The sequence below is a fragment of the Miniopterus natalensis genome, chromosome 19, assembly GCF_054644295.1.
Source record: "Miniopterus natalensis isolate mMinNat1 chromosome 19, mMinNat1.hap1, whole genome shotgun sequence".
Lineage (NCBI taxonomy): Eukaryota > Metazoa > Chordata > Mammalia > Chiroptera > Miniopteridae > Miniopterus > Miniopterus natalensis.
The window spans coordinates 31,211,937-31,278,328 of NC_142099.1; the positions used below are offsets into that span (position 1 = coordinate 31,211,937).

At 48.8% G+C, this 66,392-nt stretch overlaps 2 protein-coding genes and 1 pseudogene across 2 annotated transcripts; all 3 read left to right on the plus strand.

The window, feature by feature from the left end:
• Positions 1-16,192: 16,192 nt before the first annotated feature.
• Positions 16,193-16,354, plus strand: BLACAT1 (BLACAT1 overlapping LEMD1 locus). Its single transcript, XM_087827834.1, has one exon. It carries the CDS (start codon positions 16,193-16,195, stop codon positions 16,292-16,294), a length of 102 nt encoding a protein of 33 aa, XP_087683960.1. The 3' UTR covers positions 16,295-16,354.
• Positions 16,355-36,796: 20,442 nt separating this feature from the next.
• On the plus strand, positions 36,797-59,463 carry LEMD1 (LEM domain containing 1). The gene is made up of 5 exons (XM_016215812.2): positions 36,797-36,878; positions 37,443-37,565; positions 40,146-40,216; positions 58,290-58,366; positions 59,265-59,463. Exons 1-5 carry the CDS (start codon positions 36,797-36,799, stop codon positions 59,461-59,463), a joined length of 552 nt encoding a protein of 183 aa, XP_016071298.2.
• On the plus strand, positions 45,357-50,989 carry LOC107538958 (eukaryotic translation initiation factor 3 subunit E pseudogene; annotated as a pseudogene).
• Positions 59,464-66,392: the final 6,929 nt, after the last annotated feature.

Consider the following 66,392-nt stretch of genomic DNA (forward strand, 5'->3'; position numbering starts at 1 on the left):
TTGAATGAATGGCTGAAGTTAGTCACCCCTACTTCTAAGTTCAAAACTTGCCTGCACCTTGGTGTAGCACCCCTCACACAGTTGTAATTTTATTGTATTTATTTATTTTTGTATGACTGCTGACCTGAATCTTTTCCCTTTATATTCCTGGTACCTAGCCCACATCCTGGCTGGCACACATATTACTTGTGCATCCTGGCTGGCACACATATTACTTGTGGTCGTGCATATTACTTACTGGCTGAATGAATGAATGAATGAATTCTTGGAAGGGAGCTGCTTTGAACCAGAAAGTATTTCCTTCCTGGGCAGTTAATGAGCTGTCTTCCAGGTGGGGCATGGAAAGGCCCAGGAAACAGGGAACAAGATTGGGCTGGAGCTGGTGGGGCTGGAGAAAGCCAAGAGCCTCAGTGCCATCTCCTCTTTGTCATTGCTACCGCGTGGAGGGCAGGAGATGGCCCCCAGGGAGGGGTCTTGGTCACTAAAGGGATCCTCTGGAAGGGGTCTCAGGGCCCTCTCTAACTGAGGTGGGCTTGGCTCTGGTGGCTGACCCCCCCCTTGCCTCTCTCCTTGGAGAGGGGGGTGAGAGCAGAGGTTGGGGGGAGAGTCTGAGACCCCCATCCTCCGGGCTTCTTTTCTCCAGTCTCTTCGTCCCCAAGACACCAGCCAGAACTGAGAGGGGCTAAGGGTCAGGCCGAGCAGGGCGGCGGGGGAGGGGCGGCGCAGGCAGCCGGCTGCTGTCCTCCGGTGTCTGGAGCCAAGGCCCGGGGCTCTTGGCCCCCGCGAAGGGAGGCGAGCCGGAGCTGTGCGGTGAATGCAAAGAGCCGGGCGGGCTCCCAGCCCGGCGCCGCCGACCGCGGCCTCGGCCACAGCCCAATGAGAAGAGAGCAGATAATTTATTCTCTAATCCGCGAGCGGTGCGGGCGCGGGCGAGTGGCTGGGCCAGGGGGTGGGTCTCCTCTGCCCCGCGCCCCCTCCGCGCGCCCGCCCCCCGGCTCCCGGCTCCCGGCTCCGGGCTCCGGCTCCCGGCGCGCACACACGTTTCCTGACAATTAGCAAGCACACCTTGGCCGCGCGGCCTCCGGCGGCGCCGCAGCTTTTGTCTCCAGCCCGCCGGGCTGCGAGCGCGGGCGCCTGGGCGCGAAGTTGCCGCCCCGACGCGCTGCTCCGGAATGCCGGCCGCCGCCGCCGCGGGGCGCGGGGCGCGGAGGGCGGGGGCGTGGGGACGGGCTCGCCGGCGCGGGGCTGGGGGGCTGCAAAAGAGTGGAGAAGAGAAAGAAAAGTAAGGCAGCGCCAGCCCCTCTTCCTTTGTTACAACCCTGAGTGTGTGCGGGCGCGAGCGCGCGCGGGAGTGTCTGTGTGCAGATATGTAGGCGCGCGTGTGCAAGTGCGTGCATGTGTGCGCGCGCGCGTGTGCAAATGCGTGCATGTGTGTGTGCGGGTCCGGACCGGCCGGGGGCGGCGGGACCCCCAGGCTCCAGGCGGCTTTGCCCGCAGGGAGTCGCGTCCTGGGCCTTTCTCGCCCTGCCGGGAACTCGGGCGCGCGGGGAGGTCGCCGTCCCGCTCTCGCCAGCGTCTCCAGGCGCTGAGCTCGGAGTTTGTTCCCAGACCCGCACCGAGCGGGGGGCGCGGTGGCCCAGGCCGGGCCTGCGGCGTCGGGGGAGTGGAAGTGCCAGCTGAGGGTCTGCCCTGACCGCAGGGGGCGCGCGAGGGGGTCTCCGGGCACAGAGCAAGGTAAGGAGGCCGCCCGCGGCCCCCTGACACCCCCGTAGGAGCTCGCAGTGACCCCTGCGAGGCCGTGGAGGTGGCTTGCGGGGCTACGGAGGGAATGGAGGGGACGAGGGCAGAGAGAGGAAGTCTGTCTAAACGCCAAATCCCTGAAGTTCAGCGCATCGGCTGTCATTTCATACCTTAATGCATATTTATGCTGCGCCGAAATAGGTTTGGTAATTAACTCCCGGAGTCATCCGCAGAGGTTAAAGGGACCCCGAAGATTTGTGCATTGATTGGGTACCTCGGCGGGGGTGTGTGTGCGCGCCCGTGTGTGCGTGCGCCCCGTGCGAACCCATTGAGAAGAATAATTATTTTTCTCCACTGGAAGCTACTGCAGAGACTCAGACCAGGAGGGAAGAGAGGGAGCTTGGAGAGGGAGAGAGGGAGAGAAAAAGAGACAAAGGAAGTGAGTGCGAGAGAGCAGCCGGCTCAGCATCCGAACTGTGAGTACTGAGCGGAAACACACAGGCGGAAAGTGCTGCGAGTCCGGGGCCCCCGGCTGGGCTGAGGGCCGGGAGCGCTTCGCGGGGGTTTTGGCTGGGCGGTGAGGGGTTCGGGGGGCATGGGCGGACTCCAGGAGGCGGCTCAGGCACTCACCTGGAAGCCGGCGCTGACCGGCCGCGGCTGCGTCAACCGCCTCCCCAGGTCGGCCAAAGGGAGCCCCTCACCGGCCCCCATTGCCTTTGTTCCTTTTAAAGGTTTTTGCAGCTGGTGGGATTCAGGGGCGAGTGTGAGAGAGAGCCAGGGCCCCGGCTCAGGAGGTCGCCCAGGCTCCACTCCTGCAGGAGAGACTAGCTTTGGGTGCCACCACCCTTTCCTTCACCGCTCGGTGTGGGTGGGATGGGGAAGGAGCTATGTATGAGGCAGGGATCAGGACTTTGTGACACCTGTGCATGGGGTTGGCACTAAGAAGGGAAAAGCAGAGGTATCTGGCACCCCTGAGGCAAAGGTCCTCAGGGGACCCCATCATGGGATGCTAAGAGAAACCCTCTGGGCAGGACCACCAACTTTGGCCCTGGGTGGGCTTCCCACCTCCCTCCTCAAACCTAGGAGCCTGGAACACCTAAGGGGCTGGAGCTGGATGCCAGGGTGGGGCTGGGAAGCACCACTGGACAGGAGAGCTTCCCTCTTCTCCTGAGAAAGGGTCCCTGACAGAGTGACCATAGAGAACCGGCGGGCCACCGGCCCCTGCCTCTATGGGTTGGTCAGGAGAGGGCGCCTGGGGGCCCTCCCCTCCTGACTGTCATCCCACAGCCTGCCTTTGGAAGCACTAGAACCCGCCCTCCTCCCCTCAATTCTCATTAACAAATTGTTCAGGTTTGATTTTACTTTTTTTTCTGGTGATTTTTCAGTGTGCCTTCGTCTGCCAGTGAACAGCTTAGCCCAACTTCAGCCTTGAGAAGGGCTAACTTTGGAGAGATAGTTGGCTCAGTTGAGGCTGGGATGAGAGCCCCAGGACCAACAGCTCTGAATTGATTGTCCTCTAATAAGCCCCCTGGGAGGGCAGTTTTGGTGGCCTGAAAACCCTGGTTACATCCTACAGGAGGATACAGCTGAGGCTCAGGGCTGGGAACAGTGTCTATCTCTGTCACTCAATTCCAGCTCCCATTGCCCCGTTGGGGCCTGTCACAGTCAAGTGAAAGATCTCACACACACACACACACACACACACACACACACACACACACACAGAATATCTGCCTGAGGCCACTCCTAAAGGCATGAAGAGGAAGGAGGGACCAAGTTCAGTTTAAGAAACTCCCAACCCCACCTCACTGAAAGGCAGTGTGAGGCCTTGGGTGGTGGAGACCAGGGGTCAGGGCTGTAGGACTGCTCTGAGTGCAATCATATGCCTGTGGGCCTGTCTTCCCATCACTGTCTGCTTGGTGGCTGTGCTTTATTGAGTGTTGCGTCCCAGTGCCTAGCACAGTCCCTGTCTTATTGTATGTGCTCAGTGCATGTTTGCTAAATGAGTGGCTCCCCTGAAGACCCTCTCCCCACACCCAACCCCCACATCTCTGCCTGCCTCCTCCTCTGAGACACACTCCACAGGGGCTTGGGGGAGCCCAGCTGTGTCATTCTTTAGGCTTGGCCACCATCGCCCAGTGTGGGTTGAGGGAAGCTTGGGAGGAAAGGAGTGGGGTGGGGGGAGGAAATAGGGTCTGGGCAGATCCTTGGAACATTTTGATATTCATGAATTGCTCAGGTTGAAATGCATGTGAGTTTGCCAATGACCCATTATTGTATTTTTTCTTTAACAGCTTGACTGCTCTGAGAGGCAAAACTGTGGCCAGGTCCTGTGCTTGGGGAGGCTGGATTCTTGTGACACAAGCACTTCCCTGTGTTTTTCTCCCTCCCATAGCCAAGCCCTGGGAGCATAGGAGAAATCAGATGCAGGGGCTGAAAGTATCAGAGCTATAAAGACCCCCCTTTGATCTCTCTGTCCCCTGGTCTCTCTGCCTTGACTGTCTGAGGCTATCCCAAGTCTCTCTTCTCTTCCTGTCTCAAAGAGCCCAGGGACCCTGCCAGGTGGGAGCTCCCTCTGTTTGCAGGGGGCAGGGTCAGAACTAGGTTTCTGAGACAACTAGACAAAGCCCCCCCCCCCCCCCCCCGGAAAAGAAAATTCATGCTTGACCTCTCTGTGCTTTCTTGTTCAATGGAGAGCACCCTCTCCCTGGGGGGCTCTGAAGCCAGTGACTGAGAAGGAACGTGAGCGGATCATGCTTTGGAGTGGAAAGGGAGCCAGGAAGCAGTGGAGGTTTGTGCCATAGAGAAGGCTACCTGCGGGTCCAGAAATAGGGCGGTCATCCTGTTCTTGGTAGCAAGCACACCGCTGGGCTGGTTCAGGTCTAGAGGACGATGTGGAGATTGCCAGGCTCCACTGGAGCCAGTCTTCTCCTGGGTCAATTATGGGCCAAGGACTGCACCCACAGACCCATCCCAATGACAACTCCAAATCTGGAGGCCTGTTTGGGTCAGAGGCAGCAGAATCAAATCCCTGGCACTCCTCTGAAGGTTCTGCAGTTCCCTTCCCCCACCATGGTGGGTGGAATGAGATGCCAGGGGGGGTGTTCCCTACCCCTAACCACAGCTTGCCCCAGCACAGGGACTCTCTTCCCAGAGAGTGCAGACATGAGAGGGCTCCAGGCACACACCAAACCTGAAATATGGGAGAACCTAGATCTTTTCCCCTTGTTTCCAAGCTTCACCATTTATTCATTCACTCATTTATTCACTCATTCATTCAACAAATACATGCCTGTATCATTCAGCCAACATCCTTAGAATAATGTGGTATGCTTCCAGTTTAACCTCTATGTTAGGGTGTGTGGGGTTGTGAGAGAGAGTGCTTCACTTTCCTAATTTAGAATCTTCTTAATGTCCTGGTTTCTTGCCACCATGGGTGAAGAGGCAGGGCTGCTGGGCTCCAAGCCCCTCAAAAGGTACATAAATCTATGAAAACCTTTGAGAGAAGTCAGCTACAATGTAGACTCATGAAATCTTGGAGGTGATGGGACCTTACGTTTGCTGTAACTTCCTTCCACATGCAAGAATCCCTTCGACACTAGCATACCATTTATTGAGCACCTACTGTATGCCTTGCAGTGGTTCTGAGAAGTGGTTGTGCATCTTGTGTTTGACTCTGGGACCAGAGAGCACACCGGCTCCTTGAGAAGCGGTTCTAGGTCTTGATGCTTTTCTCAGGCTGAGCCTAGTCTGTGCCCCTGGCCCTTCTGTGGCTTTCTCTCCTGTGGAGGGCGAATGGCTCCCTTGCCCCCCCCCCCCTTGCAAAGAAGTGCTCTCTAGTTTGCCTTATTTTCAGCTGCAACCACCTCCAACCTCAATGCCTAGATGGAGGCTAAGGATTCAGGGTGACTGTGTGCCCTCGAGGGCAGTGGTGGGACTGAGGGCTTCTTAACAAGGGAGCTGCTGCGGCCTGTTCCCCAGTGAGAAGGCTCCAGTTTCCAGGCTGGACCTGGTTCTATAGCAGGTGCGGACATTAAAGGACTTATTGCTGGAGAGGGGATGGCACCGCAGGGCCCTTAGAGTGTGTGCTCTCTAGTCAGGCTGCTGGGCCCTGCGGGGACTGGCAGGAGGCTGGGGATACCTCAAGTCCATGGCTAGCCCTCTTCCCCTCCCACTCTGCCTCCGGCTCTGCTTGTTTGCCAGTCGGCCCTCTTTCTCCATTGTCAGCATTCTTCAGGCTCTCCTTTCTCCCTCAAGCTTCCCCTGCCCCCTGTTCCAAAAGCAAAAATGCCCACCAGCCTCTGTAAGCCTCTTCTTACCAGAAGATAAGAAGAATCGTATTTGTGTTATTGAAGGCCTGGCGTGTGCATGCCACAGGGTTTTCACCTAAAAAATATTAGTTCCTTCCTCCCCTTCCTTTTTCTCTCGAAACATCTCTTACATTCCCATCTACTGCACTTTCCTCTTCTTTCACAATGTCTCTCGGTGTCTCCCCCAGTTCCGTCTCCTCCCCTCCTCTGTTTTGTCTCCCACCTCCTTTTGCTTCCTCCTGATTGTCCCCTGCCTCCCTCCCCCAACTTCTGCCACAGGCAGGCGGCTGGGCCCAGGCTGTGCTGACAAGAGCAGGGTGGGAAGGGCTGGTGGCTGTCTCGGCTTCTCATTAGAGGCCCAAGAATGTGTGGAGTCATGAGGGACAATGGGAGCCAGCCACAGGAAGAATGGGGCCTCTGTCGGGGCAGGAGAAGTTTCCCAAATCCTCAGCTCAGCTGAATGGAGTACCTGGGGGGCAGGGCGGGGTGGAAACTCCGGAGGTGGAGAGGAGGCCACAGGTGGTGCCTGGGGGAACTGGCAGGGCTCTCGCCGACTACAATGGAAACTCCGAGCATCTGTTGGCGTTTCTGGGGAGAGCGCAGACCTCAGAGGTGACTGCCTCTCTCCCGACAGTGGCCTGCCGTGGGAAACAGGGCCAGGGAAGCCAGAGAGTACATATAGTTCCTCGAGTGGCCCCAGTTCTCACCCCCAGCAGAGCTGCAGGAGGTTTGGGGGTGGCCACAGAGGAGACAGGAATGGTGGGATGACTCAGCTTGAGGAGGGTGAATCCTTGGGGTTCTCACCAAGTGGCTGCCTTTCTCTAGAAAGCAGATTCTCAGGGTTGGAGGAAGCAGGGTTTCCTCAGACAGGAGGTGAGACCTCGCTGACCTGCCTCCCCGTCCCCTACATTCCAAGGAGGTCTGGACAGGCCACTGTCTGACACCTAATAGCTGTTCTTTCCCCTCACTCCCTAGTCCTCTGGCCCCAGAAACACCTTGGAGAGAGGCTGCCCCCTTCTAGAGCTTACTAGGGGCTTTTCAGGTGGACTGGGGCTGGCAGGCAGGCCAAGGACAGGGGATCCATGATCTGAGGGAAGGACCAGGTGAGGATGAGTGGAGGGGCCAGACCTGAGCTGGTCTGAGGATCTTCGAGATAGAAGGACAGACGAGTGCAGGAGCAGAGGATGTGGAGGGACACAGTGGGGTCTGGGAGTTGGGGCTGAGAGGTAGGGAGGGGCCTCTGGGCAGCTGCCTCAGGTCTCCTGCCAAAAATCAAACCATAAAAAAGCTGGAGGGGAGCAGCAGGGGAAGGAAGGAGAGAAAGGAGATGGGGAGGGAAGGAGGGGGGTGAAACAGCCCCTCCACTCCAATAGCCTGGCAGGGGGATGTGAGTAATACATGGCTAGTTCAGAGGGAGTGAGATCAAAAGCAAGCAGATACAAGAGGTTTGTGCTTCACCGACCAGACAGCCAGAGGCTCAATGAGACCTTTGTTACCCAGGCCCAAGTCAGGGTTGAAGGAATACCTGACCTCCTGCCTGCCCAGCCCGCCCCCACACCCACGGGCCACTGGGTTGGGGGAGGGGCGGCCAGGTCCTCACAAGTGACTCAAATTGAGTTGGGCACAGCTCAGAGCTGGAGGTGACTAGAAGAGGAAGAAGGCCTGCCCCGGTGGCAGGAAGAGGAGCTTCTGGGGGTGCGCAGAGGAGTGAGTGGCTGCATGGAGGCTGGAAGTGGCTCTTCGGGAATTGTGAGGGAGTTGGAGCCTCACTGGGCTCACCAGGTGAGCAGCCCCTTGGACCCCAGCCTCTGCCCAGTGTCCCTTGGGAGAGGACTGAGGGCATTCTGCTTGGAGCCCACAGTGTCTGCAGGTCCTAAGTCTGGGATTTGGGGGCCCATCAGAAGGGAAAGGGAGAACCAAAGGCTTCAGCTGTTGGGATTGATTACCCAAAGTTCAGGTGGGAAGTTGGGGGGTGTCCAGTTTGGCCCTTAATACTGGGCATGACTAGTGTGTGTGTGTGTATGCCCACACATGCATGGGAGCCCTGCTGGGGAGTGTGGGAAGCCAACCAGGCTCCTGCAGAGAGCCAGTGAGCCTCCTCCAGAGGCTGAGAGTAGGGCTAAGGTGGGGGTTTCACCTGCTCCCTGGCAGAGACAGGGCCTGATCTGTGCCTAAGGCCTCTTACCATTCCATTGAGGGTCTGAGAGAGGTCAAGACCAGGCTTGGGGATCTGAATTCCCTGAGGCTTCCTGAACTCTCCTCCAAGGCTGATGTGTGCCCACAACGAACCCCATCAGGAAGGGGGAAGAAGAGACAGTCTTGTGTTTAGAACACATCTTTTCCAGAGACCTTGGTTTCCTTTGACTCAGCTCTTCACCCTAGTCCTGGACATGTCTGTGCCACCCACCATATCCTGCCAATGAGGGAGGCAGAGCACCAAGCAGCCCTCCCACAGCATCACCCAGCGATAGCTCCAAGGCTAGCTGTTCTCAGATGGTGGGAATTTCAAGCTCTGGCCCTTTTCCTGCTTCCATCTAGGTCTGAAGACAGAAGTCCCACTTCCCTCTAAACCACACATGAATGTGAACAGTTTGTAACCACCAGGACTAGTCAAGGAAGTGTGGGCCATCCCCTAACCTTGGGGGTGCTCAAGAAACTTGTTTATCCCTCTAAAGAAAAGGCAGGCTCTTGTCTCTGCTCTCCTCTACCCAGACCCTCCTCCCTTCTACTTCCTGTAGCTGGACTAGAAAGGGTTAAACTCTGGAAGGAGAGAGCCTAATGTGGGCTGGTCCTGGGCACTGCAGCATAGCTGTGAAAAGGTCCGGTCTTATTCTCTAAGGAAGGGAGTAGTTAAGGACCCTGGGCTGGGGGCTGGAGGCTAATTAAGGAAATTTGAGGAGGTCCTTTATGGCCTGGAAGCCACCCCTCATACCCGGAGGGAGGCCTATTGTGTGGGGACTTTTGTGGGGCAAGAACTGGAAACTCATTACTGGGATGGCTTTAGTGCTTCTGGGGCCAGGTGGTGGGGGGTGGTGAGAGAATGTAACCTGGGGGGCCCAGTACCTCAAGGGAGGCAGTGTGGTTGGGTGGGTGGGGTTGGTGGGAAGGGGCATGAGGGCACCCCAGGTACCTTCAGATCCTTGAGTCCTTTTGAGATTCCTGCTGCTGGACCCCCCTCAGCTCTGCTGTGGCCTATGGCTTTTCATTCCTATGTGATTGCCATTCCGAACTCATGTAGGGCTAAAAGCCATGGGCTACAGTGAGGGGCCTGCTCCTCCTGAAACATCTGCGCCTCCCCTCAGGACCAGGCTGGGAGACAGCCATGAAGGCCACCAGATGGGGCTCTGCTTGGGGGCGGGATGTGCAGGGGGCCTGGGGCTAGGCTGTGTGACCTTGGCCAAGTCACTTCCCCTCTCTGGTCCTGGTCCTTCACTCTGAAATGAGGCTGGACTGGTGATTCTAGAGGGAAATTCCCTCTGAGGCTGGAAAGAGACATGCGAGGGTGCTGAGGTCTGAGTCAGTTCCTTCCCCCTTGCTGAGTTACTGAGGCCTGGCCTGTGCTCTGGGATTTGGGGGCTGGAGTCAGGAATGTTGGGCCACTCAGCACCTGGACCTTTGCTCAGTACCTCCAGGGCCTCCAGGACCTCTGCTTCTTGGCCTCACTCACTTCTCTGTGGTCAGCTTGAATCTTCAGCCTTTTTCTGTGTAAGAGAGACCTTGGGACCTCTCAGTGGCTGAAATGGGAGTGCTCAGGCTGGCCACTGGGGAAAGGAGGTTCTGCACAGAGAGTAGGGAGGCAGCACCCCCCACAGGCTGCTAGGTGGAGCCCAGGGTCCTAGCTCCTGGCTTCCTACCCTGTCCAGGCATCTCCTCCCTCCCTCCTGGGTCTATGAAAGACCTGCTCTCCCTCATCCCTCCTGCCTGACTGGCCATACCTAGTCCTCTCCCATAATCTGCCTAACTCTATCCCAACCATCCTGGAAGACTCCAACAGATGGCTCTGAGGCATGCAGTCTGGCTAGAGTGGAGGAGGAGGAGGCACCCTCCCTTCCCCTTCCCCTCCCCTCCCCTCCCCTCCCCTCCCCTCCCCTCCCCTCCCCTCCCCTCCCCTCCCCTCCCCTCCCCTCCCCTCCCCTCCCCTCCCCTCCCCTCCCCTTCCCTTCCCTTCCCTCTTCTCCCCTCCCCTCTCCTTCCAGCCCCCAGTCTGCCTAAGACAGACCACTGAAGTCAGAGTACTTACTATATTTGGTATTGAGAATCAGAAGGCAAGTTACTTATACTGTCTCCGAGCCTTTAATTTCCCCAGCCAACATCTACCTAGTGCCTGTTGTGTACCAGGTACAATTCTGTCCGTCTTGCCTGTGCTGACTCATTTAATCCTGGAAACCACCATTGAAAAAGGTACTATTATTATCTGAGACACAAGGGAGCTAAGAAACTGGCCTCAGCTCATAAGGCTATTAAGGGGCAGAGCTGGGATTTGAACCTGTGCTCTTACCACATCAAGCTGGAGGTTGGGAGCACCAACAGGAAGTGCTGTTCCCGCCCAGGGGTTCTTCTCACAATGTCCCTATTGGACGCAAGTCTATAAATTGGCCCCCAGGGCTGGATTCTAATCACTATTTAAAGGTCCATCACTGTTTTTCCTTCTTCGAGGGTTGGGGTTCAGGAATCAAAACAATAGGAGAAGCAAAGAGAAAGCCCAAGCCAGATGGATTTTGCTGGGGCTGATCCAAGCCACTTCCCTTCTCACCCCAACTTTGATGGTGCACAGAACAGAGGAGAGAATTTGCCAGGGTTTTCACTTGCCCTCTGGGTTCTCTGGCCCAGAGATCAGAGGTGGCTTGCACCTTCCCCACCTCCCTCCTGTCCATCTGCCCTGGCTCAGGATCAGCCTATCCTGTTCCCTTCCATGCTCTGGGGACACCCAAGCACCTGACTTGCCTCCCTTAGCTCCTGACCTCCTAGTTGAAAAGTTGGGCTGGAGCAGTACCCTTCCTGCAACTGGAATCCTGTTGCACAGTTTGCCAGGAAGGCCCCAGCACCGGCCTGGGCCTGGGATTGAGGGGACAGGTGACTGTTCCAGACATGAAAACTCCAGCAAGGCTTAGCAGTGGCTGCTGGGTAAATGTTTGTTGAATGAATTGAAGGAATTGTGAACTGGGGGAAAAGGGGAGTGTGGCAAAAGCAGTAAGTTGTCACAATCAGGGACAGAGAGCAAGCCCACAGCTCAGCAACTCACCTGGGACAGTCTTACCTCGATGGGCCTGGGCCTGAGGAGTTCCTGGGCTTATAAAGTTGCAGCTCTTTCTGTTCTTTGTCTCTTGGCCTAATGCCCTCTCTCTCCGGACGACTTGCAGATCAGAGGCTGCATCTATCCCGTTCCCTGTTTGCAGGCAGCTGAAACCTAAACTGTTCTGAGCAATGTAAGTCTTCCGTAGTCCTCGGGGACAGCTGCAGAAGGCCTCCCTCTGCAAAGTGCGTCCATGTTAACAACACAGATTCAAGCAAATCTCTGGCTGAACTAGTCCTATTTTTCAGTGGAAATGGAGTTCGATCCTTTCTATTGAAAAAAAAATCACTGTTCTATCTAGAAAGGGCTGGCACTAACATTTGACCTCTGTGGGCCTTCCTGGCACTGCCAGTTTGGGCCACTGGGTTCTGAGCTGCCATTGCAGGTCAAGTTGATGCCCCTAGTCGTGTTTGTGACAACTGTTAGGTGAGCCAGCCTCTGCCAAGCAGGCCTGAAAGACCCCATAGGCCAGGGCATAAGGACACTTCAGGACTGTTGGTGTTCTGACCCTTCTAGCTCCCATAGCCCCAAGTCCCTCAGAAGCACTGGTCAGTGTGTGGCTGTCCTTATAGATGGGGGGAGCTTCCCTTCTCTGCATATGTGGGCAAGCAAGAAACAAGGGGGCCTTGCCTGGGCACGCCCTGGGAGACAGAGAGGACCTCGGCTGCAGATTCCAGGGTGCTCTGTTATCCAGAGGCAGGAACTCAGTCTCAAGCAGGCCAAGAAGGAGTTAATCTCCAAGGAGAACTCGGGCTTCTCCCAGACTGGAGGCCTGTGCCCAGCTTTGCTGCTGCCAACTCTGGGAAGAAGTCCTGGGATCTGTAGTTTGTGCCACCACCCACCCCTGGCCTGCCTGTTTATCAACACAGCCATAGAGACTACAGTTCCCAGAAACCTACAGAGGCCAGGCTTTAGGGGGAGGGGTGGGGTGTGAGGCTCAGTGGTGGCAGGAGAGGGAGAGGGAGAGGGAGGAGGTGGGGAGAGAAAACCCAATTCACCCCCTTCCTTTCTAATTCTTCCTCCTGTGTGTCTGCTCCAGCGCCCGAGTTAATCCCCCAAATCCGGTCTCCCAGGCCGCAGCTGCTTCCCTTCGCAGTGATGAATGGCTCGGGGAGGGAAGGTGAATTCATATTTTAATTACTGAGGCCCTGTGCTAAGGGGGCTGGGGAGGGGCGGAGGGCTCAGTATTGTTCTAGAGGCTGAGGGTGTCCCTCCTCCCTGGGTCACTTCTCTTTGGCCATTACCTGGGGTAGGGGATGGGGTGGATGGAAGATGGGGGGTGCCTTGATGGAAACTACCCTGCTTCTGCTTTGGAAGGTGAGGGGATGGGTGCGGGGAGGGACAATATCCCTTTCTTAGTTGTCAGAGAATTCCTAGCCTGTGGCAACACTTGTAGTTATCTTCCTGCCCTTCCAACCCCCACTGCCGCCCACTTAGAGAGGACACTGCCCAAATCTGAGACACCCAGGAGTTTGGGGTCTGCGAGCCTGGAGCCCTGGCTTTCCCCTCATCTTAGTGTCCAGCCTGTTCTGAGTCCCTTCCTCTTCTTCACGTGTTCAAGCGACCTCTTACCCACTGCCCCACTTTCGCTGGAGGTTCTAGGGTTGCAGGACCCCAGGAGGGTGGCTGGCAAAGAGAGGACATGTAGGGGTGAGGGCCAAGGGAAGGGGTCAGCAGGGAGGCTGGGGAACCTCCCGGTGGTTTGGGAGGATGCTCTGTGGGTTGGCAGCTCTTCGGCTTGACTCCCTCCAAGCCGGCAGGTAGAGGGTCCTCGGTGCCCCGCACCCAGGCCATCTTGGACCTGAGCTGGAAAAGGCCAGAGAGGAGGCTGCGGAAGAAATCCGGAAACAACAGCTTGCAGTTAGATGCAGCCAATTGTGGGATAGCAGGGGTTTGTCCAGCTGCTACCTCCCTTTCCTTCCTCCTCTGTTTTTCGATCCCTTAGCCTCGGAAAATTGAGGTTGGAGGGGGAAACTGCAGGGTAGGGGGGACGTTTTCATTGTGAGCACAGATGAGTTGGGAGTGCACCCAGGCGCGGGTCCAGTTGCTTCACTGAGACTCCTGGACTCTGCCCATTTCCACATTCAGACCCCTTTCCCCTCAAGTAGACACAGCAAGAGGTGGTTCCCTGGGGCCTGACTTCCCCAGGGAGCCCTCCAGCTACTGCGGGAGCCTTCTGCCAAGTGAAGGGGTAACCATAGGGGGGCAAACAGAGAGCAGCAGAGGGGCTCCCCAGGTACCTGCTGGTGGGGTGGAGGGACTCTGGGGGAGGAGAAGGCCCATAGCAGGAGAGCTAAAATAGGAAGGGGTTCTCTGCTCTACGACCCGCCACTTCTGGGGCTGACCAGGGACCTGTAAGCCCCAGACAGCCCAGGGCTTGTAGTCATGCACCTCACAGGGCAGACCCTGGCAGGCCCTGGTAGAGAGGTGAGAGCATTTTGGATCAAAGACCTGAGCGGAATCACCAGGCTCTCCTACTCGCTGTGCTTCGAAACAAGGGCCCAGGAATCCCGGTGAGGCAGTCAGCTCTGGACGGCTCTGGGAGCCAGGCTGCAGCCCCCAGTGGCTTAAGGAACCTCCTTTCCTCCACTGCGTAGGTCCTGGCTCCTCCTACCCTTCCGCAAGGCATCCCTACAGGAAAACCTCAGGATTTTCTCACCTTCCCAAAGGAGCCCAGTAGGAACGTGAACGTCAGGGGACACGTTTTGCTGTTTTTAAGAAAGCTGGCCTTGGAAGGGAGGGAGCTTGGAGAGAGGAGTGGATCTTTGCACCCTGGGACCAGATGCCCTGAGCTGCCATGAGCTCCTGGCTGGGGTGCGAGGGGGGAGTGATGGTCTGAGCTACTCTCCTGGCTTGTTTTCATTATGAGTTCCTTCCCCTGGATCTGCTTTGTTGATTTTACCCCAGATATTTTTCCTGTAATCATGGACTGTTTTGTTGATAGTACCTTTGACACACATCCCCCAGCAAAGAAAGTGTGCAATTACTAATGACAAGGGAACCCTCCTGTTTTCCCTCCCTCCCTGATCAAGCTAAGGTTCCCAGTGGTTTGGGGTCTAAGTGTTAGACCTTGATGAACTTCCTGGTACAATAAAATGAGGAAATGAAGGCCCAGAGAGGTATAACCACTTGCCCAGGGTGACACGGCATGCCAGCGTCAGAGCCAAGAATAGAACCCAGGCCACCTACGCCCCAGTGTAGATACCTGTCTCTCTCTAGGTTTGTTTCAGGAGGGATTCAGAGATAGCTGCAGCAGATAGATCTAGAAATATAGTAGTTGTGTCTCGGCTCTGTCTATATATACATATCCTGCAGATTGCTCCTGCTGTCTATATATACTCCAGGAGAGTGGGTGTGTGGGCAGTGCTGGAAAGCGGGTGATTAGACCAGTCTACCTGCCCTTGCTGACTCACGCTGGGCCTCCTGCCCACCAGCTGGCCACTGGAAATGGATTGCACCTATAAATGGCAGTCAATCACTGTATTACCTGGACACTGAGGGGTGAGGGAGAAGAGAATCCTGACAGGACCTAGCTCCACTGTGGGCACTGTGCTTGGGGAAGGCCTGCCAGCTGGGCCCCCTGCTCTACCTGGACAAACACGAAGGAAGTTTGGCCAGGCTTGTGGAACTGTCCAGAGAGCCACCACCGGGGCCATGCCAGGTTCCCCAAACATGGTGGGAACACTTTGCAGGGGTGCCTAGCATTTGGGGCCTGGGACATCCAATGTGATCTCTATTGCAAGAGGGGCTAGGGCGGGGACAGCCCCCTGCCTCCCTCCTTCCCCTCAGTGTGTGGGCTGCCTTCTGTGTTGTTAGAGAGAGGAGTGATTCCAACCAGGCACAGGATGGGTGCAGGCCTCGGTTCCATGCAGGGCCTTTCCTTTGGACCCAGCTGTTCTGTTCGAGTTGACTGAATGCACTTCTGCTCCCTCTGGGGCAGGCAGCCGAGGCTGGGGAGGCCTACATGAGCACTTAGAGAAAGGGATACTCTCGCAGAGTGGATCTCCTGAAGCCCTTTCCCACCCTCAGCCAGACTGCCACAGGCACTAGAGGGACCCCTGCTTCCTGTGCTGAGAGCCCTGTCAGCCAGAGGTGGGGGACAATGTGCCTGGCTGGGGCAAATCCAGCTTCTGCCTCAGACTTATTTTGTGCAGGGAAGAAGGTATACGTTTACCCTTATTCCATACCTCCCACGCCCTTTTCCCAGCATAGGTGCTCAATAAAATAGCCTCTTGGCTAAAGGAACCTCTGCTTTCTGTTCTCTGCTGAGGACGGGGGTGTGTGCTGCCCTGAGCGGTCAAAGAAAGTGCATTATATTCCCATAGACTCCCCTAAGGGTATCAGCACGTGGGGCTGCTAGGGAAGGAAAGAAGATAGATGAGGGACTTCAAGGCCCACAAAGTCCCGCCTTTGGATCGTCAGACCCTGCGACCTAAAGGAGTGAATGGAACGCTCCCTCCCAACCCGTGTACAAGGGCCCAAGCCAGGGCTTTTTGGGGGCCAGTCTGCATCCTGTTCCAGCCACAGGTGTGTGGCGATGGGGTCAGCTGCGAGCTTCTCTTCCCTACTCTGGACTCACCCAGGCTCCAACTTGAGGAATGCCATCAGCCCCCCACAGACCAGGAAACAGGTTTCAAAGCTGCTGTTTGGTGGCATACCCCTCCCCCGGCAGGTACAGGGATTAGCAGGGCCTGCGCAGCCCCAGGGAGTGGCAGTGACTCCATCAGGACCTGGAGGGCTCTGGGAACATTAACCCCAGCTTGCTTCTCTCTCCTGCCTTCCTCCCGCCGCCTCCTCCCCGCCTTTCTCTGCAGATCTCCTGTGAGCAGCCCCCAGCCTCGCCCAGGGCATGCCCCAGTTCACTTTCGCCTGCTTCTGCGGCTTCCACGGCTTCTGCAAGATGAAGCGGAGGAAGGAGGAAGTTCGCCGGGAGCGGGAGACAGCAGTGTGAGCAGGACGGGCCCCTTCTGCAGCCCCCCCAGGCTCCAGGCCTCGGGCGCCCACTTCTGGCCGAGCCTTGGAGTAGGATTTGGCCGCTGCTCCTCTCGGCTTGGCCTGACTGGACCTAACCCGAGGGCATCCGCCTCCTGCGTGTCTGGGCCCCCGGTGCCCATGCCCTGTGCTTCCAGTCCCTGGAGACCTCCCTGGAGACAGGTCCCAGTCGCTCCAAGGGAAGCCCAGGACCTGACAAGAAGCCCAAGAGGCCCCAGGAGAGAAACTTCTTTCTTGCCCTGAGGGCTCCAAGACTCTGCTCAGGGTAACTCCTCCCCTGAGAGACGGCAGCCTGGCCGTTGCCACACAGGAAACTGGCTGCTGGCCAGAGAAGCTCCCAGTAGCCTTGACCCTGAGAAGCCTCAGCTAGACTGGGCCTGTTGGAGGTGGAGACGAGCCCCCTCCAAGCCCAGGGAGGGGTGTCTCCTGGGACCCCAGGACATGAGGCCTCTGTGGTTGTGGGAGATGAGTCCTTTCCCATCCTTCCCACTGTCCCCCTGGGCCAGGTGGAGCCAGGCGTGAGGGGCAGGCTGGTTGTCAACAGGATGGCTGAGTGTGGACAGTGAGAGGCCAGCTATGTCTCCCTCTGCCCCGCTCCCCCCACCACACCACGGAGCAGCCTCCCCTCCAGCCCTGGCCTCTGATCCACTCACTTCCTCCATCCTCTTTGGCAGCAGCACAGATGGGGGGAGCTGTTCCCCAGGCCCTGACTCCCCTCCCCAGGGACTGTCTTATAGGCCCAGACTGAGGGGCCCTTTCCTGGACTGAGCCGTGCCCTCCCTGAATTCTCCTGTCTCCTGTCTCACCCACCTGCCTCTTCTCTTCTCAGAAGCCATAGAGTGGGAAATGCTTGCATGTGGTGCCTGTAGGGGAAATTCTGGGGAGAGGGAGCCCTCTAGGACTTTCCTGGACTTTTCCCCTAATCTCTCTACCCCCATTTACCATAGGATTCAGTCTCTGTTCCCACTCCCAGCCTATTTCCAGGAGGTAGGAAGCAAACAGAAAAACATTTCCTTCCTTTCCTTCCTGCCTCCCTCCCCTGATTTTGATATAACTTAGCCTGTCATTGTGCCTGGACCTGTCAGGTGCTGGAGGGTCATGCAGACAGCAGAGACAGCCCAGAGACACCAGCAGATTCTGTAGCTTTAGCAAGTCTTCTCTCCACATCACAGGAGCAGTCAGCCCAGGAGCAAAGGCAGGCCCCAGGCCCCTCAGGGACAGAACAACCTTTCTGACAGATAGCAGGTGACCTGGGCGGGGCGGGGGGGGGGGGGGGGAATCAGCGTCCTAGGGACAGAAGGAGGGGCTGTGTGCCCCTTTCCTTGGGATGTGGGCCTCTCAGGGCAATTGAAGAGGGCAGGAGACCTATTCTGCTGGTTCATCCAGAACCTGTGAGAAGCAAGGGCACATTCCATCCTGGCAGTCTTTGCCCGTCCAGCTCATGCTCAGGGCATTTCCTGGGCTTCTGGCAGATTTGGTAGATCCAGGTCATTTCTGTGAAGCCAGAGCACAATTTAAGATTTCTCTCCTCCCATCTTTTGCCCTACTCCCCAGCCCCAGCCTTCTAAAATCTGTTATTTCCTTTTATATCCAAAGAATTATAAACAGAAGTCTTTCTCTCAAGGAAACAGCAATAAAGGCCAGTGGGGTCACAGGGTATAAGAAAAACTCCCTGGTTCTTCAGCCTCTTGGACAGCAAAAGCCTTGGGTGAGGCAAAGAGATGGGCAGGAAGGTTGCAAGGTACCCTGACTGAGAGGCAGGAGAGCTGCCTCCAGGGCATGAGTGTCTAGCGGTTGCCTGTGATCTGAAGCCCCAGAGAAGTCACTCCTGTGGTAAAGAATGAAACTGTATCCCTGAGACTCAGAGGTGTTGGGTGTTATGTCCTGACCACACGGGCTCACCCCGAGGAAAGGTCAAAAGAGTGGAGAACATATGCGGGAGGGGTGGGGAGCGAGAGCTTGCCCCCGGCACCTCTCAGGCCTTGGCAGGGATGGCAGATGCAGAGGGTTGGCAGTGAGCCTGTCCAGAGAGCTCCTTCCCCTGGGAGAACGTCCTTGGCTCTGGAGGGACACTGGATATATTGAGCCCCTGCTATGGGAACATGGGAGAGGTCCCAAGGTCAAGGTATTTATTTCTGAGTGGAAACCAGCGGTGCCTGCACACAGCTGCCCTTGGCCTCCAAGCTAGTGGTCCCGCCTTGGGGCCAACGCTGCAGCTGAAATGGCCTGAGTAGGAGGCAGTAGCAGCTTCTAGCCAGACACCCCACATTCTATTGTCCCCGTTTCCTTTGCAGCCTCTCGGGAGACCTGTTTCCACCTGTCTGTCCTCGGGCTCACCTAGGGGAGAGGTTTAATCCCAAAAGGCAGGTGTGGCCCCAGAGTCTATAGACCCTGTATGTGACCCGGGGCCTCTGACTCCAGTCCAGGCTTTTCTTCCTCAGGTTCTTTTGAGGAGCAGGCAGGGCCTGGCCCCTGGTTTCCTGCCCCACCCTAAGTCTCACTCCTTCCCTGGGGTCAGGTTGGGTTGTCTTGCCCTCTCATTTCCATGACTCCCTCCCAGACCCCACCTTAGGGTGGGGACTGGGAGCTCCTGGGGTGAGGCTGGGTCCACAGGAGTGGATGATTCTGAAGAGGGGTCTGGCCTTTTGTTTTGGGGGCATGCCACTGAGTCCTTGTAGAAGGGTGGAGCCTTAGTCTCCTGGACCTCACTTTCCCCATCTGTAAAAGGGAGAACACCCCATGCCCATGTCCTCTCTGGTACTGTGGGCTGTTGAATGGGAGACAGATATGAAGGGCATACTTAAGGCTCTGTGACTTGAATGCAGTCAGGGACCCTGGCCCAAGAGACCCTGAGGGGCTTTTTGTCTCAGGTTGAAGTTTTTTTTTAAAAATTAGAATGTCTTTCCTTCTCCATTCCCAGGCATGGGGGTGGGGGCTTTTGAATGTAGCATATGGGTCAATAGAAGTATATAGGGAGGTTAATTTGGGGGGGAAAAAAGCAATAATTTAATTAACTGAAATATGCATGAGGTAGCACAGTGGGATGCAAAGGGCCTTGAGCGGGGAACCAGGTCTCCTGGATTCTAGCCCGGCTTGGACACTGATGATGGTGTGACCTTAGCTAATCATGTCCTATTTCTGGGACTCAGGTTCCTCAGCTATAAGGAAGAGAATGCATTCATGTTCTCCAGGTCCCCTCCAGAGAGCAGGGCTCTGGTTCTGGGAAGCTGAGCGTCAGTGGGGCTCAGGGCTGTGGAGCCAGGGGTTGCAGGTTTCCTGTGCCCCAGCTGGTGTGCTCTGTGCAAGCAGCAAATGGGGGTAATGTGGTAAATCCAAGAAATGGGGGGTAGTGAGAGGGAAAGTCAAAGCACCAGAGCTTCTGCTGGGGTTCTCCCCGGGCATTCGCTACCCAGGGAGCCAAGACGCCCTGTGCGGCCGCCTCTCCTCCTTCCTACAGCCAGGTGCAAGGGGAGCAAGTCTCGGCCTGGACTCCAGCTCCAGGCCCTGTCTAGATCATCACAAGTGCCACTTCTGTTCTCTCTCTCTCTCTCTCTCTCTTACACACACACACTCACACCACTCCTTGCAGATGGGACCTCAAGGATGTGCTCCCTGCCCCAGTTATGCAACCCACGGGCTTCCCTTTGCTTAGCTGCTGGTGAGCCCATCTCTAAACCCATTCACCCCACTTCCTTACCTCCCCATCTGCAAGGGGAAGTGCCTCAGGCTGCAATTGGCCCTGTCTACACACCGAATGCGCATCTTGCCCAGTGGTTTGGGACGTGCTGGTGGTAGGATGGGCTGGTGACCGTCTGTGGGTAAAGAGCTGCAGCCCCAGTTTCCCAGTGCTCCTCCATGGCTGACTCCTGACCTCCGAAAATTGCTTCCTCTTTCCCAGCCTCTATGAAAAGGTAGCGATGAGACCCATCCCCTCCCTACCTCACTGGAAGGCGTGCATTGCAAGGGCACATTGTATCAGATGTGCCAGATGTGGTTTAAATTTTTGGAGACAGACATTTGGTTCATAACCTTGAAGACGGGCTTTCACCAGAAAAGGAAATCTCTCCTGCTTTTGGTGGGCTCCTTGCAGGCTGGTCAAGGAAACCTGGTTTGCCCTGAAAGTGGCTGCTGTGTCCAGCAGGTGATGGGCCTGACAACACCACCAGAACCAAAAACCAGAATCTGTTTCCAAAGAATGAACACCCATCCCTATGACTCAAGAACAAGAGATGGCCCTCACCACCATCACCTGATTTCCAGTGCAAACAGCTCCCCAAGGCCATTTTGCTAAACAACTGAGGAGCAGGGAATATGGCTTTTCAGAGCAAGTCCACCACCCAGGCCATACCTGCAGGTCAGGGCCAACTGTGTCAGGCTTCTGGCCAGTCCTCCCTGGGCTCCCTTCTCAGAACCACAGACCATGAAGAGGAAACAGAAACAGGGGAGCCCAGAAAGTCAGGACCACCCACAAGGAGGGTGAGGTGTGGGGCTCAAGGCATCCCTGGAGAAGCTCATTATGCTGAGGAAGAAATCCCAAAAGCCAGGAGCGCCCCCAAACTGGGCAGCCCAGGCTCTGGAGCCCCAGGGTTTCCTAGTGGGCAGCATTCCTCCCCTCTCAGCTCACTCCTGTGTTCCATCCGAGAAGTAAGAAGCAGAGGAAAGCTGGAGGGGGAGATGGCAGGACCCGGACCAGATCCTCAGGACTCTCCCAGCCTTCGTTGCCATGGCAATGTTGCTATTTTTATCCCCTTGTTCATGATGCTCAAAGCTCTCACTCTGTTCTGGAGGCCAGGCCGGCTTCTGCCCTCACCCACTGCAGCACCTCCCAGGGGCCCTAGGAGGAATATGAGGAGTGGAGGAGAGGGGAACCCACCGGCTCACCCCTCAACCAGGGGAACTGTTTCCCAGCGGCTGGCCTCTGCACTTTCAAGCCTTTTGGTTTCCAGCTGGCTTAAGCACTCAGTTTTATATTTTCAAAGAGATCACAACTCCCCACGTCTCCCTGAGAGGCTCCAGAGAAAAAAAAGAAGATGATGCTCAAGATGAGCTTTCCAGGCAGCTGTGACACTGGGGCGCTGCCCTGGGGAAAAACAGACCTGGTTCTGAATAATGTCCTGTTAGTACAACTAAGCGGCCCCTTGAAAGGGGATGGAGGGCTAAGTTTGCGTTAACAATCAATACACCTAACATCACCGGGGGATCTAAACCAGTACTTCCCTTTCCTCTGCCCCTCCACAAAGAACTGGGGCAGCTGAGCCTCATCTTTGTCCAGTCTTTATGCCCAAAGCAAATTAGCATATATTCTCCAGGCTGGACAGCAGACTCCTAAGTTCCTCTCCTTGCCTCCCCCCTTCCCCCCACAACCATGTTTTCCTTCAGGGGCTTGAGGTGAAGCCAGGGTTTACCGACAAGATTTCTTAGAGCCATTCAGTTTCTGTCCCAGCCTCTGGTCCTCTCCCTATATCCCCACATTCACCCCAATAACAAGGTACCCCTGCAAGTCAATGGCACTAACATCCCCCACCTATAAGCTCAGTGAAATATGAACCCAGCAGCTGGGGTGATTGTGTTGGGAATTGGGGGGGGGCGAGGGGGGAGCATTTCATACACTTTCTTAAGACCATGACCCTGAGACAGGTCCAGGTCTAACCCAGTCAAGTAGCAATCATTGGACTGACTTCTGGGTTGAAGTTCTACCTCAGCTGAACTGACTCCTAGATGGCTAATTTTCCTAGGGTGGCTGGGACCCATTTACTAAGCCTCTACTTGGTTTCATTTTGGCTCAAGTCCCGCGGTTTCCCAAATCTATGCACCGGGAGTAAGCACTTTTCTGGTTGCCTCTGAAAAGCTTGCCAACAAACGCTGCTCTGTTAATTGCTGTAATAAACAGACTTTATTATATCCCTTTGCAGTAAATGAATTATGTTGTCAGGGTAGGTGGGGCATCCGCGTTTATTTCGCACTGGGCTACACTGCGGCAGCAGAAGCTAAACATTTCCACCAACTCTGCTAAGGAGAGGAGGGAGAGGGAGACTGGGGGGAGGTCAGGAGCCCGAGCATGGTGGAGATGGTGGGGCCTGGGGGCTTCAGGACACACAGCCCTGGAGCCCGGAGACTCACTGGTGCCATCCATGAGCTGGGGGAAGGCAGGCCTCCTGACTCCTCCATCGCAGAGAAATCGTGGGCTAAAGCTGGCCTGAGGAGAGGGGTGGCAAACAGGGACAGTAGTTTGGGACTACAATATGATTGCATAGACTTAAAGGTGCCTTTATTTTTTTTACAGCAAGAATAAAGACCTTTGGTTGGGCTTCTCAGCACTATTGATAGAACAAATGGGAATTTTTAGACTTACAAGGAGAGAAAGATGCTATAAGATGGCCTAATATTAAGAACAAGGTTTATTCTATCATGGTATGTGAGTTATCAATAAAACTCTTGTAAAAAAAGAATTACTATATAACTCCACTTTGATTGAAGGGACAGAGATTCCAAAGTGTCACAGAGGGGCCAGAGAGTGAGGGCCATCAGGTCTGGCCCAGAGCCAGCTGCTCCTGGGAGAAGTGGCCGCCTTTTCTGGTTCAGCCACGGTGGTGCCAGTGCCTAAGCTCCCAATGAGAGTTCCTTAACCTTACCTGGCCTGGGAAAGATGAGCATCCCCACCTTTCAGTCTTCAGGAGTCAGCTGGGATGCCTTCCCCCAGCCCTTCTGCTCTCAGCACCCCAGTCCTCACCTCCTTGTGTGGGGAAGTGTGTGCAGAGCACTGTTGTCAACTCAATCCATTCAATCAATATTGAGTCCTGACTGTGCAAAGCCCTGTGGGAGGAGCTGTGGGAGAAACAGGAAAATCAAACATTGATTTCCCCTGGAGGAACTCACAATTTCATAAAAGCAACATGCCGAGGCTCAAGGGATGCAAGGGGCCTCAGAGGACAAGCAAAGTGCTTTGAGGCTTCAGTGGCCTGAGAGCACAACTGTTTAGAGAGTGGGGAGGTATCAGGGAAGGCTTCATAGAGGAGGTGGAATTTGAACTGAGCCTTGAAGAATGGAGAGGAAAGTGTCCAAAGCACAGATCCCGGAGACTTCTGTTTTCTTTGCCAATATCTACAGACAGATGCCAGACAGAGCCAGCAGTAACCTCGCAAGCAGGTGCTATATGCAGCCTCTTGTGTCACAGGTGGGCCCTCTGGCTCCCCAACTTTTCTCCTCTCCAGGAGTCTGGCACCTGAAATTTCCTTAGTGCTTCCTCTCTTCTACTTTAGGCTTGGTCCCCTGGGGTTTATAATGTGAGAGAGAGGCAAGCACTGGTAGTTGTCAGGCATTTGTCCCACAGCATCAATGACTGCATCAGATTCCCTCCCTGGAGCAGGTTGCATTAGGATGGAGGGAAAAGTCATGAGAGCAGCAGTGGGCATGTGGCTGGGGGGAGGGGGCATCTCGTGGGGGAAGGGGTCAAAGAAAGGTGTAGCTGAGAGCTCTGACAATGAACTTGCCCTGCCTCACAGCTCTGCTGGCCAGGCCTGTGCCTACTTACACTTCTTCGCCCTCCAGACCCCTTCTTTCTGTTCTCTCCCTCTTCCTTTCTCCAACTGCCTTCGCCCTCCTCTTCTTCTAAAGAGACAGTCCAGAAACCTCAAAAACATCACATGATGTCCCACCATGAAGCTCAGGGTCAGAGGCCTGTGCTGGCAGTCCTAAAGCTGCTCTTTCGGTCCTGGCTCTGCCCCACCTGAGATACTAACTTGTTGGTGGCCAGATAGGCACGTGACTTTGTCTCTCTGGACCTCGGCTTCCCTCCTTGTAGAATGAGTGGATCTCTGTCCCACCTCCCTTGCTCTCCACTGGCTATGGGGAAGAAGGGAAAGACTCAGGTTCTGATCTCAGGTCTCTTCAACTAGCTGCGGCAGCCTAGAGAACTCACTTTCTCCCCAGACCTCTGGCTTCCACATGGAAAATGCAGATAATCATACCTACCCTACATGTTTTTGTGAGGGCCAGATAATATATGCTGAAGTGCTTACTTCACTCATGACCGGCACAAAGCCGGAGATCAATACAACTTAATGGAAAGGGTTAGCTGAAAGAATTACAAATGGCAAGAGATTCTGCGTATCTGACATATTGCACTGCCTCGAGCACAGTGCTGGGTACAGGGCAGAGATTCAGAAAACAAGCCCAACGGAATTGAAGACAGGTATGGAGAGGTCAGGGCTGTTAAATTAGCTCACCTGTGTCCTAGGGACCCCCTCCTTTCTCAGGAAGTAGGGAACAGTGCAGAGACAGGCCTGCGCCTGCTGGGTGCTGCGGTGTCACTGAGCTGGGTTCCTCCAACTTCTCCTTCTCCTAGCCCTCTGCCCCACACCCTGCCCCCCAACCGGCTGAACACTCCAGACATTTCGGGGAGCCTCCTGCAGGCGGCGCTCTCCCATCATCTCAGCCTCGGCAGAGTTGGGCATCGAGGGGAGGAGGGGAAGTGTGAAGGAAAAACAGGCCCACCCGTCCCTCACATATTTACATAGGAACTGTCAAAATAGTTATTTTTAAGTCGAGTTCCATCTGCTTCAGGTTTACAGTCGGCAGAGCGGGGGCGGGGCGCTGTGCGGGGAGTGCAGGCTGCGTGGGGCCTCTGGGTGCAGTGGGTGTGCCGTGGGTGTGCCTGGGCCGTGTGCGCCTGCGGGGGCACTGCCTCTGCCTATTGCCACTTTGCACCTGGCTCTGGGAGCCGGGAACTGTTGGCACCAGCCTGCCTGCCATTCCAGGCTCCCCTTGTCGCCAGAGCAATGGCATCCCATCCCAGCTCAGGTGGAGCTCTGTCCTGTGCTCACAGTCCACTGGTAAGGACATTCCACGACTTTGGTCGTCCACCTGGCCCTGGCCCTGATTACACTCAGTCTGGAAGTTCTCCTGGAGCCTACCTCCGCACCTCCTAGCTACAGCTTGGGCCCATTCCACATCTAAAGCAAGATTTCATGGGCTCCAGCTCCAGGTCTGATCTTGAGGATCAGCTCCCCATCCCCAAAGGGCCATCTGCACCATCAGCCCTTTCTGGGAGGGTGGGAGCTGGCCTTCTTTGGGAGCCGGTCAACCCGCAGAAGGCCTGAAGCTGAGGACCCTTGGGCCCTCAAGCAGTGGAGAGAATGGACTTAGTTCTAAATATCAGGAATGTCAAGAATTAACTCCCCCCCACCCAAGAGTGAGGGGCCTCCAGGTTTGACAGTCACGCCGCTTCTCTCTAGCTCTCTTGCTGGCTCTCAGGGGCAGTGGGATTTGAGACAGACGCTGGCTGGCCTTGCTGTCATCAATATGTGTCCCAGCCCTGTCCAACGTCTGCTCTGTAATGAGCAGTGTTTTGGAATGTCACCTCTGCTAATGGGGAAGCGGCACCTGTGCACAGCCGGAACCACCTCTCTGTCTTCATTAGGCAGTCCACAGCCTGGCTGCCGGCTGCCCTCGCTGGGTGACAGATGACAGGGATGAGGAGCGATAGCAGCAGCCTCCTGCTGTCCAGGATTCAATCCCAGACAATGACCCCGAATGCCTGTCCCTGTCCTCCCCGCCCGCCCCCCCCAGTGGACCGCTGGGGGAAAAATGCTTTTGTAGAGCAAGTGCTGCAAGGACAGATAACAGCTAAAAATCAGGCAAAGGAGAGTGGAGGAGACATTTCTAGAAACAGACACCTGCCCTACCCATGTGGTCTCCTATCGAGATTGCATTTGGGGGCATCTTCCCCCTCCCTGTCCCAGCTCTTCACAAGCCATCTTCTGTGTCCCTTCTAATAAACCTGTGCACCATGCAGCAGTCGCAGGATGAGGGTCCAACCGAGTCTAATTCCAGACTTCCCTCTAGCCGGTCCTGCTTATTGCCTTAGCAAAACCCTGCTCCTTTTAAACCTCGGCCCTCATAGCCTTCTGAGTCAAGGGGACACTGAGATGAGCCAAGCCCCCAAATGGCATGAGACACTGACAGGGCTTCAGAGGCCCCCTGCTGTCATGATAAAACATCACCATGGATACCAGATTCCTCTGATTCTGCTCAACGATGCCCTCCTCCCCCACGGCTGTTTTAAATAGCGTGGCATCTCCTTTATCTCCTCCAGCTGGACCCACAAGTGGCCTTCCGTACTAGCTACAGGACCGGAGGTGGCTGTGGTGCCAGCTTTGGAGAATTCGGGGCAGTGGTGATGATCCCTTGGAATTGCCCCAGACAACTGTCTGATCTGGAAGCTGCAGGGAGTTGATCTCTGGACTGGGGCTGGTGGTCGACTTGGCTTCACTTTGCCAGGCCCTCACTTTGAAAGGCTGTGAGGGAGCCACGGGGGAGTTTGGGCTTTTCCTACTGTCCCTCTCTCCTGTCTCAGTGAAGGACAGTCTTGTCCACCTAGATAATCATCCTTTGATTCAAGTCGGAGAGTCCTCCTGGACAGCCCCACTCTCTACGCCACATTGATCCATCAGTAAATCCTGTTGGCCTGCCTCCTACATCTCCCTCAGATCCGATCTCCGTCCCCACTGCCACCACAGTAGTCCAAGCCATCACCTTTCTCGCCTTGCCTGTCCAGTCCCGTCCCTCCTATGCCCTCCTCCTGCTGCTCCAGCCACCCTGACTTTCTCGTAGTTTCAGGAACACAAGCATGCCCCTCCCTGACCACCCAATCTAAATCAGAGCCCTGCCCCCCAAGTTCTTCTGTGCCCCGTTATCACGCTGAAATTCCCTCAGTCACTTCATTCGCTGTGTGACTGCTTTCCTCTCCAAAGATGGAAGCTCTAGGAGGGCAGGAACCCCATCTGCTTCATTTACCCTTAAATCCGTAGCGCTAAGAGCAGTGTCAGGTATGTGATAGGACTCAGGAAATATTTGCTGAATGAATGAATGAAGGAGATAATGCATGAATGGCTTGCTACAACCTAATGATATCCTCGTACCCAGTCCTGCCCACTCCTATCATTCTTTCCATAGCACCTAAAGGCGTCTTTCTCAATACAGATGTCATCGCGTCACCACCGCCCGTGCTCACAGCCCTTTGGTGACAGGCAAGTGTTGACAATTGTTGAAGCCGAGTGAAAGGTAGGTGTGGTTTGATTATATTTCCACCTCACTTGATCATTTACTTCAGCTTGAAACTGTTTAAAATAAATCGAGTTTAAAAATTATGGAAACAGAAAAACACCATAAAACCTTCAATGGCTCCCACTGTCCTCAGGATAAAGCCCGAGGGCTTCTTCTCATGGTTCCCGGCCCTTCGCCAACAGGCCCCTGCCCCTCACCAGCTACCCCATTGCTTTGCACCCCCATTGCTTTGCTACCCCATTGCATTGTTTCAGAGAAGCCTCGGGAAACATCTGTGCTTCAAGTACCAGTAACAGGTAGATTCTCTGGGACCTAATTTTGTTTTGTTTTCATTTTATGAGGATGGAATGGTAGAATTTTTTTGTGGCTGCTAGAAAGCTGGGTCACACTGAAGATCGCCCTGCATGTACAATAAAGGTCTACATAGGCTATTAGGGTTTCCACGTCCTATAGCTCGTTCTTGCCTCCATTTAATGCTCCCACTTTTTTCTTTTGCTTCCACTTTGGTTATGGTAGAGTCTCTTTTAAGCATGGGAATTCACTGGCCCTGGTTTAAGGACAGGGATGGATGTCCCACCGTGCTCTCTCTATCTCGGTTTGCCCAGTCTCTCATTAAATTTAGCTGCTCCTTATACTGAACAACACTCCCCTTTTACTGTGAGTAAAAGCCCACTCCCTCCAGTGCCTTTTCTCCCTTCCACCTGTTCCTTAGAGAAAAAGCAGATCCCTGACCGGTCTTTGTTGGAGGACAAGCTACTCTCGGCTTCCCTGTGCTCACAGGGAAAGGTGGGCCATCATACTAACTGAGGTGGAGACACCTGTGTCCCCTCCCCACCAAGGACTCTGGGATAAGACCCTACTGCCACAACATCAAAATGACGCTTTATCACAACTCACACCTGTGAGCACTTACCATGGACACTTACTGAAAATAGTGTTTTAAACACTTGAGGTGCATTAAGTCGCTCCTCAATAATCCAGGAAGAATGCACTATTATTATGACATTCCCTTTTTACAGATGTGAAAGCCAGGGCCCAGGGTAACAGAGCTTGTAGTAAGTGACAGGTCCAGGACACAAACAGAGCAGTCTGGCCCCAGAGTCTGTGCTGCTAACACTCTGCACTTGCCTCTCAAGGTTCTTTGGTGGGTCCTGAGCTCCTGGCTGAGACCCTGGCCATCCAAAGCCTCCTTGCGTTCCCTCCCTACATTCATTACTATCTCACAGGGAGACAAGGCAAAGGAGCCTCCCTCCCTACCGCATCTCCCACCCCCACCATGCATCCCGCAGGTCAGGTTAATCTCCCTGACGGCTTTGCTGTCATCTCTGAGCATCCTCAGTCAGAGGCCTGGTGGAGGGGGTGCGGGGGTTTGGGGGGGAGGGGAATCCATCATTGGCCTCAGAATGGAAGGCTTCTGGGGGTAGAATGGACCTGGGGCCTACACCTTAGCAGGAAATCCTGGGGCTCCTGGTTCTACCATATGCATCCACTTCTCTAAGGTAAATCCTTTGCAGAAGTCTGGTCTCATCCCCAGTCCTCCCCCTCCAAGCCTTTCTTCATGCTGTGTCCTTGCCTAGAATGCCCTCCTGCCTCCTGCCTCTCCAGACCTCACCTGTTCTTTAGGTCCCACTCTGACTTTCGTCTTCTCCAGGAAGCTTTCCCTGAACACCTCCCACCCCCACTCAGTGGTGATTTTTTTCTCTGCTCCTGAACTTGGTATTTGATTATAAACTTTGACTTCTTACATTTTCCCTTGTGTGTTTTTGGTTTGTTTCTCCATCTATAATGTAATCCCTTTGAGGACAGAAACCACATTTTTCAAGTCTTTCTATCATCCACAGATTACCCCAATGTTCTTGCTTGTGTTTTTAAATTTTATTTAATATTTTTATTGATTTATTAAAGAGAGAGGAAGGGAGAGGGAGAGAGAGAAAGATCTATTGGCTGCATCTGCATGCACCCCAACTGGGGATCGAACCTGCCACCCCAGTATGTGCCCTGACCAGGAACTGAACTGGTGACCTTTTGGTGCACCAGATGACACAACCAACTGAGCCACATGAGCCAAGGCTTGCTTGTAGTTTATACACAATAAATCTCCTTGTGCAGGACCTACAGGATACCAGGAAGGGAGCCCCCAAGACCATCATTTGTCAGCATTTAAGGTTTGGTTTGTCTTCATAACAAGACTAGAGGCTAAACTCAGTTTGGTTTTAAGCAGCAGCACAGAAAACAGGGTAAGTGGGTAGCTTCCTAACTATGTATAAAAGCAAAATTCTTCCTTCATAGGAGCACAGTAGGTCAAAGCAGGCAGGGATGGAGTTGTTCTGGCTGCCCCAGATTGGGGCTGCCCATGCCCCCACCTCTCCACGGCAGCTCAGGAAATCTTGGGGCTGGAATATCATAGTTTGGAAAATCGCTAGGGAAGATCACTTCTTCACATAAGAAGAATTTACTGAATTACTGGGTTACTGAAAGAAAAAACAATATGCACTCATCCTATTAAAAGCATATTTGCTGTTGTTTGTAAAATGGCAATTAAGCGACTTTCCCCCCTTGTTTCCTACAAATTTGTTTTTGTTTTTCCTCCATTAACCTTGTTCATGCCTTATTCTCTTTCCATTTTTTTTTTTTTAAACAGAGAGGAAGGGAGAGGGAGGTAAGAGAGAAACATTGATGTGAGAGCAACACGTCGATCAGCTGCCTCTTGCACGCCCCCTACCGGGGATGGAGCCTGAAACCTGGGCATGTGTCCTGACTGGAAATTGAACCAGCAACTTTTCGTTGCACAGGTCGACGCCCAACAAACTGAGCCACACTGGCCAGGGCCTCTCTCTCTCTCTTAAAATGTTTTTATTTATTTGAGAGAGAGAAACATCTTTCTGTTGCCTCCCACACACACCCTGACCAGGGACCATGCCCAGACTGGGAATAGAACCAGCAACCTTTTGGTGCACAGGAGGACACTCCACCAACTGAGCCACATCGGCCAGGGCCATGCCTAATTCTCTTGAGAAGAAGCTTCTGCCAGAGCCCTCGCTGCATTCAATTAAATGATCCATTCACTCCTTTGTTATCCCCATTATACGGGTGGCTCTTTGAGAGCAGACACTCTGCTTTATTTATCTTCTCTTCAGTCTGAGCAGGGTGCTTGGTACGGAGCAAGTGCCCAGTAACTGAACTCCCAAGGGATCTGAGTCTAGTTATAGGGCCACCTCTCAGTGAGCCAGACCCAAGTCCATGGTGGCTTCCCGTGGATGGTCCACACTGAATTATAATGTGGAGTGGCTTTACCTTGCCCTCCCCTCCCGTGCTCCCTCCTTCCCCTGCCCAGCTGTCATGGGCTCAGAGAATATTAGTTAATTTTAATGTTAGCCTAAGAAAGATTAATTAAGGAGGCAAATTTGCTCTAAAAGGTGTAATTAATTCCAGAGCCAAATAGAAGAGTGTTATGGATTATCTGCGTTGCTGCTGCCTTCAAATAGTGTGCATAATCAAGGGCTGCCGAGGCGAGGACAATCATCTTTCAAGTGTCACTGCTGCGTAGACCAAACTCCATATGGTTCCTTACGTAAGCAGGCTCATGGCTAAGACAAAAGGTTTAGACCGAGGTGAGGCCTATGCAAGTGAAGTAAAGAGGAACCATCTAATCAGACACCCTGGCCTGGCTCTTCCAGCTCCTAAGTCACTCATCAATTGTGCATCCTCCTCTCCAGTCCTTCTCCAAACTGGCTGGTCCAAGTTTGAGTCAACTCTCTCCTGGACTGTGTAATAACGCCCCCAAGTAGCCTCCAGACTCTGTCTTACCAGCTCATTCTCTATCCAGAATCAAACCTCAATTGTATCAAATGTATAAACACATAATTCTCCATCCAGTGTCAAACATGAATTTAATCATGTCACATCCCGCTTGTAAACTTTCAAACGTGCCTGGAGATAAAGGGTTAACTCCTTAGCCTGGCCCACAAGATCCTTCACAAATTGGCCCCAACCTACTCCTCTGGCTCATTTCCTCTCTCCTCACCACACTCCTAGATTGACTGTCCCCAGCCCCCTGTTGTAGGGCAAACTATTGCCCATTCTGGAAGTCTCAGCCTAAGTGAAACTTTCAGACCTCAGGGGCTTCCAATTCTAGGCTCTTGTTCACAGCTTATCTTATTTTCTTGTAATTATTTGTTTTCTTTTCTCTTGACGGAGACAATGAGCTCCTTGGTAGGGCTGTAGCTTTTGCACCTTTGTATCTTCACCTCTCCCTAATCTAGGCCAAGTATAATGCCTGCCTCACAGGAGATAAGCAATCAATATTTGTTGAAAGAAATTGATGCATTAATGATTTCAACAAGGATGCCAACCAGACTAGCTCATTGAAACCCAAACTTTCTCTTTTATCCCCCAGTCAATAGCCCATGCACCTTGAAATATCTGGGAAGATGCCCGACTTCTCCACTTTCTTTTGCCTGCTTAGCTGAGGCTCAGAGGCAGGTGGCTTCAGGAGGAAAGTCGCAGGAGAATGGCAAGTGATGCCGACTTCAGCCTGACAGCTGCTGATCTTTGCTTTAGTTGATTTCCCCCTTTGCAAATGGTTCATTGGCAATTGAAACTGCAAATCTACTATCTGCTCCCCTATGTAAATTGCATTTACATTTAAATTGTGCATTCTTCCAAAGGATGGGGTTAGTAAATAACAGCAGATTGAACTTGAGGAGAGGAAATTGTGCCCCGCGTCAAACCTGAGACTGAAGTGACATCTGGCTTTTACTATTTCCGTTATTTCAGTTTAATAACAGCATGTGGCATTAAGGGAAAGAAATTGGATCTACATTTTAATGAAATGAGGAAGCTCTTGGGGTTTAGATATCTTATCATGTTGAATACCTAGTCGATTGGCAATTAAAACTTCCCTCAAGAACTGGAATAAAATATCTTTGCAGCCAAGGAGGAAATAAAAAACAAGCTAATGCCCAAGACTGCACAGATAAAACCAAGGGAAATGGGTGCTGTAAACATCAAAACCAAATATTTCAGGATACTGCAGAGTACAGGAATTCTTAAATGGAATAATGCTGAGAGTAGAGTCATGGATACGCTGGTGGGATCTTCAACAGAATAACCTCAGACAGAATAGTTCACACATAGTAGGGGGCTCAACCCAATCAAAGCATCTGATTGAATCCTTTGTCAACCTAGCTTGTTTTAATCCCCAGAGGTCTAACCAAAAAATATTTTAGAAATGCCTGTTTCATCCCAATAGTTTAACTGCTTAAATGGAAGTGGTTCCACCTGCTGTCTGCTTTTTTATGTAAAGCGATTCTGAGAAATGTAAACAAAATGCTTGTGTATCCTAATAACCCAAGCCTATAATTTAATTGCTTTGATTGAAACAAATGTGTTATTTTTCAGTCTTTGTCTGATGCATCCAATGTTTGAATGTTGGCAAATGCATGTATTGCATGTTTGTTTGGAAACTGAGCCATAGCTCTTGGAACTGTTGGAAGGGAAACAGCACCAGGTGTTAGACCGGTGGAGTCAGACTGGACCTTGGTTCAGAACCTCGATACTTGAGTTCTGGCTAGGAAAGAATTCAGAGCCAAGACTCAAACTAGAAGAGAAAGTTTATTTAGAAAGCCAGAGGTAAAAGAAGTGAGTTGTAGAAGAAATGGACCCAGAAAACAAGTTACAGAGGCAAAAGAAGGGACCCTTGGAGGATGGGAGAGGTGAGTGAAGGAGGGCATAGTGGGTCCTTCATCCTGAGAGTATTTATATGGAGGTCTCAGGGGAGGATCCCAGTAGAATACTCATTAGCTTTTCAGGTGTGTCTTTTCAGGGTCGTGGTCTCCACTGATTGTTCGGAGCCAGGGCAGGAGGTCATTAATCAATGCAGCTAGTCCTGATGTCAGCCATGGCATCTGTATGGTTTTGCTGTTTTTCTGGACCTGGAGCTGAAATGCAACTGAGGCCTAGATGTTATCCCTAGGGGTTAATGTTTAAGGGAGTGGTCGTGCAAGGGCCCAAGTGGGAGTTGCTTGAGGCCACCCTTTGGCCCCTTGTTCCTCCTCCAAGGGGGCCTACCACATGACTAGCGACATGCCAGAGGAGGATAGGTCAGGGGAGGGTCCAAACCTCATGATCATTGATATGAAAGGTCAGGGGGTCTAAACCCCATGACCTGCTCAGGGAGGAAAGGTTACCCTGGGGCGAAGTCCTTGTTTTCCCTGTCTTGCCCATTGCTAGGCACCAGGGACTTTCCACCCAGCGACCTTCTATACCTGGCCCATCATCCTTGCTCTGCTGATGTCCAACTGCCTACCACAGAACCACAGCTTGGATCACTTAATGAGCCTCCCTGACCCCGCACCCAAAGGTGCTCCATCCTTTCCCAGCATCAGGAAAGTGTTGAAATGGTAGAGCCCCACGGGCAAGTGTAAATAGAATGGAGCCTCCTGAGGAAGAAATCGGATGTGGAAACTCTCTGAGGATAGGACACATGAATGAGTAATGGGGAACATTCATATAGTGCTTACTGTGCATTATAACTCATTAAATGCTCACCACAGCCCTGTGAGGTAGGTACCATTGTCATCCCCATTACAGATGAAGGAAAGGAGACACAATGAGTTTGGTAACTTCCCCCACCTGATATCACCCAGCTGCAAAGAGATAGGCTGGGATTTGACTCCAGTCGGGCTGGCTCCACTGTCCCCTTATCCCCCTTCAGGTAACTCCTTCCTATGCCTGGCATTTAATTAAGGCATGTGTTTTCCCAGAGTTACATTTTGTCTTGCATAACTGTTTCAGCATCATTTGTCTTGCATGATTGTCTCAGCAAACCCAAGCTAATAGTCTAAGGTATCTTTCCTTAAACAAAATAAAGCAGCAACAACAAAAACTGGCCTTTTTTGCATCTGCAACATAGATGCTCTGCCCCAGAGTGCTCACAGGAGTACGCAGAGAATGAAACGAGATCTGAGTGTGCTTTGAAAAGGCCGAAACCATCAAAATTCTGCAACATATTATTTATCTGTACTCTATCCTGATTCTTATCATATATATATATGTATATATATGTGTATATATGTATATATATATGTGTGTATATATATACACATATATATGGATTTCAGAGAGAGGGAGAGATAGAAATATCAATGATGAGTCATTGATCGGCTGCCTCCTGCACGCCCCCTGCTGGGGATCGAGCCCACAACCCGGTCATGTGCCCTGACCGGGAATCGAACCTTGATCTCCTGGATCATAGGCTGATGCTCAACTACTGAACCACACCAGCCAGGCCTGGTTCTTATTTTTAAATGAGCAATTCCTTAAGTTAATATAGGTCACTTTCATTTTCTCATTTTATCTAGAAGACATGGCCAAACTACTCATCTACTACTGTGGGTATTATTATGATGGCCTAGATGCTTGATGTGTGATTTCTCCTTTATCTTCCCAGTTTGGTTTGGTAGCAGCTCCTTCTCCTCGCTTCCTGTGTATGATAACTTTTCTGCCTCCCTTGACATTTCATCATGGCAGTCTGCCTATGAAGTCAACCAGTGCCTCCTCTGTTTGAACTTAGGTTAAATTAATCATCAGACTTTCACATCAGTCTGTTGCTATGGGGGTTACTGATGTCACACTGTCAGTATTATGATTATCATAATATCTAACAAGCAAAAAGGGATTGTTTGCTAGCAGAAACCCTTGGGTGAAACTCACCCAGCTTTAGTAACCAACCCAACTGCATACACTTCAGACAACCATGTAAAGGGGTAAGTGGATTAATCATCCAGTTGGATCGCATTCGAATATTTTTTCTTCCATATGTGTGTTCCCTCTAGGCAATTGTCTAGTGTCACTTGAAATTGATGAGGGCTCTTTTGGAAGTTATTTTTGGGAAAGGTGGTGAAACAACAGACAGCTGTTTTCTGGAGGAAATGTCACAGGATCTGCCTAAGCTAGCTTCCAGTAAAAAAAAAATTAAAAATGGGAGTGCACTGTCCTTTTCCTTTCTAACATGAGATTGTTTACTGGTGACCTAAAAATGTTAATTCAGCCTCTCAAACATATAGAAAAGAGGGAGCCCGGCTCAGCGGTTGAGCGTCGACCTAGGATCCAGGCTATCTGGGTTCAATTCCCGGTCAGGGCACATACCCTGGTTGTGGGATCAATCAATGACTCTCTCATCATTGATGTTTCTGTCTCTCTCCCTCCCTCTCTTTTCCTCTCTCTGAAATCAATAAAGATATATTAAAAAGAAAGAAAGAAATTATCTAGAAAAGAGGGAAACACATTTATTAAGCACCTCTCGTGTGTTAAAAGGTGACCCTGGTCAATGTATAGCTTTAAAATTGGAGACTTATTAAGCTACGAGTTCTCAAGCAATCTTGGTATACATGACAATTCACAGCTTTTTCTAGCTTGTGTTCAATGTTCTTCCTAATTGGACATTGACTGATCACCAATAAAGGCAAAGTCATTACTTAAAATTGGTCCAGATCCTCCAAAGCTGAGTAATTGTCTTGAAGTCATTTTTGCTGTGATATTAAAAAGCCTGGAAACATGATAGAAATGAGGTACAATAAATAAATCGCTAAATTAAAAATCTCTGTTAAAAAGCTTGACAAATGTGTCTGTCTGTTTTAGGATTTTGTTAAGTGGGTAAAGGGGTAAGTTTGGGGGCATAGAGGGATAAAACTGGTCAACCAAGAGGCTGCGCAGGTTTGGAAAGCCACGTTGAGATTGGCGTAAATCTATACAAATCAATTTGTGTGCCAGGGAATGAACAGCTGACTTTTTTCAAATGCCAATTCAGCTATTACAGAGTCTGCTGGCGGTTAATTAAAAACTACCATCTTGTTACATTCAGAGTTAAATTACAAGTGAGAAAACTACTACTGTTTGCAATATCTGGATGCTCTGTACTCTCTGTACTCTCATCAAAAGGAGGGCAGGGATAAATAACTTTTATTTAATTCACGAAAAAATCTCTCTCAGCTCTTTCCTATTTAATCAACTTCTTATCTTCTCCGAGCTGAGTCTTACTCCGAGTTCCCAAGCAGTAATAGAAATATGTGTCCATTTGTTCATTATGGGAGATTTTCTCACATTAGTTGAGTAGAAAACTTAGAAACACTTGAACCCCAACATGGGGGAAAGTGACACCCATCCAAAGCTTTGCATCAAAGCAACTAAACTTGGAAGAGATTTGTGGCAGAAACAGTAAGAAACGGTGATTTTTTTTTTTTTTTTTTATTGCCTCTGAGACTGGGGAGCTCAGTTTGTACACACTTCAGAGGACTGGTGAAGTTTTAGTAGTTCTTTGTAAGGCTGTCTTAATGAATTTAATGTTTTACTGTTTCAGAGATTTTGCTATCAGAAAAGAGACCAAACTTCTATCACCATGGTGGACGTGAAGTGTCTGAGTGACTCTGAATTACAGAACGAACTTGATAAGCTTGGATTTTCACCTGGCCCCATACTATGTATGTATGCAGCAAAGATTAGAGACTAGTCATTTTTATTACTCATAAACTACCCCCAAAGATGTAAAATTATTTACATCATTAAAATAGAAATAGGGAAATTAAAAAATCAGGAAAACCATAAAGAAGGGAAGAAGAGAGAAATATACTCAGATCCTTCTTACAGATTAGTAAGTATGGGGCCAGACAGGAAAAATCTTTTTCCCCCACAGTGAAAAACCAGTTACTCTAGATTATATCACCCTGGGTTCTTTCTCATTTCTAGAAGGTGCACTGTGTTAACTACGTGTGTACTTACTGTCCATAGGTAGAGTTACAACTTTGTCTGCCTTGTTCTCAGATGTAGCCAGTGCCTGAGCCCGGGGCTGACTCACAGAGGCCTCACCTTAAGTGCTTGCGGGAGGGACAGAGTGAGTTGAGCAGCTGTGGGGTCCACTTCATTGCAAAAACCACAATTAATAATACAAGCTACAAGAGCAAGGACCTGAGTTGTGAGATGCCTCGAACCCATTAAGATCCCATACACAAACAGGGCAGCTTAATCTCTTCTCCACTCTTCCTCAGCTTCCACCAGAAAGCTGTATGAAAACAAGCTAATGCAGTTGTTGGTCTCACCTCCCTGTGCGTCACCTGTGATGAATGGACCCGGAAAGCAGAGCAAAGCTCAGGGCCGTGATGGCAATAAAGGTACCATCAGAGGCTGTACTGCTTGATAGCAACTTTGCACTTATTAACACTTTCATTAACACTTTGTCCAGCATGACTTACGCAGCTTTAAATGGCAAGAATGAAATAGCCATGTGGCCTGTCTGCACACAAAGCCTGGAAATAAGCCCCCGGGCTGCGAAAGGAATGCTTAGGTCCATGTATGCATTCACGCAGGGACTCAGTTGGGTGGCAAATCTGTGTCTGATTTCTTAAACCAGAGGTTCCTACAGATAATTTCCAGGTCTCCTTTGAGGCCTCAGCCTCTGCTTGGCCTCAATCAATAAATTTGATGATTATTTTCTTTGGATTAAATGATTCACATCCATTAAGGAAGATGAACCAGACCCTACCTCCCTATGCCTACTGCCCTCCTGACTTAGTGGGAACTGACCACAGCTGGTGTCTCCCAGGTCCCAGTGGGTGGGGAGCAGTGGTCTCTGGGATCCAAGAGCTTCCCTTACATGGCCCCTGCCCAGGCGCAACATTCTCCTGCTGGGGCATCTAGTTTAGGCTCTTGGCGGTAGAATTAAAGATTCCCACAGTACATTCCAAGGCTCTTTCACTCAGTAAATACTTATTAGGAGTTTTCTATGAGCCACAGTAAAATAATAGGAAGTACCATTTATTAAAGGCCACCAGTGCATTTCCGGCCTAACTTGCATTCTCTCATTAACCCTCACCACACTTCGCTGAAGTTCAGAGAGGCTAAGTGATGGGCCCAACATCATAGAGCTAGGAAGTGGCCCCAGAAGATAAGCCTCCACTAGCATGTGCCATCAAGAGCAAGGCCCATCTGTCTTTGTCACCAGTACATGTCCAGCTGCTAGGACAGGACCAGGCCTGTAGCAGGAATTCAGTATATGTTGAATGAAAGTGATACAGAACTGAGATTCAAACCCAGGTCTGGCTCTCATAATTATGCTCTTCCCACCACATACCCCATACTTTTCTCACAGTTTCTATTGTAAGGATAAACACATTACATTTTTGACTATGTTTGATCTACAAAAAAATGGCAATTTCATATAGTTCAAATTAATAGTTCAACCAACAATAAAAGCACCTGGGCTCTCTGAAAAGTCCCCTGCAATGGTATGAAAGGTAGCACAGGTGCTGAGAACTTTCCCCAAGAGTCTGGAATGGCTGGCCTCATTTAGAGAGGGCAGCAAGGTTTGGGGATGGGTCCCACTGCCCCTGAGCAGGACAGTCAGCATGGGGGTGCCTCAGGGCAAGTGGCTACCCCAGGCCTTTTCTGGATGTGGGACGTGTTCATAGTCCTGTCCCAGACCTGGGGTTGCCTCTGTTTCCTGCCCTGGAAAGGAGTTGAAGGGACTAGACTAGCCCTCTGAGAAGTGTGGTGCCAGGCTTAAAGATTCCAGAGAGGAAGGCTTGTGCACTACTGCTCGTGACTGCTGAGGACTGAGGTCCAAGCTGCAAAGCCAAGCTGTCATTGTCTCAGTCTGCACTGCCCTGGTTCCCAGCACACAGCCTTCCACATAGCCCTCCACAAAGGTGCATTTATGCTGGGGCTAGAAGAAAATCAGCCCTTTGGTTTGTAAGCTTTGCATTGCTTTACACTGTGCCCACCCGATGCTAGCCAACCACAGGCAATCAGGTAAAAGGTGGAAGTTCTGGTTCAGTCCTACCCTTGTAAAGCAGCTCTGTGATGTCAATGGCCAGTGGTGGGTACAAGTAGGAACCTACTTCTCCAGGTCAGGGCTGAATCAGACATTTGAATTTGCTCATTGGAGAACCCTCCTAGACCCTGGTACCATGAGAATGGAGGGGTTGACATGAAACTAATGGGGTCCTGGAGAGTCAGCTTTGAGCATTTCACAGAAACACCTAGTCCTGAGGTGGGGTTGTTGTGGGAGGGGAGCGGCAGTTCCAGACCTGAGGCTGGGCATTAGGGCATCCAAACAATGCGTGGATTTGGGTTTTCTCATTTTCACTCATTGTTTTGGCACTGGGTGGGCACAGCTTTAGTTATCTACCCTTTTTACAACCTTCCGAAGTATTTTTGACTTGGGAGCTCATTTAAAATCCCCTCCATTAAAAGTTCATTGATGCTGAAAAGCACACGATTGCTCCAAGTTTATCAAAAAGCTTCTTCACAGCCTGAAGGCAATGGCTGGTCACCAACAACCTTCTCTGCCCCGGCAGCTCCCCTGATTTCACAGCCTTTCAGCACAGGCCTGGCCTTCCCTCCCCGGGTGCCTCTTGGGATTCAGGAGAAATCCTCCTGCCCTATCTCGACATTCAGAGATATGCAAGGCTTACAGCTGGCTCCAAGGGACTGCAAACAGCCGCCCGGATGAGCAGCCCGCTCACTCAGCGTGGATTGTTCTCCCAGGAGCATGATCGTGGCAGCTTCCCAGGGGAGGCCTAAGTGTGTCCCGCACAGGTCACTGCAGAAATGCTCTTTTCCCTCCGAAGGGCAAAGCAAATGGTCTTCCCCTCCCCCAAATCTTCTGCCCTGTGATGAATAAAATTCACCCCGATGCTTGGCTAGCTCGTACGTTCTCATGTCCTATTTTCCTCTTGTTTCCCATGATCCAGAGCTGAATGGCATCATCATTTTGAAAGGAAATATCGTAGTCTCATCAGAAAAAAAGAAGGGATCCAAAAGAGTATGTACAATTCTAATGCATGAATACTTTTACGAGTTTAAATATAAGAAATAGCACTTTTCATGTGTATTAAGTAAGGAAATAGCAAGTTACTACATTCTGTCATAGTGGGGAAATTCTAGTTTTGTGAAGCCCATTGTAATGCCAGTTTCTGTTTTGTGAAGCTATTACCATGTGCTAGCCCAGGACCCAGAGTAAAAGCCCCCCTGAAAGAGCAGCCACCCTGGTGTCCTCTCCAGCTGTCGTGCACTCTCACCCTTCGCCACCTGTAGTCTCCATTCACCTAGAGCACTGAGCACGGTTCTAGACCCACAGGGAGCACAGGACATGTAAGTTCCTGTCCCCTTCTCTTCCTATACCCTGAGATCTGGCTTCTACCCTCGCCACCAAATTGCAACACATGGCCCAAGTGGGTGAGACTAACAGGGTTTGGGGTGAGGCCCGGCTGGTTTAGAACCCTTGCCCTTCCACTTGCCAGAGTGTGACTCTGGGAAGCCACTTCATAGACGTGAGCCTCCGCTCAGTTTGCTTAGCAGCACCTGCCTCGGAGGGCGAGTGAGAGGCAAAGGCAGGGGGCGCTCTCAGCCTAGAACACGGCACGTTGTTCGCTCCCATAATTCGGAAACTCCAAGATAGCAGCACTAGAGACTTATGCTTGGTCCCTCTTTATTTAGAGCACCTGCCTCCTTTGATTTTGGCAACTCTGCTCTCTCCAGGTTTTTAATTCTGCCCCCTCCTCGCCTGTTTCCACCCTGGCTCTGCCTTTTGGGCCCTGCCTGCACATGGTGCCTGGGATCCCTGGCTTCAGCCCCTCCTCTTCCTGCTCTGTGTCATTTCCCTTGGTCGTGTCATTCACTTGCCACCTCTATGCTGTGACTCCACATGTAACCCTCCACGCAGGCCCCTCTCCTGAGCCCCAAGCCTGCCTCCTGGAAAGCTCCTTCCCTCTGTTCTGCACTCATTCAACAAGTGGTTATTTATTTACTTATTGTAACCCTCACCTGATGACATGTTTTTATTGATTTCAGAGAGAGGAAGGGAGGAGGGAGAGGGAGAGAGAAACATCGATGTGAGAGAGAAACATTGACATGAGAGAGAAACGTGGATGGCTTGCCTCCCATACATGCCCCAACCTGGGATCAAACCCAAAACCCAGGCATGTGCCCTGAATGGGAATTGAACCCGAGACCCTTTGGTGCATGGGACGATGCCCCAATCAACTAAGCAGCACCAGCCAGGGCAACAATGGTTATTTATAATTATGAACATTTCCTAGTTTATACAGATGTATTTCTACTTCTCCCGTGCTTATCCCCAGCACCTCACTCCAGGACCACCTGCATTTGCAGCCTCTGTTTCTCTCGATGGTTCCACCACCTTCCCACTCTCCAGGCTCAAAATCACACTGTTACCTCCGTACGCCCACTCCCCATAGCTCCTCACATATAAACAGTTGCCAAGTCCTATGGATTTGAATTATAATTTTCAAAAATCTATCCCTCCTTTCTCTTCCCACTGCTACTCCCCTAGCTTGCACCATATTACGTTTTGTCTTGGGGTTGTTGTTTTTTATTTGAACAATTGCAGTACCCTCATATCTGGCCTCTTCCTCCAACCTTTACCAATTCCAGTTCAGATCTACAAGCAGAGACTTAATCATGTATTCGTTAGCCTGGAAACTTTCAAAACAAGGTGCAAACTTACTATACATCATGAAGAGACACCAGTCTCTCCGGTAAATGTATCTCCCTCACCATCCAACCCAGTGCATGCCCGCCTTGTTTCCCTGCCTCTCACACCTCTTCCCAGGCACCTTGGCCTCAACAGTTCTTCACGCCTAGAGTTATTTTTATTCATTCACCCCACCCCATTTATCTTCCTGTTAACATTCTGTGATCACTTAAGCAACGTCTCAAAGGCCACCCCTGTGGATCCCTTTAAAATTGCATTTTATCCACTCAGTAGCTGTCACGGGGCTTTGTACACAGTAAGAGCCCAAAGATCACTTTATCAAGTCTGCCAAACAGCTCTAGGGACACACAGATTAGTTTGCAAATGTGGTCTAGTATTTAAAATACTTGTTGAGTTTAAATAAATAAAAGAAACCCCGGGTAAACATTCCTGCAGTAAGTTGTTACTTTAGCTTTCTATCTGAACATAGTTCAAATTTGATGAAGTGGTTCTGATATCAAAATTTTCTAAAAAGATTTTTTAAATCTTTCAAATGGCACCTTGTTTCTGCAGAAAACCCTTTTGTATAGTTCCTGCAAAGACATTTACAAGAGAAAAAGTAACCTGCATATTTAAAATGCATCAGGCAGGGGGCCAATGCCCTCCAGGCTTTGCTTTACGTAAACCTGAAATAAAACCACATCAATATTTTGAATTGGCAATAGAATTAAATGGAAAGTTTGTGATAACATAAAATGTTTTGATCAGAAGGATTATATAAGCCATTTTGATTCTCAGAAGAGCCTCAAGACATCTGTTCAATTTTAAATCTGAAAGTACATGTAAATAAGCATTTAAATTTCCATGTAAAAGGTAGTAGAAAGTGTGTCTATTTAGACACTTGTCTAACACCATAGACTTTAATTACTTAAGAGCAGTGGTCCGTACCTAACAGTCCTCTAAGTGCCTAGAAAGGTAGTTTCCACATTTCTTTGAAACACCAATGAATGCATATTTTCCTCTCATTTTAGTAGGTTTCTAGTGGAATACAAATCACCTTGAGATTTGGAATATGTCAGTTTCTGGACACCTTTTAACACTGTACATGTGTGTTTTAGTTATTTTTTTAAGATTTTTGATTGAATTTTAGAGATAGAGGAAGGGAGAGGAGAGAGAAAGAAACATCAATGTGAGAGAGAAACATCGATTGGCTGCCTCCTGCACATCCCCTACTGGGAATCGATCCCCAAACCTTGCACATGCCCTGCCTGGGAATCGAACCAGCAACCTTTAGGTGCATGGGATGAAGCCCAACCAACTGAACCACACCAGCCAGGGCTGTCTGTGTATTTTATTAAATTGCATATGCAGCCCATTTGATTTGGTGATTAAGACCACTCAGAAAGGGAGGTCAGTATTTTTTTATTTGGAGATTTTCTCATCAGATAGATTCTAGGCACAGCTTAAGCTTCCACCAGTGGAGTAGGGAGTGAAGCTGATGTGTGTACGTGAGGCTCTAAAACCTCTAGAGGAGAGACAGGATTCAGGGATGGCAGGGAGGCAGAATAACCCTCAATGTCAGGCTGCATAAAGCGTGGTTTGATGGGATGGCCATGGAACTTATCACTACAAACAGGATGCTTTTGAAAATGAAAGGGGACACTAACCAGAAGGGGCGCTGGAGAAACAGGAGTAAAGCAGGCCTGTCCTGGCAAACCAGGGCACATGGTCATCCGGGTTCGAGAGTGGTGCCGAAGGCTGAGTGCCTGCATGTGCACACCGTCTGCAGAGGGCCGCACCTAGTGCCCAGAGGGCTCTGGCCCCTTCTCCCCCAGACACCACATGCTCTTTCTTGCCAGAATCAACATTCATTCTGTTCTCCCAGCCTGGAATATTCTCTCCTCATCTGGTCACCTACATATTCTAGGATTTTCTCAAAATGTGTTCTGTGTGTCTGGCCCTAGGAATCTGCCTTTTCCATCAGCCCCTATTCCCACCCTCTGTCCAAGTCCTTTTGCTCTAGGGTGTAAAATTTTGACGGTAAACCTATGTCTTTGAATCCTCTCCATTTAATTCAAAGCCAGGCATGTGGAGGCCGGGAACACTCAGTCCCTGTTGGGTGAACTGAAAGGAGTTTTTGTCCTACATTGATGCTGACGGTCTCTCTTTTTCTGATTTCCTATTCTGTACCACCTCTTTTGTCTCTTGGGCTTACCTTAATGTATTCTCTTGAGAGACAATGCTTAGGTCATGGTGAATTGATGACCATCCAGGGAAGGGTTGCAACAGAGCTTCCATCCCTGGGTCTCACTCAGCCTGTGAGTTAACAACTATTTATCAAATACAGGACATTGTGCTACACCTGCTTGTTCCTGTCCTGAAGAAACTTAAAATTGAGCTTTGGAAACACAGAATACGTGTATCAAAAATATGTACTCTAGAGCTGGACTGCTTGGGTTCAAACCCCAGCTCTGCCACTAACTTGGATAAGACACTTGACCTCTCTATCTCTTAACTCCTCAACCATAAATAAGGGTAATAATAGTTTCAGCTTCATAAAGTGGTATGATTAAGTTAAAGTATGTGAAACAGTAGTGATGGCACATTCTAAGAGCCGTCTAAGTACAAATAAGAACTATTGCTATCATTAATATTACTATTATATAAAAAGCATGATATTTAGTTACCTGCAATACAAAGCAACATGCTTAAGTGAAAAAAAATATAACGGAAATTGAATTTTTAGTATTGAACTGGTCAACCATTGTGCCATACCAGCTGGGCAGGACTCTTTCCTTCTTAATCTGATACTTAAATCCTTCTTTCTCCTGCCTCTTTAAACATTTTAAAAAATAATTTTACTTTAAACAAAAATAAAAAATTATTTAAAAAAAAAAAGAAAAGAAAAAGAAAGAGGGACATCTGTAATACTTTAAACAAAAATAAAAAATTATTAAAAAATAATAATAATAATAATTTTACACTTACAAAAAGTTGCAAGAAATAGTACAAAGAATTCCTGTTTTCTTTTCACCCAGATTATTTGTTACCTTTTACTACATTTGCTGTGTGTGTGTGTGTGTGTGTGTGTGTGCACTGTGTCTTTCTGACTGATTTGAGAGCAAACTCTAGACAGGAAGCCCCTCAGTTCTCTGGCATATATTTGCCTACCCCCAAAGGACACTTTCCTACATGTCCACAAAATAACTGCACCTAAGGACATTCACATCGAGTCAACGCCAGCGTCCAACATTCAGATCCCACTCGAATACCACCAGCTCTCCCAGTAGTGTCTTTGCTTCTGGGCCCCGTCCAGTCCAGGAGCACACGTTACCTTTGAGTGTCAGGACTCTCCAGTCTCCTTCAGTCTCAAACATTGATGCCCTTGACCATTTTAAAGGGTACACGCCTTTCCTCCTGTAGGGTGACTTTTCTGTCTGATTTTCCCTTTGGACTGTTCGTAGAGGCCATGTCCTCGGGCGGGACGTCCTCAGAAACGACGCTGTGCTCTTCTCAGTGCATCGCACCAGGTAACGAGGTCATCCTGTTCCATCGCTGGTGACATTAACCTTAATCACCTGGAAAAGTTGGTGTCTGTCAGGTTTCTCCATAACACCATCATTTTTCCATGTGTAGTGGAACAGTATTTTGTGGGGAAATATTCTGAAGTGACACCAACACAGCTCCTAGTCAAACCCATCCATCAGCCCGAGCTCCCGTAGATGACTGCCTGAGTCAACCCCTGTCACGATGATGGCCCATTGCGACTTTCTATTTCATTAACCCCTCTGCATTTCTTAGGAAGATCTATAAGGAAGACCTTCCCTTCTCCCTCATTCATTCATTCATTCATTCATTCATTTATTCGTTTGCTCTTTGTTTCATTTGTTCTTTCATTGAGTCTTATTAGTATGAACTCACTGATTCTTTTTAATTGAATGGGCTATATCTGTTGATATCATTATTTATTTTAATGTTCAAATTGTCCCAGATTTGGCCAGTGGGAGCATTTTCAATATGGATACTGTGTCCTTTTGACATGGCCTCACGATTCCTTGAGCATGTCCTGAATTTCTGGCACAAAAAGATGTTTCAGACCCATCTTGTGTTTTTTCTGCCCCAGGAGCCTTGGATGGTGTTTACTGTAGGATGGTGTTTAAAAACCAAGATTTTGCCCTGGTTGGTGTGGCTCAGTTGGTTGAGTGTTGTTCCAGGCACTGAAAGGTCGCCAGTTCAATTCCCGGTCAGGGTACAATCCCAGATTGTAGGTTCAGCCTCAGGTTGGTCAGGGTGCATAGGGGAGGATCGGTTTCTTTCTCACATCAGTGTTTCTCTCTTTCTCTCCCTCCCCCTTCTTCTCTCTCTAAAATCAATAAAAACATATTTAAAAAACACACACACCAAGATCTAGGCCTTCAGTGAGCTCATTGCTGTTGGGAGTCATTGTTTCTAAATCCTCTCAGCGGCAGAGCTGGAAAATAAATGTGTGTGTGTGTGTACACATGCATCTATAACTATTTTTATGTATCTCTGTATATGTTTAAAAACCATAAGTTCATATTGATCTTCAATTACAATCCAACATTTCAGTGTTCTTCGAACCTTTCCCCTTCCCGTGTTTGTAAGTCTGTGACAGTGAGAAACCTGGCTTCCATTATCCTCAATATATTTACATTTTTCTCAGCGTTCTAATTTCCTCAGTGTAACCAATCTCCTAATCACAATAGCCACCTCCTACTCTGCATAACCCTCATCACCACCTCCTCCACCCTGGACATGGCAACACCTCCCTGTGGCCCTCCCATCACCGTCTCTCTTCCTTGGACACAGGGCACACGGAAGCCTCTACGTTGTCCCCTCCCTACCACTGCCATTCTTCAGTCACAGGAACCCCGATATACACGGCCCCTCCAACTCCATTTCTTTGGCCTCTAGGTATTCTGACCCCTCATTTATGTCCCCTCTGCCCCACTTCTTGTGCAGGACACACTGACATCCCAGGGAAGGACAAGGAAGGGAAGGAAAGCTTCATGTTTCTTTTCTTTGCTTCCAATTCTGAGGCCCGTTTCAATGCATTTGTGCCAAAACTTTAACAGGATTTTTACTCGTGTCTCAGTTACTGTTGTTGCTGATAAGATGCCTTGTCGGCCTATAATTAGCAGGTGCATGGCCTACCCCAGCTGCTGCAATCGGAAGACCAATGTACCAAGGGAATATATATTAAAGCTCTACCATTCAGTGTGCGGTTTGAGTTGCATGTAAAGGTTTTAGGCGATCTGATGTTAAACATCTCTATAATAGTTTCTTAATTGATTGAAAAACATCCTTACTTCCAGTAGTAGTTGTAGATTCCAGTTGGGTCAAAGTGAAGGGTAAATTACATATAATTTTATAACTAATAAGCCCTCAGTTCTTACCTTTGACATGTGCTAATGGGAGCTAAATGCCATATTTACAAGAAACGCAATTTAACACTATTCTTGTAAAACTACTGACCTCCTAGTATATATGCTTCAATATGCTGACAATCAATGTGCCTTTATCTTATTGATTACGTGCTGATTCTCCCTGTGTAACAGAATCAAGCCTTTGAAACACAAGAGCATCAAGAAGAGTTAGCGAAGCCAAACCCTGATTACAGTGATTCTAAGATGATAATAAAGGTAAACTTATTTATTTTCATAAAACTGGATTATGAGCAGTGGTGTTCTCTTTCTATAGGAACAATATGAATTTGTTGACAAAACTCAGCTTTGCTTTCCTTTTCATCTATGAATATTTAACCAAATTGACTTAAGCTCGTTTATAATTTGTATTATGGGTACAGAGATATGTATACATTTTTGGGGAGAGGAGTTTCCTGTTTACCTCTGCTATGAGCACCCCTGAGTTATTTTGATCTCTTGGTATTTATTAGGGCTTCATTAGCACCAGGCACTATTCATTTCAATGTATGAGTCCAGGCATGATTTATTATAGTTATTGATCATGGAATTTCCTATCTGAAAGGCTTCTTGGAGGAGGCTATGTGGTTCATCTTACAGATGCAGAAACAAGCAGAGAGGGGATACGACTTGCCTAAGACCACACAGAGTTCGAAGAAAACTCTGAAATGGAATTCAAGGCTCCTAATTTCCACTTTACTGCCCTTTCCTTTATATCAAGCTGCCAAAGGAAGAGCAAAACCAACCAGGCACCTGAGTGGTGAAATAGCTCCCTCCAGTGTCTCTTTCCATGGTATCCCAGGGCGGCAGGACTTCTCTTCACCTAAGGCAACAAAGGCTTTCTTTCTGGTGATTGCTGTGCAATGAGAGTCCATCTGAGAGATTTTTCGATGGCCCTTCCATCCCCACATGGAAGCCATGGTACAGAAATCAGCACAGTTAAAATGGGCTGACTGATACGCACCTGGGCACCTGGAATTTGCCCCAGTAGACAGAAGAAAATTCAAACCTGAAAACTTTTTTGATATTTTATTATAACATATGCATCTAAAAAGGTATAAAGAACTATGTAATAAGCCTTTAGAGTCTCATGCTAGAGATTAAAAATTAAATCATTGTCGGTTCAGCTGAAGACCCCAGTGTAGTCCTCCTGATCATAGTCCCTTCCTTCACTTCCCCCAAGGGAACACTATCCCGAATTTTCTACTTATAATTCTTTTCCTTTTCTTCACAGTATCCACAAACTTTAGTTTCTCATGATTTTGGATTTTATTTAAATAGTATCGTAGTGTAAGTATTCTTCTGTAACCTCCCTTTTCCAGCCACCCAATATCTGTAGCTCTCATTCATTCGCTTTCACTGCCATATAATTATTGTAAAAGTATATTTACCCAGTCCTTATTTACGGGACATTTGAATTGTTGCCAAGCTTTCCTAAGACAAGCAATGCTGCTACAACCATTGTGGCATAGAATCCATTGAGTACATTTGCAAGCATTTTTTTCCAATTGAATGAATGTACCTAGAAGGGGAACTGCTGACCCGAAGGATATATGCCTGATCTTCAGCTTGCGAGGTCCTGCAAATCACTCTACAGAGTGGCTGCACCGTTTATATTCCTACCAGCAGTATATTAACGGCTCCCTTGTTCTACTTCTTTTTCAAACTTTAGTATTGTCAGATTTCATTTTTGTCAATGTCCTGAGTGTGAGATGGCATTTTATTATGATTGTAATTTGTATGCCTCTTATGCTAATAAGGTTGAGCATCTTCTCACATGTTTGTTGGTTATTTATGTTTTGTTGTCTGTAAAATGTCTGTTCGTGTTTTTTGCCCATTTTTCTATCAGGTTGTTTATCTTTTTCTTAGTAATTTATAGGAGCTCTTTATGTATTTTGGATACTAATCCTTTGTCAGCCATAAGTGTAGCAGGTCTCCTAGTAGTTTGGCCTTGTCTTTCTTTTTTCCCAACAGTTCATAGTACAACTGAGAGTAAGGTACAGAGATTCTCATATAACCTCTCCCCCGCCCATGCAGAGTGTTCCCCATTGTTAACATCTCCCACCAGTGGGCTTGTCTTTTCACTTTTTTCTACTTGCCTTTTTTTTTTAATCCTCTCCCGAGGATATGCTTTCACTGATTTTTAGAGAAAGAGGAAGGGAGAGGGAGAGAAGGAGAAACATTGACATGAGAGCTACACATCCATTGACTGGCTGCCTCCTGCACGCCCCCTACTGGGGGGTCGAGCCCACAACCCAGGCATGTGCCCTGACCAGGAATGGAACTGGCAACCTCTTGGTGCACAGGACGGCTCCCAACCAACAGCCACACCAGCCAGGGCTCCACCCAACCTTTAAAAATGGCCATCTTCGTGTGTATGAAGCAGTATCTCACTATGGTTTTGATCTGCATTTCCCTGATGACGAATGATTTTGAGACTTTTCATTTGCTTATTGAACATTTGTACATATTCTTTGGAGAAATGTTTGCTCAAGTCGCTTGCCCATTTTTTAGTTGGGTTGTTTGTCTTTCTGTTGTTAAGTTGTAAGAGTTCTTTATATATTCTGAATGCTAGACTGTTATCAAAAGGAGGACTTGCCAATGTGTTTCCGCATCCCGTGGGCTGCCTTCCCTCTTTCTTCATAAGTCCTTTGATGCACAACAGTTTACGGAAGTTTGCTTATGATATTTCTTGGCATGAATTTCTTTAGGTGTATCCTATTTGAAATTCACTCAGCTTTTTTAATCTGTAGATTTGTGTCTTTTGCCAAATTTGGGACCTTTCCAGCTCTTATGTCTTCAAATACCTTTTTCACCTCTACCTCTTTCCCCTCTCCTCCAGGGACTCTGAGAACACAAGTATTAGATCTTTTATTATAATCCACAAGACCCTGAGGCTCAGAGTTTTTGTTTTGTGTTATTTTCTTTCTTGGAAGAGCTTACATGGTTAAAAGACCATAGGTAATAATTCTGTGAGTTCTCCACTCCAGTCTCTTCAGCAGCAAGCATGGCTCATTCCCTGGTCTCTGTTTGTCTCCTTCAACCACCCCAAAGGGTGTGATAACATTATTGATCTCTTCCTGTACTAGCCGCAGTACTTAAACCAACTCAGATGATGTGTCCACATTTTCTTGGCAGTCATAACAGACATGTTCTAAAATGCCAGCAGGTGCTAAAAGATCTAGTCAAAGTTATTCAACAGGAGTCTTAGACATATAAAGACCCAATTACGGAGTTTGATAAATGCTTATGTTTACTTTTACTCTGATAGGGCTCAGAAAAAGCTGATGGAATGTGAACCCATGCTAGTGAATGACTTCTTGGTTGCTTTTCTTGAGGATTTCATTGAAAATTCCCATTTCTTCATATTTGAGACTTTTTGTCACACCCGCCATTGTATCAGCATTAACATGTTGGCAGATAAACTGAACATGACTCTGGAAGAAGCTGAAAGGTGGATTGTAAATTTGGTTAGAAATGCAAGACTAGGCGCCAAGATTGATCCTAAATTAGGTCATGTGGTTATGGGTAACAGTGCAGTTTTACCCTATCAGCAAGGAATTGAAAACACCAAAAGCCTTTCATTTAGAAGTAACTTAATCAGAATAGTAGGTTAGAGGCTCCTTATTGGGCAGCTGAAGACTCTGGCTTCTACTAAAGAATTGTAAAGAAAAAAACAAACCAAAAAAAACTATAAAGGAAAGATGAAATAATGAAACCTTTATATAAAGGGTGATGTACATTTTAGAAACAACATATTGAGTATGACTTTTAGAGAATTTGAATAAAATTGGATGTTTCATTAAGTAAACGAGTTCATTGATTCTGTCCTCTGTCTTCTCCAAGCTTCTGTCAAGCCATCTTGGGAGTTTTTTACTTCAGTTGTTGGATTTTTTTTAATTCTAAAAGTTATACTTGGTTTTTCTTTATATATTCTACTTATCTGCAGAGAGTTAATATTTTTTTCAGTTGTTTCAAACGTGTTTATGTGGTTCTTTGAAGCATTTTATGATGGCTGCTCTAAAATCCTGGTCAGATAATTCAACATTGTGTCATCTCGGTGTTGGCATCTGTCATGAGTCACTCAAGTTATAAGAGACTTTGGGTTGTATTGAAATATTCTGTGTTTGTGTCCTTCTCAGACTTTGTGCTGATGGGGGAAGAGAGACCCCAGCTCTTCACTGAGGGCAGGTGCTAGAAGTCCAGGTCCCCCACTGGGCCTCCACTGACACCCTGTAGTGTGTTTGTTGGATCGTTATTGCCGGGCTGCTGGGGGAGGAGCTCCACTGGCCCAGCTTCCCATGCATCTTGGCCGCTGGGTGTGGGTTGTTTGGCTGGAGTAGGGCAGTTACTGTCAAAAATGTTTTGTCTTGTGAGGCTGCTCCTTTCTCCTTTCCTAGTCCTTTGGCTTTCCAGAGGCTTTTTTGTTTGCATTCTTTGGTGTTTCCAGGTTGCCAGGCTGGATGCTGGGCTGTGTGAGGTAAAAAGAAAACCCAGGCCATTCCCTGCGAGCCATTCCTCGGGTCCTGAGGTCCCCAGCCCATCTGCGTTTCTCCACCTTTCAGTCTTCTTAGGTTTGCTTTTCGCAGAGTGCCCTGATGTTGCCTGTGAAAATGGGGTTCTTCTTCCACGGAGTCGCAAGCACAGCATTTCAGGGGCCCACGCATGGGAGGATGCGGTGTAGTGGTAGATTTACTAGCACTGGAGCAAACACAAAGGACTGTCCCCAGATGCCCAGTGCCTCACCCACAACCAGGTGGCTTAGCTCCGTCGGGCTGTGGAGGAAGTCCAGCCTTGTCTTCACAAACCCAGAAGACGAGCCGGGGTCCAGAGATACTGTGCCATTGCCTGGCATGGGCCGGGCACCCGAAGCTGCTGTGGTTCAGTTTAGGCCATGCCGAAGCCTGGTCCGGTTCAGCCTCTGCTCCCGGCTGGGCCCCCGCTGGAGCTGCTGCCCCCGAGCCAGTGCTCGGAGCACATGTTTGGGCCCAAGCAGCTGCTGGGGAGGGAGAATGCAGGAACCATGGCGAACCCCTGCTACCAGGAGGCCTTTGTTAGGCTCGATTACATTGCCTCCGGCTTGGGAAGGGGTAGGCTTCCTTCCAAACTAACCGATCTCTTTCCTGGCTGCCCAGGGCTTGTGTTGGGCCTTCCCCCATCCAGTCTCTCTCCTGGATCTCATCCAGTCCGATCCTTTTCCCAGGCTAGACACCTCCCCTCTGCGGTTGCCAGCTTGGCTCCTACTGCACGTGCCTCAAAGTAGAAAGATCTCCCCCGGCACCCTCTTGATTTCTACTGCGCATGTGCCTAGCAAAGAAATTTCCCCTTTGTTTGCCCTCCCCCACCCCACCCCACCCTCACCTTGTCTGGGCAAGTGGACCCGTTGTACTCTGGGGAGACTGGGAAGCCGTCCTTCCTCCCTACACAAGGGGAGGGAGGGGTGTTAAGCCCCTTGGTCGGGATTCGGCTGTCCCTTGGGGTGTCCGAAGCTGTAGCTTCCAGACTTAAGCCTGATTAAGAGTAACTTCCAGAATCAATCAGGCCCAGCCAGCCTAGCTCCCTTCTCTTTTGTTAACCCCTTAGCTGTCTGTGCTAACACAGGGGGCTTGGCTATATTCAGCAGGAGGAACTCGGAGAAGTCTATCTGTCTCATCGTGTTCTCAACACCATTTTGAATAGTCTGTCCTTTCTCTTCTCATTGACAGTGTTAGCTTCTGTCACTCATCAAATGTCCACGCACCCAGGATTTGTTTGAGTCAGGTATAGTAAGGTGACAGACACGGAGACAACTGCCTTTCAAAGAAGTTTTTTACCTGCAGTACCCAAGGGGACTGGGCACGCCATGCCATGCAGGGCCACACGGGGAAGTAGCAGGGTCAGTCAGGAGGCAGGAGTGAGAGGAAGGTGTGGACGCCAGGCTTTGTTGTGACTTCTGCAGGAAGGAATGGGTGAGGCAAGGTAAGCATTTGAGGACTGGCTAATTTGACTAATTCCAGCAGGTCCTGGGCTATAGGGGTGGACCCTAGTTGGCCAATACCTGGCCCTGGGCTGATGCACGGCAGGGAGAATATTGGCTTGGTAAGTGAGAGTTAGATAAAAGAGAAGGCTGAAGGGGTTGGTTGGCTTGCGTATGAAAGGCTTGGTCACAAGCAAGTCTTTACTCTCTCTAGGAATTAGCCTTCAGAGAGGGAGGCCCTCCAGGGTGAGCGAGGCCCCAAGACGCCAAAGCATCATAAACTACAGAAAATAAAAACCGTGATGAATACAGCGGGTCTCTATCCTGATCAATTTGTCTAGCTTGTGCACATAGAAGAATGCCTTCATTACCATAGCAACCCCTCTCACCTTGTTGTTTTAAAATGGTCTTTATTTCTAACTTGTTCCTTTGTTCTTCCAAATACACTTTAGAATGAGCTTATCAAGTTCCATAAAAAATTCAGATTTTGCTTTACATTGAAATTTTGTTGACTATAAATTAATTTGGAAAATGCTGAATCTTTACTCTGAGTCTTCCTGCTGATGAACATGTTACATCTTTACATTTATTGAAATTTTCTTTAATGTCCTTCAGTAAGATTTTATTATTTTCTCAATAAAGGCATGCTTATCTTTTGTTAGCTTTATTACTAGGTAGGCTTTTAATTTTTGTTGCCAAATTTTGTTGGAAGTAGTATCTTTTGAAAAATATGTTTTAAGTGGTTTGTTGCTAGTGTATAGAAATGCAGCTGATTTTTCTCAATAACTTTTGTCTTATAACAATGAACTCTTAGCAATTATGATTTTTCTGCAGACTCTTTTTAGTCTAATTTGTATACCTTTAATTTCTTTTTGTTTACCTGCGCCTGCTAAAACCTTTTGATTACAATATTATGTGAGTGATAATAGTAGGAATACTTTCCTTGGCTCTGATTTTAAAGAAAATGCTTTTAACATTTTACCTTTGAGTGTGATTTTTGGTGTAGGTGTCCAGAGACACCTTGTATCAAGTTAAAGAAGTTCCCATTCTATTCCTGGTTTGCTAGATTTTTTAAGCAGTAATGGAGATGATCATAAAGGTTGTAACCTTTCTTTTGTTAATGTAATGCAGATTATTTTAAAAGGTTTTTAATTAATTTGAAATAATTATTTAGGTTAAAAGAACACAATGTTTTAGAGTTTTATTAAATCAAGGTTGAGGTAAAAACAGTAGAGTGGAATTATTGTAAGATCTTTTATTAACTTAATCACTTTTAGTCAATAAAGGGATTTGGGGTTGACTCAATATTAAAGAACTCTGAATCAAGGGATTTTTTTCTGCCTGTAAGGAGGTCATAACTGCCAGTTTGTCAAGTCATTTGTAAAAATGTCTGGTTCTACATCTAGGCCTTTTAAAAAAAAATGCATTAGTGAAGGAGAGTGATTGAAAAATGTAACACATTTCAGTTTAAAGAGAATTTCATCCTCACCCCAAGGAGCGCCACTGCCTCCCGACTCCCCAAACTCCAACAGAAAGCAGTCCTGGAAGAACAAGAGAAAGGAAGGTTGGGGACCTCCGCACTCAGCACCCCTTCTTTGGTTGCCCATAATTGCAGGTGCCAGCCTATGACATTTCAGGCTAGGTTTGGGTCTACACTGTAGAATACACATTTTGCGGAAATGCAAACAAACTTGTATTTCTTTATGGACAAATATTAATCATTTTAGTCAAAGTAGATCATTTTTCAAAAACCAAATACATTTTTGATGAGTAATGATTTAATGAGAATACAAAATGGTTATTGTTCTTTCTGGCTCTGAATATTAGCCCTGTGTTTTGTAGTTAATTATAATACATCATGACACAATATCTCATGTGCAACCCATGCTCAGATTCAATACGCTATACATAGAGAGGCAGTAAGAATTAGCACAAAATAGTCTACCTGGAAAAATCTTAAAAAGCCAATTCATCTGAAATATTCAAGAAGAATCTGATGTCTGTAAGTGTTAAGCACTTGTAACATGATCTGATAATTTACTAATTAATAAAAACAGTAATATTTAACATATTTTCAATGATGAATTCTCCCAATAGAAATATTATAAAACATAGGCATTGGAACCAGAATATCTGGGCTTAAATTATAGTTACGCCTTTTACCATTGCATAACCTGGGACAAATACTTTAGTTCTGTGAGCCTCTCTCTCCCCATCTGTAAAATGGGGACTGTAATGGTTAACTCCTAGAGTCGTTAAAATATTAAATAAATTGAGGCGTGTTGAATGTCCAAGATAATAAACATTCACCACTTGGTATTTCCACTTCCCTTCTAGCAAAGCAGCACTATCATTCTGCCTGGGTTGACACCTGACTCCACCATCTCAACCGCTGTGTGATCCTGGGCAAGCTGCTTAAACTCTCCGTGCCTCAGTTTTCTCATCTATAAAATGGGCATATAGAAACATCTTCCTTACAGGGTGGTTACTGAGGATTAAATTACTTTATTCATGTTAAAGGCTTAAAACACTGCCTAACACACAGGAAATGTGATAAACATGTTGGCTGGTATTGTAACGAGACGCTCCTGCCTTATTATATTGGCATGTCTCGGAATTATGACATTCCTAACTACAGCTGTGATCAGTGATACGTGGACGGGTGCGCTTTGCTGGCTTGAATGCCAGGGGTGCCATGAAGTGGGCAGGGACGCAGAGGCCACACAGTCCCCAAACAGCCGTCTTTGCAGAGTCTGGCTCTGGGCATAGGGAGAAAGGAGGGAAGACGCTACATTTCCCGGGCGCTGCTTAACATGACTAAGCCACGGCTTTAGTGAACACTAATGTTTTTAGGTTTCATTGTAAATGGTGTCCATAGTGAAAACCATCTTATAACAGCATTACAAGAATGTTCTAAAAGTGGAAAACTGAGCTACAAATATGCCACCTGATGCAAAAGCTGATTTGACTTTCTTACTTCCCTCTAGTTTTTGTGTGTATACAGTATGCATTCACGCAGTTGCCGCCACTGGGTACATACAATCCTATACTCTGTTTACTGTGTTTATCATTAATCAATATCCCTTTTCCCTGTCATATAGTCTTTATAATAATTATTATATTTATTGATGGCCACAGTTAAGTTGATAGGCCAGAATTTCCTTTTTTTAAAATTAAAATGTTCACCTTTTTCTTACTGTAGAACTCTATATTTAGATGACTTTAAAGACAATAAATTATAAAAGGAAAGGAAATCAAAGACCCAAACGTCCTTATGGCGGGAGGAAAGATGGGGAGAGTGTATTGGACTGGCTTAGAGCTGCGAAATCCTGTCATTCGATTTTGCAACAGGCTTCTACCCCAAATGCTTTATTTAACATATCTATTTTTAAATTGAAGAGAATTAAAAAAGAAGTTGCATGTGATGGGTACTTGGAGGTCCATTACACCAAGTACTGTATATGTTTGAAACTTTCTGTACTTAGAAAAATTAAAAGAAAGAAAGTGCTGACAAAATGTTTTCCAACACCTTTGGAAACAGTTTGAATTGTCTCTTGGTGAGCAGGCCCCCTAGACATGCTCAGGGGTTCTGGGTCCCTGGGAAGGGGGACAGACGCCAACTTCCCAGTGGCCCTCCGGGATAGATATCGTGGCTTGATTAAAGAGAAATAAAGTAGAGGACGTGCGTATTAGGGCTGAAGAAATATAAAGTAGGCAACTGAGCTGAGTGAATGAGAATGATAGAGAAGACTCCTTGCAGGAGGGAAATTCTTTTTAGAAACTGAAGGATAATACTGTGTGACCTTAGGCCAGTGACTTAAAGCTTCCTGCGCCTCTAGACTTGCCAGCTCCCAAATGGAGCAATGACAGTGCCCACCAGAGGAGGGTAGGGTGGACCGGGAGGCCCTGGTGAGTTAATGGGCTAATGGGGCCTGGCACTCAATAAATGGCAGGTAACAGCACCATCTGACATCACATCTTCACACCCTTGCCCGTCGCAGACACTTGAGAAAGACAAGGCGATCAAGGAAAGCCAGCAACACAAAATTAACAATCATCACGATCAGAATCATTATTGCTAAGTGCTTTCATTAAGTGCTTACTGTATATCAGGCAATGTGTTAATCATTTTGCATAGAGTAAGCCGCTTAATTTACCACTTTATTTCACAGAGAGGAAGCAAAGGCAGGGAGAGCTATGCATTTTTACTTTGCAAAAATAACAACGCGAAAGAACTTTTGGAAAGAGAAAAGAAAACATGACCGTCCCTACTTCTCCCCGCCGCCCCTTTCGTTTCCTAAATTATTTTCTTGCCCTTGCTCAGAGCCAACTTGTTTTTTAAAAATAACTTTATTCTTTGTTTAAAAATGACGCATGCTCATAAAAAAAGCTCCAAGCAATAAAAGTACAGATAAAAGCACAAAATAGGAAGAAGATATTTGAGAACAGAATGCTGCTTGTGTCATGTGACCTTTGTCACTGGCACGTCTATTGTTCATGCATGAGTCACTGATGTAAAATATTACTCTGTGGAAATGGGAGGTTTCTGCTAATACTGAATAAAGGCTAACTTAAAGTTCGTGTTATGAAGTATGAAACTATCTGATGTACCAAAAACTTTATCAGTCCTCAGATTACAAGATTTTTTTAAAAGATGTTGATTTTTTAAAATCCTCAGTGAGGATATATTTTTATTGATTTGGGAGAGAGAGGAAGGGAGAGAGAGAAACATCAATCGGTTGCCTCCCGTAGGCTCCTGGCCCAGGGATGGAACCTGCAACCTAGGAACGTGCCCTGACCAGGAATCAAACCCGCAACCTTCTGGTGCACAGGATGAAGCTCCAAACAACTGAGCCACCCGACCAGGACACAATTTTTTTCTACAAAAAAAAAATAAGGTCCTTTGTACAACACATTAGAAACTATGAGGGCTCTTCTTGATAACTTGACATTATCTTTTTGATAAATAAGCTCTTCTTGATACTTTCTTTCTGTTCATTAGAGACCCAAGGCTTCTACCACTAAACCAAAAGCCCGAAATATCTACTGTCAGGATCATAAGCATGCTGAGAAAATAAGGTAATAACTTTTCTTAGCATCCGAGGAGATATTACTGACTTATGTAACTCCTGAAAAAAATTATTATTCAGATTTTTGTGGAGGGTTTGAGTCTGAAAAGGAATCTGTTGAGCAAGAAGGAAGGTTTGTCATATCTCATTTCAAAGCTAAAAGGGCCTTACATAACCTCGAGTTCACCGCTGAAGTGTAGAGGCCGGAGAGGCTGAGGGGGAGCCAAAAGTCACGGTGAACTGAGACCAGAGCCCAAGGCTCTTGATTTGTAGACCTTTGTTCTTTGTGTCTTGGAAAATGGGGAGAGAAGAAGAAAAAAAAAGAGCAGGTAGTTGAAATAAAAGCTCAAGACTGGCCATTTCATTAGAAAGTAAAGCTTTCTGGAAAGTTTCCGAACTTCTGAATAAACTTCAGCCAATTTCCAGGATTAAACTAGTGGAAACCGAAGACTCTCTAAAAGATTTCAGAAAGGATCCTCTTGCTCTTTTAAATGCAAAATAAGCAGCATATTTCTAAAGAATTTCCGGTCTCCACCCTGAAAGGCTGCGTTTAGACCTGTGAAGGAAGAAAGGACAGGGCCTGTGTACTGATGTCCCCCATCCCGCTCTTACCGATCCCCAGTAGAGACCAGGGGATCTGTAAGTCCCTGAGCCAGGCCTTGTGCCAGCACTGATAGACATTTCACGTGTGGGTGATAAAGAAATACTCGGTGGGACATTAGAGATCTCCCATCCTAGTGGTACCCTGCTAACATCACTTGTTAAAATTGGCGTAGGTTTTCAATGAGAGAGGCCTGCTCCCTAAAGCCCCATGAAGGGTGCTCCCTTGAGCCCCAAGGCCACACACGTTCAGGGGGTGCTCGGTTCGTCACTGTACACAACCCTAAGAGCCACTAATGTTTTCACAGGTGGGCCTCAGGAGCACCATACACCAGATCCAAAAGATGGAGTAACACCGACGAGAAAGACTACTGCACAATAAACTGGAGCGTTGGGAGCAGCAAGCTAGAAATGTTTCCAGTGGGCTTGAAGCTTGCTGTGTTTGGCATCTTCATCATTGTGATATTTGTCTACATAACCGTGGAAAATAAGCGGCTCTTTGGTTAAGTGTGTTAGGAGCAGAGCAATGATTGCTTCAAGCCCTCCAGCTTCAGGAAAGAACAGGACTGCTCAAGGGGAGGGCCAGCCCCGCAGCAGGTAGTCTTCCCTTGCACGGTGCAGCTCTCATGGCCCTGTACCCAGGCTCAGCCTGGCAGAAGGAACAAGGGGGAGAACCAAGGCGTTGTGTCAAAGAGAATTCCATGAGGCATGCCGGCCATCATTAAAGGTGCTTCTACGCTGAAGTGCACTTGGAAAGGAAACTGAGCCAGCATTTTTCTTTTTCATGATGGTAACAAGCCATTGATTACATGCACCTCCCTCTATTCACTCTTCAAATTGTCTAGCCAACTATGGGAAAGGCCACAATAGGTAATTAACAACAACAAAAAAGTGTACCTGGTTTGGCAAACACAAGCAAATATCCAACATCATCCAAAAACAATTTAGAAAGTGGTAGCACTTTCACCATTGAAACTTAGCAAGGTTTGAAAAACTTAAGGCCTGATGAGGGAGTGATCATGGCCTCTGGGACCAGGCAGAGCTGGGTAGGCACCTGGCTCCTCTGTATATTGACTCTGTGACCTTGGATGAGTTAATTGTCTTCTCTGAGCTTGTTTTAACTTCTGAGACTAGAGATAACATAGGCTTCTTAGGGTGACGAAGAAGTTAAAGAAATAATGCATATAGTGTAGTCCACATCTGACTGGCTAGATAAATGCTTAAGTAGTGTTACACTTTAGCACAATATTTTTACTTCTGGGAGAAACTGATTCTAGATAAAGAGAACTCTTAAGCACAAAGAATTTGACTAGCAATTTTATGGCAGCCAAAATGTAGAACCAACCCAAATATCGAACAACAGGAGAATAGTTTAATAAATTGATGTAAAGCCTCTTGATAGATGATTATACAATAATAAAAAATGTTAACAATGAATTTATCATAGCATATGCTTATTTAAAATTTTTCATAACAGCTTCATTGGGATATAATTCACATGCCATACAATTCACCCATTTAAGGTGTATAATTCAATAATTTTTAGTGTTTGTAGAGTAGTACAACCATCACCAAAATCAATTTTAGAATATTTTTATCACCCCTAAAATGCTGTTTTAAAGTGATAAACAGCCCTGGCCAGTTTGGCCAGTTTGCTCAGTGGTTAGAGCGCAGGCCCTCAGACCCAAGGGTCATGGGTTTGATTCCCGGTCAAGGGCACGTACCTGGATTGCAGGTTCTCTCCACCCCATCTGGGTCTCGTGCAGGAGTCAACCAATTGATGTGTCTCTCTCACATCCATGTTTCTCTCTCTCTCTCTCCCCTTCCTTCCCTCCCTTCTACTCTCTCTCTGAAAAGCAATGGAAAAAATATCCTCCAGTGAGGATTAACAAAAATAAACAAACAAACAAATAAATAAATAAAATATATTTATTTTTTCTTCTTCAAGAAGACACTAAATTTCATATAATACTGGTTTGCTGGTGGTGAACTCCTTTAGCTTTTTCTTGTCTGGGAAACTATCTGTCCTTCGATTCTAAATGATAGCTTTTCTGGGTAGAGCAATCTTGGTTGTAGGTCCTTATTTTTCATTACTTTGAATATTTCTTGCCACTCCCTTCTGTCCTGCAAAGTTTCTGTTGAGAAATAAGCTGACAGTTGTATGGGTGCCCCCTTGTAGGTAACTAACTGCTTTTCTCTTGCTGCTTTTAAGATTCTCTCTGCCTTTAACTTTTGGCATTTTAATTATGATGTGTCTTGGTGTGAACTTGTTTGGGACTTTCTGCACTTCCTGGACTTATATGTCTATTTCCTTCACCAAGTTAGGAAAGTTTTCTGTCAAATTTTAATTTCTGTCAAATTTTCAAATTTTAATTTTTTACTGTCTCTCTCTTCTCCTTCCAGTTCTCCCATGATGCAAATGTTGATACTCTTGAGGTTGTCCCAGAGGTTCCTTACACTATCCTCATTTTTTTGGATTTTTTTTCCTTTTTGTTGTTTTGATTGGGTGTTTTTTGCTTCCTTATACTCTAACTCACTAATTTGATTCTCAGCTTCATCTACTCTACTGTTGATTGCTGTAAATTATTCTTCATTTCAGTTAGTGTCTCCTTAATTTCTGACTGGTCCTTTTTTATGCTGTTGAGGTTCTCACTAAGTTCATTGAGCATCCTTATAACCAGTGTTTTGAATTCTGCAACTAGTAGATTTTCTCCATTTTGTTTAGTTCTTTTCTTGGAGTTTCATTCTGTTCTTTCATTTGAGACATGTTTCTTTTCTTCTCATTTTGGCAGCCTCTTTGTGTGTTTTTTTTCTATGTATTAGGTAAGCTGCTATGTCTCCCAGCTTGTTAGAGTGGCCTAATGTAGTAGGTGTTTTATAGGGTCCCTGATCACCCAAGCTGGGCACTCGAGGTGTGCCCCGCACCGTGTGGGCTGTGTACACCCTCCTCTTGTAAGTTGAGCCTGCCGATCAACTGTAATGACTGGCTACAACCACCTACCACCATCCTCTGACCCACCATGGAAGATCACCCCACAGAACAGGACTTATTTCAGCAGGGCTCTGGTGCCCGCTGAGTCCACCCCTTGAGTGCGTTGTTTATGGAGGTGGTTGGGTGGTGGTGCTTCAATGTGCTCTGAAGTTGTCCACTTGGTACACTCTGGCTCTGGGGCCTCCCAGAAGGTGCAGGTCGAGGTCATCCGCCACCTGTGTTCTGTCCAAGGCCACCTGGCATGAGCTACAAAGCGATCTGCCAATGGCTGCTCCTTGTGCTGGGCTGAAGGTGCCCAGGCAAGGCCAAGCTGCTAACCAAGGCTGGCTACTGCTAGTGCCAGGCCTGGGGCCACTTAGTGAGAGGTACTGTAGATGCTGAGGCCAGATGCTGCTTGTTTGAGAAATTTTAGGAAAATCTGAAGCATGAGCCAAGACAGGCCATTTTTATGGAAAAGCCACTGGAAACCGTTTGGGTGGGCACCAAAGTTGGGTGGGCCAGGGCCTCAGGGAATCACCAGAGCAGGTGCCAGTCTGCTGGCTCTGCGTGGGGAGGGCTCATCAAAGAAACAATGGCTTCTGTCAGCACCTCTGTCTGGGAGAAAGCTGTCCCTCAGCTCTTGCCCTGATGCCAGACAATTCAGTTCATCCCTCACCACCCGTGTGTGTCTGGTGCCCTCCAAGCTGCTGCCTCAGTGCTGGAGCTGAGAGAGAGTGAATCTGAGTAAGTGCTGGCTCTTTAAGAGGAACTGTCTAGGGCTCAAGCTGCCTCAATCCCTGGTAGTTGTTTTTTTAAATCCTCACTAGTTTTTACTGCCAGAAGTTATGGGGACTTCTCTTCTTGGCACTGGAACCCTGGGCTGGTAGGCTGGCTGTGGGGCTAAGACTCCTTGCTCCTCAGGAGGAACCCCTGCAGCCAAAATATCCTTCCCAATTATCACCCACCACATGTGGGTGTGAGACCAGCTTGTTCTGTTCTCCACCCCTCCTACCAGTCTCAGTGTGGCTTCTTCTCTAATTACCTGTTTGTAGGGCTTCCGTTCAGCCAGATTTCAGGCAGTTCTGAATGATGGTTGTTCTGTAGTTTAGTTGTAATTTTGATGTGGTTGTGGGAGGAGGCAAGTACCACGTTTACCTACACCACCATCTTGACTGGAAGTCACCAATTAATTCTTATAAATCAGAATCCTGTCATCAGTTTAAAAAGACCACACAAAACATCTAGTTAGTACCTTACTACTCAAGGTGTAGGTCCCCAACCAGCAGTATTAGCATCTCAGACCCCACCCTAACTGGAATCTGCATTTTAACCGGATCCCAGGCTCCCTGAGCATATTAAAGTTTTAGAAGCACTACTGTGGCTCATCCCCCTTAGATGCTTATGTAGGAGGAGTTCTAGTTCAAGTCCAAGCCAAGCTGACCCTAAGAGTCAGGCCAGAGGACCAGTGGGGTAGGTCAATCAGGAGTGTATGCACATTGGGCACTGGTCCCCCCCTTGTCTTAAAGGAAGAGACTCAGGAACTATTTCACTAGTCTTTCATCCAATAATTTATCTAGCACCTCCTGTGTATTCTCAGTAGAATGACAAAGTCAATATAAGATACAGTCCCGGCTCCCAAGGAACATACAGTGTGGGAGGGGAGATGGAGAAGTCAACAGACATTGCAGTGTTAATGAGTGATGGGAGGACAGGGTGCCCTGGGAGCACAGCTTTCTCAGGCGTTGAGAGAGGACATGGATAGCTTCCTGCAGAAAGTGGTGCCACAGCTGAACCCAACAGGATGAGTAGGATTCGGAAAAGTGGTGAAGCTAAAGGAATGGTCTCCAGACTGAGGAAATAGTATGTACACAGGCCAGTGTGGAAGAGAGCAGGCTAGTGTGGGAACCACAGGGAAACTAAACGGGATGGTGAGAGATGAGGGCTGGACAAGAAGGTGGGGTTCAGATCATGTCAGAGATGATTTGGGGGACTATATTAAGGAGTTTAAACTTTAATCTTGAGGCCGATGCATGAGAAGAGGAGCTCTTCTAAGGACTAACAATCCCCGCCTCTCTGATTGGAGTCCACACGGGCAGTTTCCACGTCAGTTTCCACATTAGTTTCTGGCTTACCTGGCTTCCCCTGGGAACTAGGGAGAGAGGGTTTCTAAAGAGTCAGCAAACCAAAGGAGCCGTTTGCTGAAACCCCTGGAGGACAGTGGGATTAGGGGTCCGTTCTCCAGGTGCTGGGCGCTGGCAGGAGCAGGGGGCAGCCCAGTGTTTGTGGGAGGTGGCACACTGACAGGCCCTTCCCCTCAACGGTGTGCCCTTGACAAGGACAGCAACTGTAGCAACGCTGTGGAGTGAGGGCAGCAAAGGAGAAATCTGCAGATACTACCGGGTGGGGTGGCTGAGAGCGGTGTGGGTGAGCAGACATGGCACCTTTGTGGGACGCCGAGGGAGAGAGCGAGGGTCTGGAAATTGCCGGGTGCAAATAGGATGGGGGGTGAGGGCAAGAGTGAAAACCCCTCTGCACAGAGCACTGAAAATGCACCGGCCCTGTTTTGTGAATATCTGTGATGGGACCCAAGCCTTTCGTGACCGTCTCTTCAAGCTTCCCCTTCCCCTGGTAACCTGGGGAAAGTGAGTATGAGGAGTGGGGCTGACTGTCGTCCCAGGGCCACTGTCCTTCGTCCATATGAAACTGCTGCCGCCAAGCCGACGTCAGCAGAGGGCTGATACCAGGAAGGCCCTTTCTCCCATTGCCGCCCTGTCCCAAAATTTCTCCACAATGCAGTAACACAAATGGTGTATGTAAAAGGCTTTTCTGAAATTTGAGACATAACAAGGAAGCTAAACCATGGGGAGGAAAGAACTGGGCCTCCCTCAGTGTCCTTCCCAACAGTCATCTGTCCACCCCCTCTCTCCACCGACCGCTATACGGATAGAGCAGGAGCCATGACATTGACATTTTCTTGACCTTGGGCCAAATCAAATCGCCAGGCAGGGTTCTCTCCCCGACTAGGCTTGGTAATAGAAAGGGAATTGGGAGAGACATTTACTCTCCTCTGTTGAGAGCAAACTCCCAGCCCTCAGGGTGTTTCATTTTTCCAGTTCTAACTATTCATCTGCCTCCTGCACAAATCTTGGAGCTCCTTGGGTTGGGGACTACATCTTAACCACCTTTGGATCTCTTCCCAAAGTGAAATCTTCACTTCGTCTAGAAAGAGCCCACTTCCTTCTCAAGTCATCTACAACCTAGACATTTGGAACCCCAAAACCAATACCCCAATGTTGCCTCCTATGTGTTCCTGTGAGATGTTCCTAAATGAGCACACTGACGTCGAAAGGAGTTGCCAGTCAACCTCATATGCAGTGTTTATCCTTTTAACAGGCTGTCATTCCCAGGGCTGTGCAGCGCTCCTTCCTGGAAATGTCACCATTACCTCGGGGTAAGCCCTGACACCCAGAAAGGCTGTTCTTCTGATTCCAACCAGTTAAGTGGAGCGCTGGCTGGCAGAACAGAATTCAGCTGGTTGCATGTCCCACAGGGGCGGCGGATTTCGCGGGCTTGTGTTCTGCATATGGGGCAACGAGGCCTATTCTGTCACACGTGTGCTGTTTAAATCTCTGCCCAGCCAACATTCCATCTGGCAGATGGAAGAAATTCTTAAAGGCTCTATTTCTGGGTTTTGACATTCAAAGAAACACTGTGCTACCACCTCTTAAAAATAATCGGTTAAGTACCAAGTTATTTTCATTGCCACAGTGACAAATAAAAGAGTGCTAGACCACATTATTAATATCTATAGTGGTTGATAAAACTCCCACAGGCCAAAAAAAAAAAGTATTGATGTTTGGGAGGTTGTCTTTTCTTCCCTCCCCAAACCTCACCCCTACCCCCCAGCCAAGAAAAGTCTTGTTGATCAGAGTAACGTGCGGGGGCTTATCTTTGCAGTAAAAGAAATCTTTACTTTTTCCAGAAGCAAGAAATATCTCAAGACTAAAATAAGAAAGTGCCCAACCAACTTAGCATTTGATTCTGGGGAAGATTCCCCATAGAAGCTTGGGTGGCAGGAAATGAAAGGGAAGCTAATTAGTGCATCCAGCCAGGCCAACTTGCTCAAAGAGAAATGAACCCGCCAGGAGGGTGGGAGAAGGCAGGCGTGGCTGTCACCCGGGGCTTCCTCGCCGCCTTGGTGCGCAGCCTGGTCACGCTCCCTTTCCGTTCACTTTGGCGGAGCAGGTGAGGGAAGAGCAGAGAAAACCACCCGGGGGTGTCACAGCTCAGCGCGGATCGGCACCGTTACTAGGGCCCTCGCATTACAGGACCGCAGTCACTGGAAAACGGGGCTCCTGGGGAGGCTCTCATCTGTGGGTGTAACCTAAACACAGCGCTGCCTGATGAATCAGTCTCGGGGGAGCCAGAAGGGGCTGCTCTAGGCGCACCCGAGACGTGAAAGAGA

Excerpts from the sequence above, each read along its gene's own strand:
- LEMD1 (XM_016215812.2), top strand. The coding sequence starts at position 36,797 with ATGGTGGACGTGAAGTGTCTGAGTGACTCTGAATTACAGAACGAACTT. Across the intron at positions 36,879-37,442 it reads TTCACCTGGCCCCATACTAT|CTTCCACCAGAAAGCTGTAT; the intron begins GTATGTATGCAG and ends ACTCTTCCTCAG. Across the intron at positions 58,367-59,264 it reads AAGCATGCTGAGAAAATAAG|GTGGGCCTCAGGAGCACCAT; the intron begins GTAATAACTTTT and ends ATGTTTTCACAG.
- BLACAT1 (XM_087827834.1), top strand. The coding sequence starts at position 16,193 with ATGCCCCAGTTCACTTTCGCCTGCTTCTGCGGCTTCCACGGCTTCTGC.